Source organism: Petaurus breviceps, unplaced genomic scaffold, assembly GCF_028583685.1.
Source record: "Petaurus breviceps papuanus isolate PSGF00001 unplaced genomic scaffold, PetGlider_PUasm1.0 90769, whole genome shotgun sequence".
Taxonomy (NCBI): domain Eukaryota; kingdom Metazoa; phylum Chordata; class Mammalia; order Diprotodontia; family Petauridae; genus Petaurus; species Petaurus breviceps.
The window spans coordinates 18,757,610-18,829,374 of NW_027187341.1; the positions used below are offsets into that span (position 1 = coordinate 18,757,610).

The 71,765-nt window shown below is 38.6% G+C and overlaps 1 protein-coding gene and 4 non-coding genes across 5 annotated transcripts; all 5 read left to right on the top strand.

The window, feature by feature from the left end:
• Positions 1–20,878: 20,878 nt before the first annotated feature.
• On the top strand, positions 20,879–51,098 carry NOP58 (NOP58 ribonucleoprotein). The gene is made up of 15 exons (XM_069068818.1): positions 20,879–21,200; positions 23,737–23,813; positions 26,792–26,844; positions 28,848–28,972; positions 37,691–37,827; positions 38,817–38,881; positions 40,670–40,804; positions 41,578–41,723; positions 43,366–43,492; positions 44,229–44,392; positions 46,546–46,680; positions 47,733–47,794; positions 48,165–48,310; positions 50,253–50,371; positions 50,805–51,098. The coding sequence occupies exons 1-15, from the start codon at positions 21,156–21,158 to the stop codon at positions 50,856–50,858; spliced, it is 1,590 nt and encodes a 529-aa protein (XP_068924919.1). The 5' UTR covers positions 20,879–21,155; the 3' UTR covers positions 50,859–51,098.
• On the top strand, positions 26,932–27,021 carry LOC138146778 (small nucleolar RNA SNORD70). Its single transcript, XR_011164577.1, has one exon. It is a non-coding gene; the product is annotated as a small nucleolar RNA SNORD70 (small nucleolar RNA).
• On the top strand, positions 39,173–39,253 carry LOC138146779 (small nucleolar RNA SNORD70). Its single transcript, XR_011164578.1, has one exon. It is a non-coding gene; the product is annotated as a small nucleolar RNA SNORD70 (small nucleolar RNA).
• On the top strand, positions 41,774–41,857 carry LOC138146781 (small nucleolar RNA SNORD11B). Its single transcript, XR_011164580.1, has one exon. It is a non-coding gene; the product is annotated as a small nucleolar RNA SNORD11B (small nucleolar RNA).
• Positions 43,664–43,746, top strand: LOC138146780 (small nucleolar RNA SNORD11). Its single transcript, XR_011164579.1, has one exon. It is a non-coding gene; the product is annotated as a small nucleolar RNA SNORD11 (small nucleolar RNA).
• Positions 51,099–71,765: the final 20,667 nt, after the last annotated feature.

Sequence of the window (71,765 nt, forward strand, 5' to 3'; positions counted from 1 at the left end):
CCCCTCCTATTCAGAGTGAAATACTGACTAACCAGTTGATATCAATTAGCTTCTATGAGAGGATATATTGAAATATTTTGTTGTTATTCAGTCATTTTCAGCCATGTCAGACTCTTCTAAACGCAATTCGAGGGATTCTTGGAAAAGATACTGGGGTAGGAGATACACAATATCCAAAAAAGACCAAAAATTTCCCACACAGTTGTATTATTCCCTTTGGTCACCAGAGGGCACTTAAATGACATATCACAGACTTCCCCCTCAGCCTGAGCATAGCTTCAAGGGGCAATGCTGAGCAGTATAAACCTATTAGACAAGTTTGGAACTTAACTTGGAGATGGTATGAAATGCTGCTAAAAATATAAATTCCATGTAATGGGGATAAGCTAGAAGCCTTCCCAATAAGATCAGGGGTGATGCAAGGATGTTCATTATGAAACTGCTATTGAAATGTTCGCTATAGCAATAAGAGAAGAAAAAGAAACGGAAGGAATTAGAATAGGTAATGAAATAGAAGTATCACTCTCTGCAGATGATATGATGGCATACTTATAAAATTCCAGGCAATCAACTAAAAAACTAGAGGGAATAATTAACCACTTCAGCAAAGTTGCAGAATATAAAATAAAGCCACATAAATCATCAACATTATATAGTACCAACAGAGTCCAGCAGCAAGAGATAGAAAGAGAAATTCCATTTAAAATAACTGTAGACAATATAAAATACTTGGGAGTCTACTTGAGAAGACAAACCTAAGAACTGTATGAACACAATTATAAAATGCTTTTCACACAAAGTAAGATCTAAACAATTGGAGAAATATTAATTACTCATGGGTAGACAGAGCAAATATAATAAAAATAACAATTCTACTTAATTTATTCAGTGCCATGCAATCAAATAATCAAAAAATTATAGTTAGAAAAAATAATTTAAAAATTCATCTGGAGGAACAAAAGGACAAGAATATAAAGGGAATTAATGAAAAAATATGAAAGAAGGTAGCCTAGCAGTACCAGATCACAAACTGTATTACAAAGTAGTAATCATCAAAACAATCTGGTACTGGCTAAGAAATAGAGTGGATCAGTGAAATGATTAAGTATACAATATATACTAGTAAAGGACCATGGTAATCTAGTGCTTGACAAACCCAAAGATCCAAGCTTTTGGGATAAGAACTTACCACTTAACAAAAATTGCTGGGAAAACTGGAAATCAGTTTGGCAGAAAGTAGGTATACATCAACATCTTATACTACATACTGAGATAAGGTCAAAATGGTTCCATGACTTAGAAATAAAGGGTAATATCATAAGCAAATTAGGGGAGCATAGAATACCTTACCTGTCAGATCTGTGAATAAAGACTTTATGACCAAACAAGAGATAGAGAGCATTACATAATTAAAAATGGATAATTTTCATTACATTAAATTAAAAAAGGTTTGCACAAACAAAACTAATTCAGCCAAGATTAGAAGGAAAGAAACTAGGAGAAAAAATTTATAGAACATTTATCTGATAAAGTCTTTATTTGTCAGATATATAGAGAACTAAGTCAAATTTATAAGAACACAAGTCATTCCCCAATTGACAAATAGTCAAAGGATACAACAGGCAGTTTTTAGACAAAGAAAACAAACCTATCTATAGTCATATGAAAAAAAATGCTCTAAATCACTACTGATGGGAGAAATTCTAATTAAAACAACTCTAAGGTACCACATTATACCTATCACAGTGGCTAATATGACAGAAAAATAACAAATCTTGGAGAGGGTGTGGGAAAAGTGAGAAACTAATGCATTGTTGGTGGAGTTGTGAACTGATCCATCCATTCTGGGGAACAATCTGGAACTATGCCCAAAGGGCTATAAAATTGTGCATACCCTTTGACCCAACAATACCACTTTTAAGTCTGTATCCTAAAGAGGTCATGAAAAAGGGAAAAGGACCCATATGTTCAAAAATATTTATAGCAACTCTTTGTAGTGGCCAAGAATTAGAAATTGAGGGGATGCCCATCAATTGGGGAATAGCTGAACAAGTTGTGGTATATGAATGTAACAGAATACTATTGTTCCATGGAAATGATAAGCAGGCAAACTTCAGAAAAACCAGGGAAGACTTGCATGAACTGATAATTAGTGAAGTGAGCAGAACCAGGAGAACATTGTAAATAATAACAGCAACATTGTACAATGACTACCTTTAATAGACATATCTCTTCTCAGCAATGCAAGGATCTAAGACAACTCCAAAAGATTCATGATAGAAAATGCTATTCATATCAAGAAAAAGAACTATGGAGTCAAAATGCAGATAGAAGCATACTATTTGCTCTTTTTCTTTTTTTGTTTCTTATTTTTCGTGGTTTCTCCCATTGATTTTAATCCTTCTTTACAACATGACTAATGTGAAAATATGTTCAATATTAATGTATATGTATACCCTATATCAGACTGCATGCTATCTTGGGAAAGAGGGAGAGAAGGGAGGGGGAGAAAATTTAGAACTCAAAATCTTATGGAAGTGAATGTTGAAAACTGAAAGTAAGTAAATAAATTTTTTAAGGTCATCAAACTGTGCATAACCTTTGATCCAGCAATAGCACTACTAGGTCTGTATCCCAAAGAGATTAAAAAAGGAAAATATTTGTAGCCACTCTTTTTGTGGTGGCAAAGAACTGGAGATTGAGGGGATGCCTCAATCAACTAGAGGATGGCTGAATAAGTTGTAGTATATGATTGTGATGGAATACTATTGTACTATATGAAATGATGAGCAGTATGATTTTAGAAAAAACCTGGAAAGACATATAAACTGATGCAAAGTGAAGTGAACAGAACAAGAAGAACTTTGTACACAGTAACAGCAATATTATATAGTTACCAAATTTGAATGACTTAGCTATTCTCAGCAATAATGGGATCTGAGACAATTCTGAAGGATCTATGATGAAAAATGCTAGCCACCTCCAGTGACAGAACTGATGGAATCTGAATGCAGATTGAAGCATACTTTTTAACTTTTTTTCTTATTTTTTTGGTCTGCATTTTCTTTGACAACATGATTAATATGGAAATATGTTTTGCATGACTGCACATACATAATCTATAACAAATTGCTTGCCTTTTCAAGGAGGGGAAGGAGGAAGGAAGAGAATTTAGAACTCCAAGTTTTATTAAAAAACAAATGTTTAGAGGGGCGGCTAGGTGGCACAATGAATAGAGCACTGGCCCTGGAGTCAGGAGGACCTGAGTTCAAATCCAGCCTCAGACACACACACAGACCCCCCCTAAAAAAAACTAGCTGTGTGACCTTGGGCAAGTCACTTAACCCCAATTTCCCTACTAGGGATGGCCAGGTAGCACAGCGAGTAAGAGCACCGGCTCCAGTGTTGGCATGACATGTGGAACGAATCCAGGCTCAGACACTTATTACCCACCCAGAAACACCTGGCCGTGTAACCTTGAGCAAGTTACCTAACCCCAATTGCTTAGGGGAGGTGGCTCAGTGAGTAAGAGCACTAGCTCCAGTGTAGGGATGACCTGGGGATCAAATCCAGGCTCAGATACTTAGCACCACACCCAGAAATAACTGGCCGTGTAACCTTGAGCAAGTTACTTAACCCCGATTGCTTTAAAAAAATAAATAAGAAAAAAAAAAGTTTAAAAAAATTTTACATATAATTGGGAAAAATAAAATAAAAAATTAAATATAAAAAAGGAAGTCCATAGCTTTCCCTACCCTGCAGTTGGATTCTCCTTTATATAATTGCAATCCTCCAACATTCACAGGACTCAGAAAATCAATATAGTATGGTTATACTACAAATGGAAATAAAATGGTTAGTTATTCCTACATGGAGGCATGTATCTTCTAAAACTTCTTCTTACTTACCCTCCCAGATATTCAGGGTGGCAGAAAAGTATTTCTAAACTACTTGTTATTAGAGATAGTAGGAAAGGGGGAGGAGACTCCAGGACCATACTCCAGGACCATAGTTTCAGGTCGTCAACCATACCAAAGGAAATTAGGAGGAGAGTGATGAAAGAATATTGTCCCCTCTTTATTATCTAGTTTTAGGAAGTAGACTCTTCTTTCCTCTTTTAGCTCAGGTCCCTGGCTCTACTTCAATATCTGCATCATATCCACAGGGTAGTTTCCAGTAACCTCAGTCTGATAGCAAGTGGTTCCTCTTTCCCTATCTCTTGCATAACCAGTCAAAAGTGATGCTCAAAATCAGTTTCACTACATGGTGATCAGAAAGCTCAGATCCAACAGCAGCAACTGAATGCTCCAACTCTGTTAATGGTGAACAGAAAGTATGAAACTCAGAGGCAATGAAAGAAAATAGACAGTCAATCCTGAGAAACCAGGATCCAGGTCTCATTATACTGCTTCCTGCCTATTGCAAGTGTACCAATTCCAGTAGGAGAAAATGGTGATCATGAGAAACTAAACTGCACTGTCCTATTTCAGCTCCTAGCTGGATACACTGTTTGTTACTGTACCAGTCTGTCTAATGACATGGTCAATGAGGAGGAAGGGAAGGGTACAACATTCTCTTAGAGCTTACTCCCCAAACTCCACCCTTTACTGCCCTCTGATACAGGCAAGAGGGGTCTTCAATCCAATTCAACAAATGGTTATTTTCCTTCTAGTATGCTTACCTAATTTGTAAGGATAGTTAAAAACAATAAAATTTGGTTGGGAGGGGTGGAGAGGGAGGGGATGGGGGAGACAGCAATCTTCCAGGTTACATGACCAACAAGATAAAAGATTAGCTTTTCCTCCAATCCTCATAATCTCTGAAGCGTCTCCAAAACAGGGATTATGAACCAGAGATACAGCCATTTTGGCTGCCTCCACAGTCTAGAAGACTAAGGATGCAAATGAGGCAAAAACTCAATAAATGAACAAAGAAGGCTAATTCCTAACCTCTTATGGTTTACTTAGTACTCCCTCCACCACAGCTCACCACATTCATATAGCAGGGCTGCACAAGCCAATTCATACACTTGCAATGGATCTCAACTCTAAAGCCCAACCCTTCCCAACCACTCATGTGCGACAGAGATCCAAACAGAAGAAATGTGTTCCATCTGTGACAGCAGTGTTCTAGACTGCAACAGAGCTTGGTCAGAGAACTGAGGAACAGAGAGACAAGACAAGGCAAGACACTGTAATGCGAATGTAAATTTTAAAGATCTTCCCCTGCCCCTAGGCTAAAGTGCACCTGGAGCCTGGGGTGGGAGGCTTGTTTTTCAGTAGATACTTCTTGATTGGCCAGTGAGTCAATAAGGTTGTTACATTCTCTGAGCTAGGAGAAGGCTATATAAGCCCCGATGAGTAGCTTTGTTTTGGGACTCACTTTGAGAAGTGTTCTGTGATTTGATCTGTATTCTGGGAAGCCGTTGTCCAGAGCTCCCCCCCCCCCGGGCTTTGAAAAACCCAGATGTTGAAACCCAGATGTTGACTGGGTATGGATGTAATGGTTGGACAGTTTGAAATCTGTCTACTTGATCTGTTTCTGTCTTGATAATTCTGTCTGTATACTTTGAAGTTCGGGGTGCTGACCCTTTTCCCCTGAACAAGGTAAACGATATATGTCTGGCTGATTAAAGTAAGCTTGTTAACCCATTTTGAGTTGCTTTCCTTTATCAAAGCAGATCCAAGAACCTGTGGTGGCAGCAACCCTGAGGACTCTTGGGGTGCTTGCTGTTACAAAATGGCGTCACGAACAGGATCTGCAGAGTAAAAGGAAAGTATGGGGGCTGGGATAATTGTTTGTTTCCCAGTTGTGGTAGCTGTGACTCTGTGGAGCTGTGGAGCAGGAGAGAAGAATGGCCTGCGTGCGGACTTCACTGAGCTGAGAGCAGGAAAGGTGAGCTGCCTGCACCGGGACCTGGGCAGAAGCCAGGAGCGGCTGCCACCTGCAAGAGGAGAAGAAACCCAGGAGTTCGGAATTCAGCCACCAGAAAAGATAAGAACTGAGCAGCAAAGCAGGGGCACTGAATGTATTTCCTGGCTGCATCCCACAGTTTGGGACCCAGGGGGAGGATGGACTTGTGACTATGGTGGGTGGGATGAAGTGCCTTGGATCCCCAGGACCCCCACCTTGTTGGTTTTGTTGCCCAGCCCCCTCTCTGTACTTGGAAGCAGGGGCTGGAGCTGTGTGAAGGGAAGGACACCGCTCCTCCCCCCCCCTCCCCCAGAGAACTTTATTTGAACTCTTGTTTTGAACTGAAGTGATAATGCTATGTACTTTGTGTTTGTTTAAGGCCCAGTGGCTACTTTGGTAACTTTAGTTCTGTACCTTGAAAATGTGACCTAAGGGGGCAGCCAGGTGGCTCAGCAAGTAAGAGCACCGGCTCCAGTGTTGGGACGACCTGGAGATCAAATCCCAGGCTCAGACACTCAGCACCACACCCAGAAATAACTGGCCGTGTAACCTTGAGCAAGTTACTTAACCCCGATTGCTTATAAAAAAAATAAATAAAAAAAGAAAATGTGACCTAAGAGATGTTTAGTGCTAATTCAAAAGTAAATTGTCTATGCTATGGGCATGAAAGATCTTGGGGCTGAATGTAATGGGAATGCAAATTTGGAAGATCTTCCCGCCCCTAGGCTAAAGTGCACCTGAAGCCTGGGGTGGGAGGCTTGTTTTTCAGTAGATACTTTTTGATTGGCCAGTGGGTCAATAAGGTTGTTACATTCTCTGAGCCAGGAGAAGGCTATATAAGCCCTGATGTGAGGCTTTGTTTTGGGGGCTCACTTTGAGAAGTGTTCTGTGATTTGATCTGTATTCTGGGAAGCCGTTGTCCAGAGTCCCCCCGGCTTTGAAAAACCCAGATGTTGAAACCCAGATGTTGACTGGGTATGGATGTAATGGTTGGACAGTTTGAAATCTGTCTACTAGATCTGTTTCTGTCTTGATAATTCTGTCTGTATACTTTGAAGTTCGGGGTGCTGACCCTTTTCCCCTGAACAAGGTAAACGATATATGTCTGGCTGATTAAAGTAAGCTTGTTAACCCATTTTGAGTTGCTTTCCTTTAACAAAGCAGATCCAAGAACCTGTGGTGGCAGCAACCCTGAGGACGCTTGAGGTGCTTGCTGTTACAGACACATGGGTGAAAAGCTGTGTGACACTTCATAAAAACCTGAGGGAATGAGTCCTACATCCAACAGGGTACAGTACTATAACCCCCAAAAGACACTTGGAACAGAGACAGGGCTGGTGAACCATGAGTCTGCCAGCCTGGGAGGATGCTGAAACAGTTTTGAGCTTTAGTCCCCTGGGAAACTGTTATCAAAGCAGAGAGAGTCACAAAGTGAGCAGTGGTAGACAATGAAGGAAAAAGACATAAATTACCAAATATCTCAAGAGGAAGAAGCTCACTTAGAGACCTGGAACATAAACAGATAAATCAACCGGGAAGTTATAAATAACAGAAAGAGAAATAGCCTCTGAATCTAGCAAAATATCAACTACAAAAGTAATATGGCATTCTGCAAATGAATATTGCAAGACAAAGGAAAATGAATCAACACCTGAGGAGGCAGAGGACTAGTGGATCTTGAAGAATGCATGGAGCCACAGCACGATGTTCCTATATGATATAAAAGAGGAATAAGAATTTTGAAAGCAGAATCTACAGCTTGAACAGCAGAAAAAATTCATAGGAGAGGAAAATTTAAATCCATTCTAGCAAGTCTCATCCAAGAAATGAGAGAATAACTGATTAGAAATTCAAATATACAGGAGTGAAGGACAATCTGGGAGAAGAGAAACAAAAAAACAATAACCTTAAAAGAAGCATGTACCCAAACAAGCTAAAATAATCTTGAAAACAGGATTTGTAGAGGTAATTTAAGGATTACAGGGCCCCCAGAAGAACACATGTCAAAAAAACTGAGCAAAAGAATGCAAGAAATACTACAAAAAAACAGTCCAGAACTTCTGAACACAGAAAATAAAATTCAAATTTTTAAAAATTAATTAATTGCCTTGAGGGAAAAAAAAAAGCAAACTCCAAGACATACAGTGTTTAAATTTTACAGTTGCATTGGGGAAAAAACAAACTCTACAAAGAACCAGAAGAAAGAAATTCAAATACAAAGGAAAGGAAATTCAAATAACATGAGATTATTCTGTATTTATCAGAAAATGCAGAATGGAATGTAATAATGTGTTTCATAGAGCAAAGGAACTCAAGATGCAGCCAAAGATGGCCTACCCTGCAAATCTTAGCCTAACCATTTATGAAAATCGTGGATATTCAATAAACAAATAGGTGTTCAAAACATTCTGGGGGGTAGAGGGGGAAACATATCCTGAAGAAATTATGTACTTCTCAAAAAACCTTAGGTGGCAGAAATACTTGTAGGGTAAATAAATACAGCAAAGAAGAATAATAACAAGGAGATTTCTTTTTAAATGCACACAGTCAAATAAAAGTCATGGAGAAGAAACAGGCATGAAATATCATGGACTAAACCTTACAACGCTGCACCTACAGGTGAATCAATGGTTTTGGTTGGACTAAATTACAGAATAGGAGAGTTCATAAAAGGGGATGTGGGGAATAGAGGGCAATATATGGTATATCCTGATCAAGTCAGAAAATAACAATGAAGGGAAAACTAACTCTGATAGTCTCTCAGTAAAAAGAAAGTCTACAGGAAATTAGGTAAGGGACCAAAAAGTGAAGGATTGGAAAAGAAGAAAAGAAAGGGAAAAATCTTTCTTCTGTGGTGGGAGGGGATAATAGTGATGACTATTCCCATGGGGAAAATAAAAGATATTCTGTAAGGGAGATCTTAAAATGGGTATAATCTGTAGGGATTTAGGATTTAGAGAGACCACTCATTCTGCCTCAAAAGAAGAGGAAATCAAACATCTTAAGGGCAAATGACATTCAGAAGTGTGGGAAAGCACAGATTTTGGAAGAGATTTTGATGCAAATGGAGAAAAATTATGAAGGGGAAGGCAAAAGTCAATAATGAACTTACATAATCAATGACACTGAGAAATTCCTGCTATGGGCCAATATCCTCTGTAACACAGAATGAATTGGTATTTCTAAGTGTGAGGCATAACAGAAAACATAAAGTGGGTCAATAGGGCAAGAAAATAACATAGGAACTGTTAGAAGAGAAAAGTCAAAATAGGTACCTTAGAACTTTTAATTCCATAAGGAACACAGAAATTAAAGAAAAGCTAGTAAGTATAAGAGACATGAATCAAAGAATAAAAGTTCAGAACTGACAGAAAGGGAAGATAAATAATGACAAAAATGAGAATCCTTTTATTAAGGAGCAGAAAATAAATTTAAAAAAAACTAATGAATGAAACATACTAAAGAGGGTGTAATGGGAATGCAAATTTGGAAGATCTTCCCTGCCCCTAGGCTAAAGTGCACCTGAAGCCTGGGGTGGGAGGCTTGTTTTTCAGTAGATACTTCTTGATTGGCCAGTGAATCAATAAGGTTGTTACATTCTCTGAGCCAGGAGAAGGCTATATAAGCCCTGATGTGTAGCTTTGTTTTGGGGGCTCACTTTGAGAAGTGTTCTGTGATTTGATCTGTATTCTGAAAAGCCGTTGTCCAGAGCCCCCCGGCTTTGAAAAACCCAGATGTTGACTGGGTATGGATGTAATGGTTGGACAGTTTGAAATCTGTCTACTTGATCTGTTTCTGTCTTGATAATTCTGTCTGTATACTTTGAAGTTCGGGGTGCTGACCTTTTCCCCTGAACAAGGTAAACGATATATGTCTGACTGATTAAAGTAAGCTTGTTAACCCATTTTGAGTTGCTTTCCTTTAACAAAGCAGATCCAAGAACCTGTGGTAGAAGCAAACCCTGAGGACGTGCTTGGGGTGCTTGCCGCTACAGAGGGGTAGGAGGAAACAGATTTTATTTGACTACTCAAACTGACAGAGGAAAAAAGAAAGGAAGAATAAATGGCTATATAAAAGCAAGCAAGAAAAAAATAATGAATAAGCAAAACTCCAAAACTAAGGAAAGGGTTAACAAATGGGGGTCAAATAGGAAGATGCTTAAGGGTGAGGGGAACAGAGCCTGAGAGAATAAGGTTGCCTTTAAATAGATTAAACTAAAATAACTAGAGACATATTATTATTTTTATAGCAGGAGAGAAAATAATTGGGTTAAAATGTTAGAGACAAATGTAATAAAATATAAATCAAATTCATGTAATTTTAAATGTGAATAAAATAAATAATCCAATAAGATGAAAAAGAGTGACAAATTGGATGAGAAAACAAAACCCCGTAATCTGCTGCTTACAAGAAACACATTTTAAAAAACAGAGACATTACAAAATAAAAAAGAAGTGCTCGGGGAAAATGTTACTATGGATTAGTTGAATAAAATAAAAATAAGGTGTTACAAACATGCTATCAGACAAACAAAAACAATCATTCAAAACATAAAAAGGAATAAGAAGGGAAACTACATTAAGCTGAAAGGAACCATAGACCAAAAACCCAATATCAATATTAAATATGTAACGGCATAGCCAAGATGGGAAAGTATAGGGAGCAACCCTGTTGAACTCTGTTCCCTTCTAACAACTTTAAAATAATGCCTCAAATCAAGTTTTGGAGTGGTAGAAGCAACAAAAGGTTGGAGTGAAATTATTTTTCCAGCCTCAGGCCACTTGGGAATTCAGTAAAAGAGGTCTTTGATGCTGGAGTGGAAGGTTGTTCAGAGTGCAGGATACCACATGGTGCCAGCACCAATGACAAGCCTTGGAGATGGTGGCAACAGCAACAGCAGCAGCACCAGTTCAGGAGCCCTTGGCACAGAGTCAGTAAGAGGGTCAGACAACTAGTCAGAAAGAGATTACAGGAGACCCTTTGCTAGGACAGGATGCAGGTGGTGTTGACTATTGCCCATAACAATTCTGGGTCACAGTACAAGGGTGAAGAGGAATATTTATGGTTGGTCACAAGAGAGCAAGGTCCCTGGTCACAGTACCAACGCAGAAAGGTGCACTAGTGCCTATTGCTATAGGAAAGCAGTAAAACTAGTCCCAATCTCAGGGCCAAAAAAAGCAACAGAATTTGTGGTTATAAGAGATTATGGGACCTGGGCCAAAAAGAGTGGTAGTGCTTGTGGGTCCAGAGGAGCAGGGGAATTTACTGGGAAAAGACCAGAGCACAGACTTGGAGAGCAGTGACCTCACCTCTTCCAGGATAACAGCACTTTGGGAGCACTGAAAACTTGTAGAACCCCAGAATCAGCTTGGAAAACAGCAGCACAAAAAAGCCTGAACCTTGGGACAGTGTGCCTCCCCACCCTAAGGTGAGCAGAACCCAACTTTAACATACAGTTCAAAGTTAAGAAATAGGCTGGGAAATGAGCAAACAGAAAAATAAGAACTTGACCATGAAAAGCTAATATGGTGTCAGGGATAATCAAGACACAGACTTAGAAGAAGACAACAAGATGGAAATAGCTATAAGGAAATCCTCAAAGAAAAATGCTATTTGGATCCAAGCCCAACAAGAATTCCTAGAAGAATTAAAGAAAGAGCTAAAAGTGGAAGAAGGAAAAGTGAGAAAAGAAATGAGTGATACAAGAAAATTATGAAAAGAGAACAGCTTGGCAAAAGAGACACAAAAAATGCTGAAGAAAATAATATCTTAAAAAAAATCTGGCCTAATGGTAAAAGAGGAACAAAAATCTGGTGAAGACAAGGACTCCTTAAAAAACAGAATAGGATAAATGGGGAAAGTGGTACAAAAACTCACCGAAGAAAATAATTCCTTAAAAATTAAAATTGGATATAGAGAACTGAGTCAAATTTATAAGAATACAAGTCATTCCCCAACTGTCAAAGGATATGTATGAGAAGGCAGTTTTCAGACAAAGTAATCAAAGCTATTTATAATCATATGAAAAAATACTCTAAGTCATTGTTGATGAAAGAAATGTAAATTAAAACAACTCTGAGGTACCACATCACACCTATCAGATTTGCTAACATAACAAAACAGGAAAATAATAAATGTTGGAAAGGCTGAGGGAAAATTGGAACACTAATGCATTGTTGGTGGAGTCGTGCACTGATACAACCATTCTGGATAGCAATTTGGAACTATGCCCAAAGAGCAATCAAACTGTACATACCCTTTGATCCCTGCTAATATCACTATATAAAGATCACAAAAAAGGAAAAAGGATCCACATGTGCAAAAACACTTATAACAGCTCTTATTGTGGTGGCCAAAAACTGGAAACTGAGAGGGTGTCCATCAATTGGGGAATGGCTGAACAAGTTGCAGTATATGAATGTAACGTAATACTATTGTTCCATAAGAAATGGTGAGTAAGCAGATTTCAAAAAAACCTGGAAAGACTTGCATGAACTGATGATGAGTAAAGTGAGCAGAACCAGGAGAACACTGTACACAGAACCAGGAGAACATTGTAACATTGTGTGATGACCAACTTTGTTAGACTTAGCTCTTCTGAGCAATGCAATGATCTAAGACAATTCCAAAAGACTCATGATGGAAAATGCTATCCACATCCAGAGAAAGAACTATGGAGTCTGAATGCAGATTGAAGCATACTATTTTCTGTCTTCTTTTTAATTTTTCTTTCTCATGGTTTTCCCCTTTTGCTCTGATTCTTCTTTGTTTAATATGACTGTACATCTATAACCTATATCAGCTTGCATGCCACCTTGGAAAAGAGGGAGGGGAGAAAAAATTCAGAACTCAAAATCTTATAAAAGTGAATACTGAAAACTAAAAACTAATTAATTAATTTAAAAAAAATTAAAATTGGGGGGGGCAGCTAGGTGGCACATGGGGGCGACTAGGTGTCACAGTGAATAGAACACTGGCCCTGGATTCAGGAGTACCTGAATTCAAATCCAGCCTCAGACAATTAACACTTACTAGTAGTGTGACCTTGGGCAAGTCATTTAACCCCAATTACCCTGCCTTCCCCCTCCAAAAAAATTTTAAAATTGGGCAAGTGAAAGTTAATGACTCCATGAGACTTCAAGAAACAATAAAACAAACTAAAAAAGAAAAAGAAAAAGAAAATATGAAGTAACTCATTGGAAAAATAAGTGACCTGGAAAATAGAGTGAGGAGAGATAATTTAAGAATTATTGGACTATCTGAAAGTCATGATCAAAAAAAAAAGAATCTAGAGATATCATATTTCAAGAAATTATCAAGGAAAACTGCCCTAATTTCTTAAAACCAGAGAGTAAAATAGAAATTGAAAGAACCCACCAATCACCTCCTGAAAGAGATCCCAAAACAAAAATTCCCAGGAATATTATAGCCAAATTCCAGAGTTCCAAGGTCAAGGAGAAAACACTACAAGCAACCAGAAAGAAACAATTCAAATATCATGCAGTCACAATCAGGATCACACAAGATTTAGCAACTTCCACCTTAAAAGATCAGAGGGCTTAAAATATTATATTCTGGAAGGCAAGGGAGCACTGTATGACATCTCTTCCAAAACCTGAAGACAGCTATCATGTTGTCATTTCTCTTTTCCAACCTAAACATGTTCAGTTCCTTCCACCAATCCTCACATGACATACACTCAAGGCTTTTTTTTTTTTTGGCTTTTTGGAGGGGGGAAGGTAGGGCAATCAGGGTTAAGTGACTTGCCCAAGGTCACATGGCTAGTTTTTTGTGTTTAGTATCTGAGGCTGGATTTGAACTCAGGTCCTCCAGGACTGGTGCTCTATTCACTGTGCAACCTAGCTGCCCCCAACTCAAGGCCTTTTACCATCTTAGTTGTCTTTTTCTGGACACTTTCCAGTTTAGCAATGTCATTCTTAAATCAAGGTACGAAGAACTGAACACCAGATTCCAAGTGAGGACAGAGTGCAATGAGACTATCACTTCCCTTTTCTGAAAAAGCTATTATCTTCTTAATGCTGCTTCAGATCACATTCTCTTTTTTATTTGCTACCTTCCACTGATATCTCACATTTAGCTTCAAGTCCAATAAAACCCCCAGATCTTTTCTTTGGACAGCCACTGCTGTCAAATGATGTCTCCTCTACCTTATCCTTGTGAAGGTGATTCTTTTTGTACCCAAGTACAAAAGTTCACATTTATCCAAATTGAATTTCATCTTCAGATTCAGAACATCATCCTAGATGTTCTAGCCTGTCATGATTCTCTTGGATCTTGACTCTTTAGTCTAGCATCTTAGCTATCCTTCTCAGCTTTGTATCATCTGTCACTATGATGAACATACCATCTGTGCCTTTACTATGTACATCATTGAGGAACATTTTAAACAGCATAGATTTCTTTAGGGGTGATTCATACTTCCAATGCTACAAAACCACTGAAATCATGAGGTGATATAATCATGCTACTCTCTCCTGAATGTTCCATTTCTAACTCTTCTCTGGGAATAGCATAATCCCTTCTAGGCATTCCCACTGGTCTGTAGATGTGGTGTTGGCTGTTGTTCTCTACCATCTGTTGGGATAGAGTAGCTAACAGGCTTCTCCCTGGTAAGGGAGAGATATCATCTTCATAACATAAAACAAAGAGAGCCACATACAAGCCAGGCTATCAGAAGAACCCCTGAGGTTAAGATTGTCTGTCATTTTTACAGGTAATCAGTGTTCTTCTTCAAAGTCCCTGGTTCCAGACAATAATTTGACTTGGAGTTAGAAAGTTCCTTTTAAATTTCTGCAAAATCCCTGATTGTGTCTCTCTCATTCCATTATGGGTATCCCCCACCCCCCATCTTTGCTCCTGAAAGGCAAGCAAATTAACCTAAAGCAGGAACAAAAGAGCTAGGTAAAGCTGATAGCTGTCTGCCTCCCTCTTAGGTCCCTTGTTCAAAATTCCTGAACTTTATCATACCTGCCTTCCTGTAACAAAAGCACTGTTCTTTGTTTTGCATTCTCACCAGCTGATATACCTTGCTAATTTCCCTACACAGGCATACAATCACATTGTTAGAACCATGAATTGGTGCAATCTGAAAGATAAAATAACATAATATGTAATGTAATATATAATAAAATATAATAAAGGTTTCAAATTTTTTGACCCTATGCTAGAACTATATTATAAGGATTTTATGTCTGCCACAAAATCATGGTATTAAAATGAGAAAATAGATATAAAACACATTGTAAACTTTGAAGCACTATGTAAACATGAGTTATTAATCATTGCCATGATTTTTTTTTTTTGCTTTTTGGAGAGGGGAAGGCAGGGCAATTGGAGTTAAGTGACTTGCCCAAGGTCACATAGCTAAGTGTTAAGTGTCGGCGGCTACATTTGAACTCAGGTCCTTCTGACTCTAGGGCCAGTGCTCTATTCACTGCACCACATAGCCACCCCATTACCATGAATTTTTATTTTACATAGTAGTTATAACAGAACAAAGCTCTGTTTATGAATCTTCACAGCACCTTATTTGTAATAATAAAAAACAAACCACCCAAAAATTGGGATTGAATAAATTGTGCTATCTCAATGTAATAGAATATTATTGTGACATAAAACAACAAATGTGAAAAATTTACCAACTTGGGGCATCTCACCAAATGGGTCTTTCATGAAACTATTCAACTCAACTCAGCAAACATTTATTAAGCACCTGCTAAGTGCCGGGCTCAATGCCAAGCTGGGGATACAAATGAAAAAAAGAGAGTCTCTGCTCCCAAGGACCTTACAGTGTAAAGGGGAAAGACAACACACAAAAGGAACCTGAAAATGTGCCTGGGGGTGGCCCAGGAGTACAAAGTACTGGACCATATTATTCTATGTAGTTGAAGTCAAGCAAAGTACTGAGCAAAATGGAGCTACCAGGAAGGTTGTAAGCCCTGTAGTCATTCCCCTGAGACCCAATGGCCTATCTGCCCTATTCCAGTGGTAGCTGGTAGGATGGACTGATCATAATTACCATCAAATCTATAGTCTTGCCTTCCTAAACCTGAATTCATAGAGGGCCTAGACTGGCAAGTAATGTTAGTTACTACGTTACAAAGGCAAATCTGTACCTAGGAATGTATAGCAGAGGTACTAGACAAAAAAGAGTATTATCTCTAGGCTCATTCCTCTTCCGTTATTTGAACTAGTTGTTGGAATATAGTATACAGAGTTCTTCACTTGAAATCTATTTATGAGTCATTCTTTGGGTTAGGCAATCTTTGCAGGACTGGCGGGCGGTGCCTTTCACTTGGATTCCAATGTAACAAATATTTGTCAGCCTCAACTTGTTCTTCACAAAGTCCAACCAACTCATCTGTTAGCAATAAATGATTGTGCTAGACTATCTTTACAGGACCCCCAAGCTCTGGGACCATTTTGTAAACAGGTAAGTTGTCCAGTCTCTCCAAACTAGATATGGAGTGAGTTTCCATCGATCTAACTTGTGTGTCCCACGAACACCAAAATTTCACAGTAAAACTGTCACCATGTTCAAAGTCTCAACGATAAACTTGAGCATTATACCTTTGGTTATTTATTTCAGTATTTTTATGGCCTGAAATTTTAGCCAGGTGATAAGCTTCCTTTAGCTTCTCTCTCAGCTGAGAGATGTATTGGTTATGAGTTTCTGCAGTATCTTCTTCAGAGATTCAAAACCAAAAATTAATAATAGATAGGCAAGAGTCATGCCCAAACCTCTCACTCTTGGTGAAGTTGTACATATGTATTAAGAGAGCAACATGCTCACTCTGCTGAGATTTTGATTAGAGAGATAAATGTAAACTTTTGTACTAGAATACAAAACTTGGCCTTACAAGAGAGAAAAGGTATAACTAGGCAGTGGTTTGTCTGAAAAAAAAAAACCTAAGCATTTCAGAGGACTTTGTAAGGTTATTTATTAGGCAGTAGTATGATATGGCAGCCAAAATACTAACGTAATCAGGGGCTGCATTAAGACAGGCATAGCCTCCGGGAATAAGGAGGCCATAGTTCCTCTGTACTCTGTTCTCACCAGATCTCACTGGGAGTGCTGTGTTTAGTTTTGGGTATCAGCCACCACTGGGCCCCTTGCTCCTCAGAGAATAGATGCTTTGCTAGCTGCAAACCAAACTCCTGAAAGACAGGACGTTGAGAAGCTCTCTAGACCTTTGGAGCTCACAAGATCATAGGTTCTACTTCCTTTACATTGCAAATAACAAGCTACCCAAGAATGGGAGATACTTACTTCCCCCAGAAGCAGTATCCTCTCTCTGTATTAAGAGATGCCATGTTCTCCCTATTGTCCTCCATGTGGAAACACTATCTGGGATGCTATGGACATGCTCCAGACTACCACTGCAGGAGATTATTGGTAACTTTTGAGAAAGTAGTTTCAGATAAGTAATGACAGAAATAAGATTGCAAAAGATTAAAGAGTGACAGTAGTGAAAATGGAGGCAGAGACTGTAGATAACTTTTGCAAGGAATTTGGCTAAGAAAAGGAAAGAGATATAGGATAATAGCTTGAGGTTAAGATAGTGTCTAATGAAGATTTTCTAAGGATAGGAGAGACTTGACATGTTTGAAAGGGAGTAAGGAAGGAACCAGTTGATAGAAATCTGAAAGGGGAATGACAGACAATCTGATGGGGAAATAATGGGAATCAAGTGCACATGTTTGGGCCTTTGTCAAGGGGAAAGGAAGTAATAGAAGATGATGTCAAAGGGTTTTGAAATTAAGAAAATGGGAGAAGAAGGAGCTCATACTGAATGGCCTCAGTATTTTTAGTAAAATATCAGAGGCAAGGTCTTCAGCTTTAAGACAGAAAAGGAGATGTGAAGAGTTTTAGGAGAGAAGAAAAGATTGCAACCACTTGAATGAGGAATCAATTAGGTAGAAATAAAAGGACTACCTTAATGCAGTGAGGGCCCAGTGGAGATTGGATAACATGAATTTGTAATTGACCCAGGCAGGAAAGCTCTTGAGTAGAAGTGGAGGAAGCAAATGGTGAGACTAATCCAGTGCTGAGATTTGAGGAAAAATGAGTGATGATAGGACACAGGGACAAGGACTTCAAGATTAAAGAACACTGTAGAGTTTAAATGGCTAACTACTGGGTTGAGAATGGAGAGGGAAGAAAGTGCAGTCAAATCAAGGATCATGACCTGAGAAAGTACTGAAGGGTAGAGGGAATGGAAATCTTGATGAGAGCAAAGAATATATGTAAGAGGGAAAAAGCAGAGGGAGAGATGGAACGATAAAAAATTATGGTCAGATAGAGAAGGAGTTTCTAATTAGGGAAGTAGAACCCCTGTGAATAATGGCAAGATCTAGTGTCTATCATATGTGGCTGAATTGGTATGAAAGAATAGGTCATGGGACTTAGAGAAGTCCAGGAAATGGGAGGTTAGGAAGTTTAAATGAGCATCTACATGAATATTAAAGTCTCCTAGTATAGGGAAGGAATTGGGGAAGAAGGGAAGATGTCAGCCTGATCTCCTTGAAAAAGTACAATGAATAACCAGAGAGGTGGTATACTACAGCTATCAAAATTATGATAGGGTAGAAAATTTTAATTGTGTAGATTTCCAAAGAGAGCAGGTCACTGAGTGAAGGAGATATCGGGAAAGTATGGAAGTGATAATAGGAAGCAAGGAATATTCTGACCTTCCTCCAGACTGCTGAGTGTGTGTGTGTGTGTGTGTGTGTGTGTGAAAGAGAGAGAGAGAGAGAACAACCAGTACTGGAGAGGATACCTGGGCTGGGGTTGGGTCTCTCCCTTTTCCCAGGAGACTAGTGTAGGTACTGATGAATTATTAGTAGGGAGAGGTTGCAAAAGTTTTTTAACTGGTCTTCCTGCTGTCTCTCCCCATTCCAACCCATCTTCCACTTAACTGCCAAAGTGATTTTCCTAAAGTATACATTCACATAGTGATGTCATTTGGTCTTCCTTGAGAATTAAGGACAAAGATTTTTACTAAAGTAACACCTCCTACCATGTTACATACGCTACTCTTCTTTCTTTTTTTTTTTTTTTTTTAAAGCAATTGGGGTTAAGTAACTTCCTCAAGGTTACACAGCCAGTTATTTCTGGGTGTGGTGGTAAGTATCTGAGCCCAGATTCGATCCCAGGTCATCCTGAGTCTGGGGCCGGTGCTCTTACTCACTGCACCACCTGGCCGCCCCTATACGTCACTCTTCAATAAACTCTAGTGTCTTCCTATTACCTCCAGGATCAAATATAAAGTGCTCTGGCATTTAAAGGTCTACACAACCTGTTCCCTTCCTACTTTTTTACACCTCTTCATGAAAAGACTTGCTGTTTTTCCAATGTACCAGTCAAATCCCCTGTCTCAGTGTTTTTACACTAGATGCCTTCCATTTTAGCCTCCCCAACCACTTAAGTGTTACTGAATTCCTTCAAGTTTCAGCTAAAATCTAACCTTCTCCAAGAGACTTTTTCCTCCACCCTTCCTTCTCAGCTCTTAGTACCTTTCCATGAGATTACCTCCCATATACTCTATATATCACTTCCATGTGCCTGTTTACATGTTATCTCCCCCATTAGAATGTTTTTTTCTATCCTATCTCTATTCAATCAACCAATCAATAAACATTTATTAAGTACCTACTGTGTACCTATGTACCAGGCACTATCCAAAGCACTGGGGATACAAAAAGAGGCAAAAGATTGTCTCTGCCCTCTAGGAGTGCACTAGTAGTGGTATGCTTGGGGTCAAAAGGCATGCATAATTTGGTGAATTTGTGTCCCCCATAAGAAAGTGAGTGCTTTGAGGGCATGAATTATTTTTACCTTTCTTTGTATCCCAGGCTAGGTCGCATGACCAGCAAGCATATAAGCACTTAATAATACTTTTGGTTTGACTGATTGAATGAAAATGTCCAGGAATCTTGCTGTCATCTGTAATGCTACCTATCACCTAGTAAATATCTGAATTGATTAAAATACAAATAGTCAGAGTAGAGAGCACTACTGAGTACTTAATGAAATTTTTATGTACCAAGTTACAGTTTTCCTTCCAAAGAGGCTGGGGCCCTGCAGGATCACTGATCAAAGGCAGAATAGAAACCTTGGAATCTTCTCCACATTTTACAGACGAGCAAATTAAGGCTCTGAGTGACCCTTCCTAGCGTCGCACTTAAGTAGCAACTAGAAGCAGCTCTGGCTTTAAAATACAGCTTTTTCCACTATACCAGCTGTCTCTCTGAAAATGAAGTGCTTGCACTTCCAGTACACGGATATTTTATATTTATTAGGTATGCTGTATGGTATACCATAGATATGGCATATAGATGCCTGTATATTTCATATATAAATAGTACAACAGTATATGAGACTTGTTATATAACATATGTAAGTCTTATATAACATCACATATTATATCATACGTTACATGTATTATATAACATTATACAAATTACTATATAGTGGTATACAAACGTAGTGTCTATGTATGCATACGATATTTAATATAAACAATTTTTCGTGTAGAGATCTCTGGGCAATTTGTCAAAATCTCATATAAATAACAAGTCTCATGAATTACAAAGTCACCGCCAGGTCCTCCGAAATTGCCGGACTACACAAGCTGAAAGAGAGGCTAAATTCCAGCTCTGCTTCTACATTTTAAGACTTCTTTACTTTACCAGTAATGGGGCATATTTTGTGTCACGCGCCCCACTTTAATTCTTCAGTTTTTTATTCTGCTTATTCAAAATCTCCAGCCAATCTAGGAACGAGACTCTAAGCAGTCATTTCCTAAACCCGGGCTTGGGGGAGGGGCACGTTCGCCCCAACCCCAAGAGGAACCAGAAGTCGCTGGCTAACCATCAGCCTAGCGGCCTCCGTAGGTCATTCGTGTGCACTAGCACGCGCATGCGCCTCCCCTCTCGGAAGTAGAGGGACGCATCCCAGAAGGCCTTGTACTTTCTTCCGGTCTCTACTCTTTCCCCCTGCTTTACCTTCCCATGAGCCCACGTGTGCTGGGTTCGGAGGTGGTCTGAAGTTTGCGCGCGCTTCGCTCGCCGGGGGTTCGCCGATGCCCCCCAGCCGCCCTGGAGCCGTGCGACTGACTTAAGGGGTTCCCGAGGGGCCACAGAGCCGCTCCCCCGCCCCCCAGCTTCCCCGTGGGTACGGCGCGTGAGGGCCGCCCGTCCTCTCGTACTCCAGCCTCGCCATGTTGGTGCTGTTTGAGACAGCGGCCGGCTACGCCATCTTCAAGGTAGGCCGCTGAGAGGATGTGCTGTGAAGGCCCCTGCGGGGTCGGGGCCGGGCCTCGGGCGCGTGGAGCGGAGCTGCCCCTTGGGGGCGCGGGGGAGCCGCTCCCCGAGCACGTGGCTTCAGCGGCTGCGGAGCCCCGGGCCGGACTTGCGCACTGGTGGAGCAGGGGAAGGGAAGGGACCGGCCTACCTCTTGGAGGTGCGGGGGGCGGCCCCGCAGCCCTTGGGGGGCCCAGCGCAGGATCTCCTGCCTGGGCTGTGCCGCGTGCGGGAAACGGACCTTTTCCGAAGCCCGAGTCTCTCAGACGCAGATTATGCAATTGCTGTGTGCAGCCCCACGACCGAGCTTGTGACCCCCCCTACCCCCCAGTGTGATCAGTGACTGAGCCGGGGAGGCCCGGGCCCAGGGTGGAGAACCCCAAAGTTGGACAAGAAAAAGCTTGTGGCCTTAAGAAAGAGAAGGGAAGAAGAGGTGGCACCTGAGTTGGGAGGATTCTGCTAATAATGATGATCATGCTTAACGTTTGTGTATCACTTGCGAAGTGCCAAGCATTTACAGTTATCATCTTGACAACAACAGTGTGAAGTAGCTGTTATTATTATTGATGAGAAATTTGTGACCCTCGCCCTTCTTTCCAGAATTGGGGAAAATGGCTAGGGTCATGCATTCATTCCTCATCATTATGAGGAAACTGAGGCAGAGAGAGTCCCACAGTTAAATAAATGTCTGAGGGTGGATTTGAATTCAAGTCTTCCCTAACTCGGGGCTCAGCAGTGTGCCACATTATTTAAACCCTTCTCTGTGCCAGGAACTTTCCTAAGCCTTGGGATTAATTCCATTAGATTGTGAACTGGAGGGCAGAGACTGTCTTTGCCTTTTTTTGTATCCACAGCATTTAGCATACTAATCTGGCACTTAATTGACTAGATGGGGTGGAAGAGATACACTAGCAAGATGAACGTTTACATTGCCAAATCTTTGACTTCTTTATTAAAATTAGGTTGGTTGAGAGTAGGTGTTGCATAAAAAATTGAATTACTGGATAATTTTTAAAACTCAGTTGCACTGCCTATATAAGACTCGACAGTTTAAGGGGAAGAACCATTATTTGGTGCATTTAAAGATTAGCTAGGCCAAAATTAGTACAAGCAGCAGAGAAACGATCCACACTTTGTTGCATCTCGGCTTCAGAGGCTACATGGAGAGCACAATCGTCTTCGAACAAAAAATAATGCATCAGCATTCTCTCCACTTTCCTTTTGACTTGTATCTACTTTGAACTTAGTGATGGTATTTGGTCCCCTTTTAGAACAAAGGACAACCACCATTTAAAGAGTAGCTAGTCTTACCTAGTACCCATTAACTATATTGACCAAAACCCTCCTTTCCCCACCTCCAAAAAAAAAAAAAAAGCACTTAGGGCAAGAGGCCACGGGGTTGTCATTTACTGAGTAACTCTAGAAAGAAAATTTAGTTATGGCCTTTAGTTTTCATCTTAAGACTTTTGGACACTGTTGTTGGTGGCCTTCTGTTCTGAGATTGTGAAGGAGCGAGATGATTTGGGGGGATAATAGAGGATGGAAGTGAGGGGAGGAGAAAGGCAAAGTAGGCAAGAGTAGGATCTCTCCTTGGTGAATGTCTTTGTTGTTAACCAGACAGTTTAGGTGTGATCAATCTTCCTTTTCATTTAGCAGTTATGGCTCATCTCATCCTGGCTTCAGATTCTGTATCTGGCGCTTACTGCTTTGTAACCTTTTGGGGCCTCAGTTTCCTCACCTGTAAAATGAGAGGGTTAGACTCTATTTTAGCCTTTTAGATCCCTGTATTCTCCCTTTGACGATAGCTAGGCCTGAAAATGTATGCCCTCCACAGAAGATAGGGTAAAAGGATAGTTTCTTTGGTACAAACTCAAAGTATATTTTACTAGCAGTGGAGTTCATGTTAATCTTCCATTGTTCATTCAGCAGATATTTTCTAAATGCTTATTGCGTGTAATTATCTTTGCCTTATTAATTAAGAGAAAATTTATAAAATGATTTGAGTTCTTTGGATTGCACTTAAACACCTCCAAAGATCTGTGATTTCTTCAGAGTGGGTAATCTCTCCACAAATAGATACCTCTGCTTCAGTGATTTACTACATAGTCAAGACTTGTGGCCAACCTGATGTACCTCTCTGAATTTATTCTGATTGGACAGCAAAGTTACAGTCTATTATTGAGTTCATGTTGGAAGCCTTTCCAGCTTGGATAAGCCTGCTAGAGCTTCTGCTTGACCTTCAGTGACCTGGTGTCACCTCCACCTTGGGGCTTCAGAGTAGGGAATTCTGTGAAGCCTTTGGAATGTGGGTACACAAGAAATATAAATCTACTTGGAAAATAGGACTGGGTAGAGAAATGTGAATGGTCCCATATACATTTGTGGAAGAGGGAAATAGTTTCTATTATCCTCATATATTTAGTCAAGGGGACAGCATAAACACATAACAGAAACCATCGCTATAGCATTTAAAAAAACATTACCTGATCTTTATTCCAGGTTCTAAATGAGAAGAAATTACAAGAGGTGGACAGTTTATGGAAAGAATTTGAAACTCCAGAGAAAGCAAATAAAATGTAAGCATTCTTAATGGGGGCTTAAGGGGGGGGGGGGGCACGGGGATTTAACCAATAATTTGCTTTGCTTTTCCTTAATTTTTATTACTGCTTTGTTTATTGCAGAGTTCATTTGAATTCTGTTTGTGCTATTATCTGATGGTCCAGACAGGGTATGGTAATTTCAAAGAATAACATGCCTAGTGTGTGGAGAGAGGTCCAGACTTGGTGATCAGAAGCAGTGTTGGTTGGTAGGTCCCTTAGCTTCTCAGCGGCCCAGATAATTCCCTAAAACTATAAGTTGATGACTTGCATCACTGGAGGAAGTTTCAAAGCCAGGGAATCTGAAATAACATCAGGACAGAAAAAAAAAAATAATAGTAGGAAGTTTCCTTGAGAGACCCAGATCTAAGTAATTACATTTTATTGTTTTGTTTTTGCTTTTGCTTTTTGGAGGGCAGTTGGGGTTAAGTGACTTTCCCAAGGTCACACGACTAGTTTTTGTGTTAAGTGTCTGAGGCCGGATCCAAACCCAGGTCCTCCTGACTCAAGGGCCAGTGATCTATTCACTGTGCCACCTAGCGGCCCCCAATAATTACATTTTAAACATAGATATTATTGATATTTCCTGTATTGATATTACCTAGATTTTCCCAGTATCCCTTCTTCCAGAGAGCCATCCAAAGAATTTTTTAAGGGGAAAAAAACAAAACTAATCAATATTGATATTGTATTTCACTTTATTGTATGAAACCCTTAGGGGGGGCTCACCCACCATTCCTATGAGGGGAGAGGGAAGTAAAGTGTCTTTATAACTCTTCTTTGTGTCCAAGTTTTTATAATTACATTTTTTATCAGATATTCTAAGGCTATACATGAGAGTTTCAAGCTTAAATGTGTCATGAGAGCAGCCATATTCTTATCTTAAGTTATTTTTTCAAAACTTTTTTTCCCAGACTCATGCCACCTAGAGAAATAGCTGGTTGAATAGGTTTTCTGTCTGATCTATAAAATGCTTAAGTTATTCTCTTATCCATGATAAGCCCTCCTTCTGCCATCTGCATGTTGATTTTGGTATATTAAAGTTTTGTTAATGAAGGCTTGCTTGAAGCTTCTTTTAGAGTCCAAGTCAAGGTGGGGAAATTCAAGTCAAAGATAGAAAAAAAAATCTATTTAAACTTACTTCACCAGACCCCTTTTTAGGGATGGTGGAATGGCTTATTTAGCTAATACTAAAATGAATGGGGAACATAAAACTACTTCATAAACATGATGTTCATATTCATGTCATTAATTATGGCCAGTTGAGTTAGAAGAATGGAGACTTACTGGCTACTGAAGTGAGTTTAAATGGAATCAAGATTGAAGCATGCTCTAAGGCTTGTCAAATTATCTGATGCTTCTTCCATTTTAAACTGCTTTTGACATTTCAGGCTTGGGCTATTGAGTCTAGTGATGACAATAGTAGCTTGTGCTTTTTATAGCTTACGTTTTGCAAAACAGTTTATGTGAATTTAATCTTCAGTACAATTGTTGTGATTTGGCCACCTCTGGTATTACCCGATTTTATAGCTGGGGAAACTAAGATTCAGAGATGAAGGGACTTGACAGAGGTTCCTCTCTTAGTAATGTGGGGTGATATTTGAGCCTAGATTTTTCCTCAGGCCACATCCAGCACTTTAAACTATCAGTTTCAGTTTTTGTTTACCCACATTTAGCATAGGAGCATAGTATCTCATTCTGGTTGGTGGTGCTGAATAAATGGTAACTGAATTGAATTGTCCTTTTTGAAAAGCTCGTTATTATGTGTATAGTACTTTTTAAAGCCACCGTTGTTATACCCTGAGAATACTGATAACCCTGGGGAACTGGTGGGGTAATAGTAGCTAAATTTCTGACTTCATATCATCTTGGCCTCAGATGATCCTTATTGAAAATCTCTTAATCCCTGGAGGATGAAGGAAAAAAGCTTGAGGTTCTTAAGAGCCAGCAGAGCACCATTAGGCAGCTAGGTGTTTCAGTGATTAGAGCACTGGATTTGTAGTCAGGTAAGACCTGAGAGCAAATCTGGCCTCAAACACTGTACTAGCTGTGTTACTCTGGACAAGTCATTTAACCTCTGCTATTTCACTTTCATCATCTGTAAAATAGAGATAATAATAGCACCTATCTCCTATGGTTGTTGAGGATAAAATAAGATACTTTTATCTTATGCTTTGCAAACCTTAAAATGTTACATAAATGCTATTAGTTTTATTGTGGATAATAAGAGACTCTTTGACATTTGTGACAGGTGCCTCCCATTCACCAACACAAGTTTCTGAGAAGTATGTAATTTTGTATTTATAGTTACAACAGAGAGGCAGCTCTTTCTGAATTGTCTCTCTTAAGATTTCTGATTTGGAGCCATAGAGCATTCCCTTTCATACAATTTTTTTTTCTTCACTTTTGCTGTTGTTCAGGGAGTTTGGGTCCAATGGGGTAATGTGGACAAGACTCTTTTTGTTGCTAAAGTTCTAGTTCAGTATCCGCTGGAGTGGAGGTGACTGTAACTCCAGGTTCTCAAATGCTTTGTCAGCAGAGCACAAATTATAGCAGCTACTAGTTAATGGAAAGGTTTCCAGTATGGCCTGGCTCAATGGATGGTTGCCTCTTCTCCAGGAAAAATTTTTGGGCACAAGGGCCAAAGGTGGTCAGCTAAGGCGGGAAGAAGTTATTATTTTGCATAAAGAAGAAAAGTAGTGTGTACTAGAGCGTTAAGACTTGGGGATCAGATTCAAACAAACCTGAAATAAGGTAACTAACCACCAGCAGGTCACTTAGCACCTTTGGGTCTCCTTGTGCTCTCCCATGGAAGAGCAATGCCTGCAGTGTGAGAGATGATGTGTGTGAATCACTTGTAAACTTCAGAGCTGTCCACATAAATGCCAGTTACTGGAGGGCAAGACCCACCTAAAGCTAAATTATACTTGTGATAACACATATCTTTTTCCTTTCAGAGTAAAACTAAAACATTTTGAGAAGTTCCAGGATACAACCGAAGCATTAGCAGGTAAAAGGAAAAAGAAAAAACAACTATGTGACTTTTTATTTTTGTGATCTGGTTTTTGTACTAGTGCCTCAGTTAGGAGCCGGCCAGAGTTGTGTTGTCAGTGATGTGTCTATGTTGGAACTGACTCATAAGTGATTTCTTTCACCAATTCGTCACTACCACTGAGACAACACTGAAGTTAAAGTAAATGAAATTTAATTGATGTGAGAAATAATTCACAGAACTGTCTGAATCCTGAAATAAGTAAAGTATTTTTAAATGGGAAGTATGTATTTTAGATATATGTATATTTCAATATGATATATTTAGATCGTATGGATAATTTTCTAAATCAAACCATGCTTTTCTATTGAGACATTGAAATTTCATGAGTGATTTCCTTTAAATTTTTATCAGTTCCCTCAATCCCTCTAGTTCATGGCAAATTGCTTAATACTTTCTAACCAAACTCTTAAATGGGCGCTCTGCTGCATTGATGGTTAAATCCTTTTCTGGTACAAATTACCACCTAAATGACTTCATTGTAAATCCAATTTAGAAATAAGATGTTAAGCAATGGCTTCCCTTTTTTGAGGGGAAAATTCCAGAATTGAAATTACTCCCTTTAATCCAATTCAGAAAAACAGCTACTAAGACATTAAGTGATGAGAGGTCATAAACCACCAGTTTATAACTCATTTTAAAATAGTGATTATGAATGAAGTATGCTAAAAATAATAATAGAGGCTTAAAATGCCCAGGGGTTAAAGATAAGACCAAAAAAAACTAAAGTTGTTTGCTATCACAGAAACTTTTAAGTTCGTTCTACATTGTTTCTTAAGTCTCTTGTGAAAAGGAGAAATCCATAAACACACATATACATACATAAAATTACATGTATGCACACGATTAAAATTACAAGAAAACAATGTGTAAGGTACAGAGGTAGGTTCTAAGCTGGGGGCAGACAAGTTATGTGTTAATAGAATGCAGGTCATGAACACCTATGTTTGAATCCTGCTTCTGACAGTGGGTGACCTTGGGTAAGTCACTTAGCCTGTAAAGTCTGGAAAAATGGAAGTGATCCTGATACCTTTTCCAATATCTTCGATATCATGGTGATCTCACAGAGTTGTTACAAGGCTCAAATGAGAAATCTTACAAGTGCTTTGCAAACTTGAAAATGTGATATAAATGTCTGTTACTATCATTGTTCAGGCTTGATTTGGCACTTGTTTTCTTTTAGTCCATCTAACTAGATTCCAACATCAAAAGAGCGGTGCTTTACCAAACCCCTTTATTCATCACCTTGTGGCTGCCATCAGCCCCAGTTTTCACTAGCAGTTCAGCTTTCTAACCCAGGGGTTCCCCAAAACCTCTTCCCCATACATATTTTCTCACACACACATTTTTCATTTTTCAGTGGCAGAATGTGTAATTTAGGATGTAGAGGCATGGATAAGTTTGTTGTGTGTGACATTTTCAGTCATGCCTTCCTGAGTTCAGATCTGGCCTCCACCTATGTGACTCGGGGCAAACACTTAACCCTGTTTGCTTCAGTTTCCTCATCTGTAAAATGAACTAGAGAAGGAAATGGCAAACGACTCCAGTATCTTTACCAAGAAAACCTCAGTTGTGATCATGAAGAATCTGAAATGACTGAACAACAAAGACATCCTAAAATAGCAATCCCTATTAATAGAGTTCATGTCTATGATCACATTATGAAGAAAGCTAGAATGTTTAAAAAAAAATCAGTGTTAGGGCAAGACACAAAAGCTGTAAGCTCTGAATAAGTATTTTCCTAATTCTGAGAGCCTAACATACAGGGTTTTGAGTGAAAGGGTTTACTTTACTGTTTAATTTAATTGGGCCTTTTTTTCCCCATGGACATAGATTTTCCCTGACATTGAAGCTTCCCATATAGAAGATTGCTTTGTTACTAGTAGTATAAAGTATTTTGCTTGATTTTAGGTTTTTTTAAACTCCTGAATTTTTAAACTTTTTTTTTCCTTCCTAAAAAGCCTCCACAGCTTTGGTAGAAGGTAAACTCAGTAAAAATTTGAAGAAAGTCCTGAAGAAGATAGCTGCAAAAGAAGCCCATGAGCAGCTGGCTGTCGCTGATGCCAAACTGGGGGGTGTCATAAAGGTAAGGATGGATTTTGTTCCCCTGTGGGGGGAAGAATCACTGTCACCCCATCCCATCCTCAAATTAAAAATCCTTCCCTGTATCGAGTGAGTATAGTTAAACCAAACAAATCCCCATACACTGGCTGTGTCTCATTCTGCTTTTGTTGTCTCTCTCCTTTACCAAAAAGATGAGAAGCACCATTCTCCATTTGTCCCACTAGAGTCAAGATTGGTCATTGCTTTGATGCAAGTTATTCATTCTTTTGAAGTTGTTTCCTTTACCTTATTGTAGTACAGCATATAATACCAAACACTGTTTTTTGTGTTGTTTTCCTGGTTCTTCTTGAGTCTTTCCAAGTTTCTCTGAATCTGTCTCTTTTGTTTCTTATGGTAAAATAATCCATTAAGTTTATATTCACATTGTTCAGTTATTCTTCATTTGCAGTTTAGCTAGTTTTGTTTTCTGTTTTTAGTTCCATCCCCTACCACGTGATGGGACTCGTTACACTGAGTACTTTATATAGCTTCTCTAGCATTGGTTCCCAAAATGGCTGATAACCACCCTCTAGGGGGTTTTGGAGCAATCCAGGGGGTTGTAGTAGCCTCAGTTGCAATTGGGGGGCATTGAATAAAAATAAAGAGGGTGGTAGAAAAGAAGAAAATTTTGAAAAACCGTTTGTACATGTTTAATCCATTGTGTAATAGAGTTAAAGTCATAGTGATCACATTATTTTCCAACCAAACATACAAAATGCAAGTCATAACTGATCAGTGGTCAAGTCCACTGCCAGATCTTAATAAACAAGTGTTGACAAGGCAAACATGTTGTGCATTATCCGGGAAGCTTGCATTGGCAGGAGTATGTGCATGTGCTGTAACGACTTGTTTACAGTATCATACTATATGGTTACATGATGCAATATTGCATCATCAAAATTTCAGTGCAGGAAAAAATCACACGTTTACAATAAATTATTGAATTTATGATGCAACATTAAAAAAATTTTTAATGATGCAATTTTAAAAAGCATCAGAGGGTTAAAGAAAGGGGATTGCCAGGGGATGCTTGAGTAAATTTTTTTTTAAAGGGGGTGGAGGTCAAATAAGTTTGGGAACTTCTCTAGAGATTCAGGATAGTTTTTTGTTTTGGTTTGGTTTTTTTCTTTTTACTTTTGAGGGGGAAAGAGTTAACCACAAAATTTAAACACTGTGATACTAAATCTTTAAAATCAGAACTCTTCATTAGTTTTCCACAGAAGGAAAAAATGAATGAAGCATTTATTAAAATGCTGGCTACATGCAAGGCCCTTGCTAAGTGCTAGGGACGTAGAGAGAAGGCAGTCCTTGTTTTTGAGGAGCTCATATTTTAATGAGGGAGACAACACAAGGTTTCAGATTGTTTTTTTTTTTAATTCGGGATAGTTATTTATATGATTTGTTTTGACATTCCAGGTTTATAAATGTTGGTTTGTCTTGTCCTTCATATTCATCGTAAAATACATTTTTACCTTTTTCTTAATTGTGATGTAAATTAATGTGAAAATGGGGAAAGTTGCATATACTTACATACAGAAAATACAGATACTTTCATCACTCCTCCCAAAAAGCTTAAATATTAGTGAGTTTTAGATTTAATATACAATATTTTATATTTATATTATATACATAAACATAATATGGTATGTTCATATATGTACCTAGGTATTCCCCCCACCCAGAAAAAATAAGTGTCAAATCAAATCCTTTTCATTTTGCTTACCATATAAAAACCAGCCATTGTTGGTCTATAAAATGGCTTTAGAGAATTCTTCAATCCCCCACTTTCTCTGAAGGGAATGAAGCTCAAAAATGCCAAGTATTCCCCAGATTTTAATGGTAAGTTTCAAATATTAAAGTATCAACTTAGTAAGACAAAGAATAAAGTAATATAGAATATGTTAGTGATAGTGGGGAAAGCACCACACCTGGGTTCAGAAGTCATGGGTTGGGATCTTGCTTTCTGTTACTTACTGCCTGTAACCTTAGCTGAATTATTTAAGTTTCATGGGCGTCAATTTCCTCATCTGAAAAGTGAGAGGCTTAAGTCCAGGTGACCTCTAAGATTCTTAAAATTAATAATTTTATTAGACCCATTAGCATACTATACATTTTAACAAGGTTAAACCAAATGAAAGATATTTATACTCTGATATTTTCTGAACAATCTAAAAACGTCCACTGATTTTAGTGACAATTTAAAGCAACCCTATAGCTAGGTTCAAAAATTTGTCACTTGGAACAGCTAGGTGGCGCAATGAATAGAGCACTGGCCCTGGAGTCAGGAAGACCTGAGGTTAAATCCAGCCTCAGACACTTAACACTTACAAGCCATGTGACCTTGGGCAAGTCACTTAACCCCAATTGCCCTGCCTTCCCCCTTCAAAAAGCAAAAAAAAAAATTGTCACTCATCTTCATTAATAATTTTATTCAGCATAGTCTGAAGAATATTGTTGATAATCATTCAAGTTATGTCTACAACCAGAATTATTCTTTATGTGGATTACTTGAAGATGAGTTTAGAGAACACACAGAGCTCTATAATTTTGCTTTCTCAATTAGCTACTTTTATTTATGTTCATGTCTTAAAGATAATATTCTCTCCCAGTGAGCACATGGATTATCTTTACATAGTTTGAGATACTGTTTTTATTCCCATTCTCAAGCATTCTCTGTCTGTGTCTTTGTGTTTGTGTTTCTGTACCCATAGGCTTAAGTCCCAAGGTAAGAATTGTAGGCAGCATACTTGCCCCAGACAGTCACGTAACAGACAAGGTGTTTTGAGGCAGTTATGCCACCTAGTGGTTGATTCGTAGAATTAATCATGACAAACAGAACATTTAATAGGAAAGAAATCGGTGGAGGATGGATGCCCCTTGATTGTAGAGTGGATAAACCATTTGTGGTACATGAATGAAATATAATATAATTGCACAGAAGAAATGATAGGATCAAAGAGTTCAGAAAAAACTTGGGAGGACGTTTTAAAAAGTGTGGCATGAAAAGATATTAAGTGCCAACTATGCTCTAGGTATTACACTAAGGAAACAAATGCAGAAAGCAAGACACTCCCTGCATTCTAATTGGGACAGACAAACCTAGGGAGTGGTGGTCAGGGGAGTTAGAAGGATGATGAGCTGATTCCTAGGTCAGCCAATTGACATTCCTGAGAAGAGAATTGGAAAGTTCCTGTTTGGAAACAATAGATATAAGTGCAAAATCTCAACGGAAGTTGCTTATTAGCAATTGTCTGTTCCTTTCTTTGATCATTTTTAATTAGTGGTCTCTTGGGAAGATTTGATCTGTATACAGTGGTTTTTAAAGAGGTATAAGTGGTTTGCAGGTGTACTCCAGGAGTGTTGGAAAACTTATTGTACTTCTGTTTGTAGGTTTAAGAACCAGTTAGCACTACTAGCCCCTAACTTGATGTTATTCAAAAGGATTAGGAGCCAGGCAGGCATCACTTAAGAGTTATGGTAGGTGACCACACCAAATAGAAGTGCTTGATTCTGTGACTCTCACAGAGTGTACAATCTTCTATTTGCTTTGCTTCAGCACTGTCTATAGATGGCTGTGGAGGGAGTGGTTACTGTGGATTCCCCGCATCTTCCCTGAACTTGGTGTATTTCATTGAGCTCTAGTTACATGACCTGCAAAAATGGAGTCTTTTCCTTCTCCCTCCTCACCCACCCCCACTGGGAAGATAAGCAATTCAATATAGGTTATATATGTGTAGTTACACAAAACATTTCCATAGTAATATTGTGAAAGACTAACTATATTTCCCTCCATACTATCCTGCCCCCTATCTATTTTCTGCTTTGACCCTGTCCCTTTTCAAAAGTATTTGCCGCCAACTACCCTCTCCCCCAATCTGCCCTCCCTTCTATCATCCCCCCTCCTATCCCTTTCCCCCCTGCTTTCCTGTAGGGTAAGATACCCAACTGAATGTGTATGTTACTCCCTCCTTAAGCCAGATTCAATGAGAGTAAGGTTGACCCATTCCCTTTCACCTTCCTGTTCTTCCTCTCCATTGTAACAGTGTTCTCTTGCCTCATTTATATGAGATAATTTACCCTAATCTATCTATCCCTTTCTCCTTCCAATATATTCCTCTTTTACCTCTTAATTTTTTTAGATATCATCCCTTCATATACAACTCATCCTGTGCCTTCTGTCTTCGTATATGTGAACATACATGTGCCCACTCATGTATATATTTATATGCACATATACCCTCTATATATACATAAATAAATATGTATACATATATGTATTCCCTTCAACTATCCTCATATTGAGAAAAGTCTTATGAGTTACAATTATCATTTTTCCATGTAGGAATGTAAATAGTTCAACTTTAATAAGTTCCTTATGATTTCTTTTTCCTTTTTACCTTCTCATGCTTCTCTTGCTTCTTGTATTTGAAAGTCAGATTTTCTGTTCAACTCTGGTTTTTTCATCCAGAATGCTTGAAAATCTTCTATTTCATTGAATGACCATATTTTCCCCTGAAGCATTATACTCAGTTTTGCTGGGTAGGTGATTCTTAGTTTTAATCCTAGCTCCTTTGACCTCTGGAATATCACATTCCAAGGCCCTTCAGTCTTAATGTCGAAGCTGCTAGATCTTGTGTTATCCTAATTGTGTTTCCACGGTACTCCAATTGTTTCTTCCTGACTGCTTGCAGTATTTTCTCCTTGACCTGGGAACTCTGGAATTTGGCTATAATATTCCTAGTCATTCTCTTTTGGGGATCTTTTCCAAGAGGTGATCAATGAATTCTTTCAATTTCTATTTTGTCCTCTGGTTCTAGAATATCAGGGCAATTTTGCTTGATAATTTCTTGAAAGGTGGTGTCTAGGGTCTTTTTTTTTTTTTTTTTTTTTTTAGCAATCGGGGTTAAGTAACTTGCTCAAGGTTACAACGGCCAGTTATTTCTGGGTGTGGTGCTGAGTATCTGAGTCCGGATTTGATCCAGGTTATCCTGACACTGGAGCCGGTGCTCTTACTCGCTGAGCCACCTGGCTGCCCCTAGGGTCTTTTTTTGATCATAGCTTTCAGGTAGTCCAATAATTTTTAAGCTATCTTTCCTGGATCTATTTTCCAGGTCAGTGGTTTTGCCAGTGAGATATTTCACATTGCCTTTTTTTGGGGGGGGGGGGGTCTGTTTTATAGTATCTTGATTTCTTATAAAGTCATTAGCTTCCATTTGCTCCAGTCTAATTTTGAAGGAATTATTTTCTTCAGTGAGTTTTTGAAATTCCTTTTCCATCTGGCAAATTTGGCTTTTTAAGGCATTCTTCTCATCATTGGCTTTTTGGGCCTCTTTTGCCATTTGAGCTAGTCTACTTTTCAAGGTGTTATTTTCTTCAATATTTTGGGGAGTTTCATTTAACAGGTTGTTGACTCGCTTTTCATGATTTTCTTGCATCATTCTCATTTCTCTTCCCAGTTTTCTTCCACTTCTCTTTCTTTATTTTCAAACTCCTTCTTGAGCTCCTCCATGGCCTGTGACCAGTTCGTATTTTTCTTGGAAACTTTTGATGCAGGAGTTCTGAGTTTCTTGTCCTGCTCCATGAAGTCAGAAGTTCTAAAGAAAACGTAGTTGTGGCCACCACTTACACAAGCAGGCAAAAGATTGTAGGAAACCAGACACCGATTGTAGATGATATATTACTCATGCTTCCACTGGGACCAGTCTTGAGCTGAAGATTTGGGAACTGAGTCCAGGGAGTCAACTCCTTGTGGCCCAGAGCATGACCTGAAGATCTGATGTGAACTGAAGCTGCTAACAGCTGGTGCTCTTCCATTTGATGTTATTGTTAGGGATCAGGGACCATTGACTACATCTCAACTCAAAAGGGCCAGATTATCTTTCTACACCTCTCAACATCTTGCCTCCTTATTCCCCAAATCTCAGGAATTAGACCCTTCAGTTCACATTTCTGGTGGCTGATAGGTAGGACACATCCCCTTTAAACCTTCCAATCAGAACCTTAACAGGCTGCCCCACTTCCCAGGTGTCACACAAAGAAAGTATTAGCCTCTTGTGAAATATTACAAATGAAGTAAGAATATAGATACGTCTTTGATCCTGAGACTCTCATTGACACCATTCTGAATTGGCTAAACAAGAATTCATATGAAAAAGATTCTGAGGATTTTAATGGCCTCTAGTATAACAGATTGTTCTTGGCCCCAGAGGGCAGAACTAGGGGCAGTCTATGACAATGGCCCCAATAATGTAAAAGAAAACAGTGGTGAAAGATAAAACTCCAACCAATGCAGAGACCAATCTTCAGAGGAATTAATGGTGAAGGACGTTATCAGATGGTGTGTACCTACTAATGTGGAGGAAGGCACCTGGCACTGCTAAGCAATTTTAGAAATACCGCCTTATTTAATCCTCACAACAGCCCTGCAGGGTCAGTGCTATTGTCCTCATTTCATAGTTGGGGAAACTAAGGCAAATAGGTTAAGGGACTTGCTCAGTGTCACAAAGCTAGTAATATCTGATACCTGATTTGATCTCATGTCCTCTTGATTCCCAGCCCTCCGCCTACCAGCTCCCTTCCTAAATGCAGAAGAATTTATTTTCATATAAAAATCGGTAGGGTTAATGAGTACATGTATAAAGGAAAAGTAAAAATTTGTTAATGAAATTTAAGTATATAGTGAAAACATATATTTGGAAACCTCAACTATTTAGAACACAGATTATAAAAGTTTAAAAGCCCTGAGTGTTCATCCATGGCCTGTGCACTGTTACTTTTCATACTAGTCCTACAAGCTTGATTTGTTGCTTTCTTGGCCCATAGCAGATTAGAAGAGTCACTAGAGAGACACACAGATAGTCAGCAAGAAGTGACAGCCGACAGGAAGGAGACAGAAAAACCAAAATGCATACACAAGACCTAAAAAAGAGGAGGAGTGGATTTAGTGACAGGGGCAACCAGGCCTACATTTTAAAATACAATAGAACTGGATTTTAAAATATAAAAATGATTCTAAGCTTCCTGGCTTTAAGAAAATATGCTGTACACACTAAATAGGGCATCTCACCCTACAGGACAGTAGGGGGGAAGGGGATGAAAGGGGGGATGATGGAAGAAAGGGCAGCCTGGGGGGGAAGGAAGTTGGAAGCACCCACTTTTGAAAAGGGACAGGATCAAAGTAGAGAATAGAACAGTTGGGGTGTGGGATAGGATGGAGGGAAATATAGTCAGTCTTTCACGGTATATGGAAATGTTTTGCATAGCTATGCATGTACAATCTATATTGAATTGCTTATCTTCCCAGTAAGGGTGGGTGAAAAGGGAGGAAGGGAAAGAATCTGGAATTCAAAGTTTTAAAATCAAATGTTTAAATATATATTTATTATTGTTGTTGTTATTGTTATTATTATTTTACATGTAACTGGGAAATAAGATATACAGGCACTGGGGCATAGAGATCCACCGTGCCCTACTGGAAGGTTGGAGGAGGGGTAGGGGAAGATATGGGAAAGAGCAGATTGGGGGAGGGGATATTCAGTGGGATCACTGTTTTGGGGTGGTGGGTAGGGGAAAATGGGGAGAAATTTTGTAGCTCAAAGTCTTGTGGAAATGAATGATGTAAACTAAAAAAATAAAAAAGAGAGAATATGCTGGAGGCCAGCACATTGACTGTAGTTTGCCTGCCCCACCTCTACTCAGATACAAAGGCCCATCTTTTGAGGGAGTTTGGGTGTTGTCCTGTGGCCACAAATTATGATAGAATATTCAAGGCTCTAAAAATTTTTAAGTTAAAGACCACCCACAGGGCAGTGAAGAAGTGCATAGTGGATACCAGCAATTTACTATGTATTCCAAATAGAATTAAGAGCATGGCAAAGGATATCATCAAGGAAATGTATAAGTGAAAAAGAAAATGGTTCATTTGTACCTAGAGTGAGAGTATCAGTGGGTAACCTGTGTGCTCCGTTGATATCCCTGAGAATTTAGAAGAAATCAAGGCTTCCCAGCAAGTTGGGCAGACTCAGACCCCTTTTGACAATTTAGGGTAAAGACATCATAGGTTGTAAATGGGTTTAATATGTATCAGTGGAAGGAAATGATCATGCCAGTTAGATCACAGATCTAATACAGGATGCCCCAAAAGTCTTTCTGCAGTGTAAGCTTTAACACTGCATAAAGATTTGTGGCACCTCATGTACTTGAATGTTTTCTCATTTCCAAAGCCCTGAAAAATACATTTTAAAAATTAATCCAAAACCAAATAAATTGTAGTCAAAAAGACACTCATGTTTGTGAGTTGAAATTTGGCCTCAGACACTTAAAAGTTATATGACCTTGGGCAAGTCACTTAACTTTGCCTCAGTTTCCTTATCTGTAAAATGTTCTGGAGAAGGAAATGACGAAATAAACTAATCAGTATCTTTGCCAAGAAAACTCCAAAGGGGTCACGGAGAGTCAGACACAACTGAAGTAACTGAACAACAAGCTAATCCATCTATATATAGCAATTGAGCATATGTATGAAAACATCACTCGGTGTTAGACCCTGTGCTAAATATATACAGATCTTGTATATTTCCGTGCGTGTTGGTGTGCTCTGGTGATGAGGATTAGTTATCAGTCATCTGTTTGTGTTGTGTGAAATATTGTTGGAAAATTTGCTCTATTGCATGATTAATTTTTCATGATTTTCTTCCTATAGGACAAACTGAACCTCAGTTGTATCCATAGTCCTACTATAACTGAGCTAATGAGAGGAATCCGCTCCCAGATAGAAGGGTTAATCACTGGCCTTCCATCTCGGGAAATGGCTGCTATGTGTCTAGGATTAGCACACAGGTGAGTTTTGTTTGTTCTTAGGAATCCTCTAATGCCTGTAACTGTTTTGTAGCATAATTCCTTATCTAAAGACTAAAATTTAGAAAGGGAAATAACCACAAGGAGAGAAGACTAGAACTTAGAAAAATCTCTTTTTCCTACTCACCTATTCCTAAAGAAAGAACATGTTAAGAGAGAAATTTATCAATACGGGGAGGGGACCCCTCAATTTGTAGTGCTTTTTTTTTTTTTTAACATGGATTGTTTCTATATTAGATAACTGGGCATTTGATTTTCTTCTATTCCTATCTCTGAATCTCACTCAAAAGTCTTTCTTTGCCTATACACATTTATTGACTCCTTCCTCTACTAAAGGATAACAAATATAATATTAGGAATTTTTAAGGTCACCTAATCCAACCTTTTACCCTCAGGAGAAATCTCTCCTCAGTGTCTTTAACAGGTAGTTATCCAACCTGCTCTTTTGTCCTTCCTCAGTTTACTTTTTATCATATATAACTGTGAAGATGTTAAATGTCCCCAATAGAGTGTAGATTCCTTAAATGTAGGGGATATTTTGTTCTTTTTCTTTGCATTTACTACTTACACATAGTAAGTAATTAATGAATCTTTGTTGAATTGAGTTTAGATTTGCACATTTGATTACTGATTAAAAACCTAAATTACCTAGTGAATAAATACTTAACATTAAGGTGCTATCATTATTGAATTGATTTTTTTATGTGTATTTCATAAAAGTATGCTGTGTGTATATATCAGTGTCATTTTTATCTGCCTTGCTAATAGAAATAGCACGTTTTTAAAACTGCTCTTTTTACTAACACTATGAGTGGGTCTCAGTATAAATGCAAAAGGTGGCAGAATATAGCATGAACTATGGGCATGCTTTCTCTTATCTTATAGGTATTGATTTATATCAATAAGTCCTGGAAATAAGATTACAAGGAAATGCTTTTTCTGGAGAATAATTACTTCATTGGTTTTCACAGCCTTTCTCGGTACAAGCTGAAATTCAGTGCAGATAAAGTGGATACCATGATTGTTCAGGCAATCTGTAAGTAAAGTATTTATGCAGAATTTTTTTCTTGATTATTCTATTCCAGTGCAATGTGATATAATGGAAAGAGCTCGGGTGTAGAAGCCACAATCTGGTTTCTATTCCTGGCTTTACCACAGATTAGATTTGTGATCTTGGCAAGTTAATAGGCCTCTGTTCCCTTTTATGTGAAATGAGAGATTAAACTCTAGTGTCCCTGATATAAATGTTTAATTCTCATATTTTACTAAGAATATTCTGCAGTAGGTCATTTTCATTATATGTTTTGATAAACCCTTTAATTCCCCATATTTTGTTGTCAGTGATGGAATTTTGTTGAATGAAAACAAATGATTTGACATTCGTCACTACCACTGAGACAACAGAGAAAATAACAATATATTGGCCCTCTACTTGTCAGAGAGAAGACATGCTTTTAGGAGGTTTTAATTGTATTTTGAAGCCCTAGAGAATAGTATATTGTTCAATCCTCTTTCTGAGTATACGGGGAGAAATGTATTCTTAGTTGGGAGGTTTTGATCTGTTTGAAAGTTCTAAGACTTCCATTTTTGCTTTTCCCAGCAATTTGTTTGCAGTTTGTTTTTGCTTAAGTTAAAATAAAGTGTGCTCGTACAGTGATGCTAATGTGAACACAATGTTTGCTTTAGAAATAAAAAGGAAGAAAGGGTGAAAGTAACATTCAGATAATGTAAGAAGGGGAAATAAAGATATGGTGGTTTAGGTAATAAAAATAAACTTATTTGATCTTATATTTCATACATCATCCTGATTTATAAGAGCTTCTGTGGTTCAGCAAATATGATATTGGACTTTTTGGGTAGCAACAAAAAGAGGAGGAAATAGTATATTAGATAAAGGAAAGTTGATCTGTATATCTAAGAAGACACATGAGAAGTTTCTCAAGCCCACAATAGTAATACTGATGAATAAGCCAAAGAATAGGTCGTGTCCTAGAGGAATTTAACAGTTCTTAATGTTACATAGCTGTAAATACTGACTTTGAATAATAAATAACCATTAAAACAATTATTGTTTATACTTAAGGTAACATTTGACATGCCGAAAGTATATTTTTATGGCTTGTTCTTTTGCAAATTTAGTAATACTCTAGAAACTACTGCTGTTAATAATCTAGAAAATATCTGTTCAAAGCCTGACTTAAATTTTTTTCCAGCAGTCACCTACCTTCTTACCCATCTTTTGTGCCTTATAGATTAGGGTGAGGTTACCACAGGTAATAAGGAATAAAATTCAAAACAAAATATGAATCTGCAGACCCACTTAGTGTGGAGCGCAGACAGGAATGCTTTCTTTCAGGGAGAGAGAATTCTTAGCTAGAGTAGATGAAGGAACTTGGGTACGATCTAAAGTTAGAACCTTTGCTTGATAAACAGATCTACTTAGTGTGTCTCAGTTGGGTTCTTTTTAATGAAGTAGATTCTAGTGTTCTGTCAAGGCTATTTTCTCTGAGAAGAGATTTCTGTGGTTGGGAAAGACAAGGCTTTTTTGATTGAGAAAGCAAAATGAACAGCCTAAAGATTTCAAGAGTAATTTATAATATTTTAGTGGTTCTATTTATTTATAACTTTTAAAAATTGATAGCTTTTGTTTTTATATGATCTTCACTTCCCAATATATCCCTCTTCTCCCCAAAAGAACAAAGGGAGGAATGGTTTAGAAAAAGTAAATGCCATGTTCGTTACCAATTGTCTCCTAGCTCTGCAAAACAATACTATTTAATGGTGTTGATATATTGCTTTCTTTTCTTTTTTTAACCTATTGCAGCTTTATTAGATGACCTGGATAAAGAACTAAATAACTACATTATGCGATGTAGAGAATGGTATGGTTGGCATTTCCCTGAATTGGGAAAAATCATTACAGATAACTTAACTTACTGCAAATGTTTGCGGAAAGTTGGTGAGTGAATTATTTATTTCTTATCCTTTTGGGCAAGAACAGTCATTAAAGTTTAACTATTGATTCCAATAGTATGCACTGCCATTTAAAAATCTGTGGTGTATCTCTGAATGCCATGTTCGGGCGGGGGGGGAGGCTGGGAATTACTCTGGCTTGGCCTTAGATTTGGGGATCATTTTGATGAACTGTGATTTTTTTTTTTTTCATCACTCCTACACAACAAAGAATGTCTATTGATTCTTGTGGTCAGTTTGCAATTTATAGAGGCCACATGAAGGCTTTAAAAGAAGCTTCAAATTGTTTAATAAGGAAGCAAGGGGAAGGTTGTTTATGATACGTGGAAGTTACTTGGTTAAGTTTGATTCTTTGTGTCGGTTCATGATGCATTAGCGTGTTACAATAGAATATCCCGGCACCACTTGGCTCACTACAGCACATTCTGAGCTTTTATCTCTTGGAAGTTTATAGGTCTGCTTTTGCCAAAACAAACAGTTCTTTGCTTGCTGTATACCATCTTACACTCTCAGAGAATTTGTTTTGCCCTTTTTACCTAGCATATGTGTTTTTTTTTTAAGTAAATACAAAACTAGAATATCTCAAGTGTATCTAAAACTACATCATAAGAAGGAAAACCACAAAACCAAATTTGTTCAATGACTTCTTGTTTTGTACTGTCATCTGGATCATTATCCATTTTTATCTTTAACCTTTTGATGTGGTATTGTTTGCTCATCTATTCGCCAACCATTGATTTTTTTCTTCCCTCCCCGCAGGAGACAGGCAGAACTTTGCTTCTTCGGATCTTTCTGAAATTTTATCAGAGGAGGTTGAAGCTGAAGTGAAAGCAGCTGCAGAGATTTCTATGGGAACTGAAGTTTCAGAAGAAGACATAAACAATATTTTACACCTCTGCAACCAGGTAAAGCAATTCTAGTGATTGCTCAGCCAGGAAGTTATCAGTCACAACAATGATGGCAATGATGATTTTATATTGATTCTCACCTGATATATAAATATGAGGGTTTACAGTCACTACCTCATCTGATGCCATCTTAAATTGCATGTTTGGAAAAAAATTATGGAAAGGCCTGTATACTTCCAATGAATTGTTGGGAGTATAACAAGATGAATTTCAAACTCCTCTTCTAATAAATTTTCTTATATAAGCTGTTACTGTTTTTCCTCTTTATAGTCTCCAAAGGATGTCCAGAGAATGGTCAAAAGGCAAGTTAGAGGGAGAAAAAAGTAAAAGTAAGGGAGCCATGTAATGTACGATCTAGATGATTGGCTTTAGAACAGTAGAGTGATTGGTATTGGGAGGTGGGGGGCAAGGAGAGCAATATAGAACTCTGGGAAAAGTTCTGGATTTGGAGCCAGAAGTTTAAATCCCAGGTCTTATGCTATATGACTTTGAGAAAAGTCACTTAACCTCTCTTGGTTGCCAGTTCTTCTGTAGAAAGAGGAATTTGAATGAAAAAAGTCCCTTCTGCTTCTCAAAGCTATGATCATGGTCTTACCACACTCCTCCAGTAACAATTCTTTGGTTATACATTATGCGATAATCATTTCCCTTGAATATCTATACAGTGGTCTTAATTTAGAAGAAAATACTGTCGCTGCAGTAGAAAGTTTAGTTTGAAAGAGTTAATACCAACACACTTGGTAATGATACAATTTAATAGGAAGCTGACTACATAGAGTACTTTAAAGATCTGCATTTAGCTGCTTGTTAACAGATTCAAGTCCCAGATGCTTACATTAGGTCCAGATCACAAAGATATTTCACAATTAAACCTAAATAGTTTCTGTTTTTCTTCTCTGCCACTCACTTGGACTTTTCTTATCCTGCCAATTTGGGCCTCCCTGCCACTTGATATATGACCACCCTGAATCATATGAGTTCTATATTATTATTAAATATTGTTTTTCTTTGTATGCCTCAGACCAATTTTTTTGTGTGCATGCCGACCCTGTGATTTTTACTGGTTTGAAGAGTTTCTTAGGTGAAATAATCATATCGGTATTGATCAGCAACTCTTCCATTTTACAGAACACTGATATAAGTGATTTGCACAAGATCATGCAGCTGGTACAGGCAGAGGCAGGGCCTGAAAGCAGGCCTTTCAGAATCCAGGGCCAGCTGTGTGGTGTACTGCTTGTCTCTTCTTCAAGGAGTAGTTGTTGAGTATGTGTAATACTTTACAAAGCAGGAGAAATAGGGCAAAGTTCTCTATAAAATAACTGACCTTTGAGAGTAAGGAACCACTGGTTTTTTTTTAATGCACATGATTTCACTTTTGTTTCATGTACATATACTTTTACATGTGCAGAAATATATATGCATATATAATATGCATTATTACATGTGTGTAAATATTACTTCATTATAGATATAATACATACCATTGCTAATTGGATTCTAAATTTAAGGCTAGGGACTGTGTATTTCCAGACACCATTCCTTTTGCAATCTCTGTTTTTAATCTTTAGCTCTACTGGAACAGTTTGTTAAAACATATTTAAGCTTTTTTTATGTACACTTTTTTTTTTTTTTTTACCAGGTGATTGAGATCTCAGAATATCGAAACCAACTGTACGAGTATCTCCAAAACAGGATGATGGCCATAGCCCCCAATGTGACAGTCATGGTCGGTGAGCTAGTTGGAGCTAGGCTTATTTCTCATGCAGGCAAGTCATTGTCATTTGAATTTTTTGGTGTCCCCTTGCTTTTTAGCAGTCAGCATCCAGGAGCTTTCTTAAGAGCTCTAACTTACAGTGAGATGCAAGAAAAGCTATTGAATGGTTGTTGTTTTTTGTTTTTTAATGAAGTCCTATAGGTATTCAAGACTGAGGGTTGAAGTGATCAATGATGATTTTAATTGGTTTGCCTGACTTCTTTTCAATAATGAGGGCAACTCTAGTCACTACCTCTTCTGAGACACTTCTGACCCATTGTTAAATTGGATTAGAAGCTTGTGACAACACTAGGAGGTAGACTAGAACCTTGCATTAACACACTGGTAAAATTAAAAATTACTTTACTGTTACCCAATGATTGACTATGCCAATCCACAACATTGAACTGAGAATCATGGGATAGTGAGGTTCCAGTGTGGTAACTAGAAGGGGATAATTAGTATTTTTCTAGACTTGTGCAGATGTTACCCTTATTTAAAATTGTTCATTCAAACACATCCTTTTTCTCTTCCTCTGGTCTTTGTATATGATCAGTTTAAATGCTGCCAGTAAAAGATTTGGTGTTATACCTCTTTATTTTTAAACAGTTTTAGAAAAGGGCATATATACACTGTGCTACAAAATAATTTATACAGGCCTCAGTAACTTGACCATTTGCACTTTTGCTCAAGATTTCACACATTTTGCATGTTTGACTCTATATAGTTGATAATCTTCTTCTACCTAGGTTCCCTTTTGAATTTGGCAAAGCATGCAGCTTCCACCGTGCAGATACTGGGAGCTGAGAAGGCTCTCTTTAGGGCCCTGAAGACGAGACGGGACACCCCTAAATATGGCCTGATTTATCATGCTTCCCTTGTGGGCCAAAGCACCCCCAAAAACAAAGGAAAAGTGAGTTAGTTTGTTGCTCAGATATCTGTTTCTCAAGAAGAGTTCACAAAAATTTCCTTCCTTCTAGGAAATTTCTCGCTTAATGTGTTATATATGTAATCATATATGAAGCATCTTTATCTCAACTTTTGCCTCCTTTTCTGTGCAAGTAGAGAGAAGATAACTTTTTACAGAATGAGAGAACTTTTAGTTAGGAGAACTTCTGAGGGGATAAAAACTCAGACACATAATTAGCTAAATTTTTCTGGACTGATGTAGGTAGAGACAGCTTGTGAGGCAACATTTTGTTATGTTGAATCCAATGCTTTTTTCAAAATCAACAGTTAATAAAGGGGAGTAAAGATATGGTCCATTGCTGACTGTGTCTTATAAAAGTCTATTCCCTAATGCCCTAATTGAAGATGCCTTTGATCCATGTATCTATCTAGATGACCCGTATAGATTTTGTATAGATGGAAAAGAAGGCATGTGTCCATAGTTTCCATGTTTTAGTATTACCAAGGTTCACAATACCTACACAGTTGTTTCATACCTTCAGCATGGGTCAGTCCCTTTTCCCCATCTTTGACTCGTTAGTGCCATTTCTACAGTATCTTTTTCTGGGTGCAAATAGGACAAGATCAGGATAGTAGGTAAAAAATGTGACCTATCTGTATAGAGCTAATCATTTAAATTAGAATAATGAAGGAAATTGCTGGAGGAGGAGTGAATGGAGTACCAACCTGGTGCATAAGAAAGAGTGCTAGACAAGGAGTTTGGGACACGAGTTTAAATCCTGGCTCCATCACTGAGTGTAACCTTAGGTATAAGCTGGTCAGTCTTTTTAAACACGTGGTCCAGGTTGGGGAATGGAGGATGCTTTGTAAACCTTAAAGTGCCATAGAAATCTGGGTACGTTGTAGAGAGTGAGTTGTAGAAAGTGTAGTGCAGACAGACCTTTAAGGCAGAAACAAAATGGGTCAGGTAAAGAGAGCATTCAGAGAGGTAGAAAAGTCAGGAGAGTCTAATAGCACAGACTCAATGATGAGAGCTTTAGAGAAGGAAAGAAGATGAGAAAAAAAAGGCCAGTGGTTTCCATGACCTTTAAGAACGTTTCAGGGCAGTTAGGTGGCGCAGTAAATAGCACCAGCCCTGGAGTCAGGAGAACCTGAGTTCAAATTCAGCCTCAGACACTTGACACACTTACTAGCCATGTGACTTTAGGCAAGTCACTTAACCCCATTTGCCCTCCAAAAAGCAAAAAAAAAAAAAAAAAAAGGAGTTTCAGTAGAGTGGAGTCCAAAATCAGTTGGAGTAGTTGGTGCCAAAGGAGGGGCTGTGGGTGTAGCCTCTTCTTTCCCAATTGATTGCAGTAAATGAAGGGGAGTATAAATACGGAATGTTAGCTAGGTGGTCCAAGAGGGTCAAGGGAAGGTTTTTAGAATTAAAGAAACCTTAGGAAATTTGTAGGTAGAATAGGAATAAGCCAACTGAAGAGTAGGACATTGACAGAGGAGGAGAGGAGCTATAGGCAAAGGAGGAGGGAGGTGTAGGAAGTTGGAAGATTGTTCCAGTAGTATGGGAACACCCATTGGTGTTTATAGTCAGTGGAATCCACAGGGTTATGACGACTTTTCTCCTGGTGATACTTAATCCCAGAAGCAACAGAAGTAAAGAAAATGGATATGGAGGTGCTAACTCTTAGGGAGGTTTAACTAAAGTTTCACACTCAATGGGGATAGGGTAGGCCATAGGATTGTATTGAGGAAAGGGAACTAGAGGTCATATTAGGATGGAGAATGTGATCGGCAATCTGTGATGACCACTTTTACACATATGATTATTGCAAATGCACTAATGTCAATTAAGTAGAGTTTTAGAAGTTCTGAATCTTTATAATTCTGAGAGAAAATAGAGGCATACATTGGGAGCATGGAGTAAAGTTGAAAGAGAGCTGGAAAAGGAGACTTAATAATTATGTCCTCAGGCTACTGCTATAATCAGGTTCAAAAATATGAATATTCAAGCTTCCCCATTGAGTAATATAAGAACATGGGTTAGACTAGGTCTTAGTCACAGAGGTTTGAGAAATGACAAGAAGAATGTGGAGAGGACAGAGTAACTATTATCTTGGTGTGTCAAATGATAGCACTTATCCTCTGTTTCTCTTCCAGATTTCTCGAATGTTGGCTGCCAAAACTGCTTTGGCTATCCGTTATGATGCTTTTGGAGAGGATTCCAGTGCTGAGATGGGAATTGAGAACAGAGCCAAATTAGAAGCTCGGCTGAGGCATTTGGAAGAGAGAGGGGTAAGAGCTATGTCCTTGCTAACATTCAAGCAACAAAAGAGGAAGATTTCCAGGGGAAAAGGGTAATTTGCAGTTTTAGTACATTTTAATTAAAGACAGAATTAAGGCCCCTAAATGGGGCAAAGAGCAAAACAGCATTTTAAAATGCTTGTACCCTATAGATCACTGTAGTTCTTTCTTGACCAAACCTTGCTACTAGTTCACAATTTTGAGAAATGAGTGATATTTTTACACTTACCATGCTCAATCATGTTATTCTTTGTGTAATGTGTTTAAATATTAAGAAACCAGGAGCAGTTTATCAATTACAATCTTCCTGGCATTCTACTTCAACTCAAAGAGTTTCTTCTTTACTGTGTTATATCTCATAAAAACCAAGTACTTGGTATAGTGAAGAGTACCTGACATAATCAGCAAGACCTAGCTTCGAGTTCTGTTCCTGACACTTACCAGGGGTTGGGGGGAAAGAGTTTTTATTAAATGGCTGCTTTGTGTTGTGCTCAGCACATGGCTAAGAACTTTACAGACTTTATATCATTTGATCATCACAGTAACCCTGGGAGTGCTTTTATTATCTCCATTTTACATATGAGGAAACTGAGGCAGACAGGTTATCTGAGTTGCCCAGTCGCATAGCTAGTTAGTAAGTGTTTAGAGCCAGATTTGACCTCTGGTCTTCATGACACCAGACCCCCAGCATCCTATTCATTGAACTACTTAGTTGCCATAGAGACTTAACCTTTCCAAGTTTTACTTTCATAATGTGTAATACGTTTGGTACCTACTGTCATACATGATTATTGCAAGTGCAATGATGTCCATTAATTGCTTTGTAAGCCATAATGCAGTATATAAATGACAGTCATTCGATGTTTTGAAAAAGTTAAACCAATCCTTCTGTGTCCCTTGTGGAAGTTTTTTGTATGACTTTAAGAAGTGATTTAATCGGACACTGGACTATAAAGTATGCAAGGACAGATAATATGGATGAGTGAGATTGTAAGAAACTGAACGAATAGTTTGATTGTGGTGACTGTTCTTTTGCTTTTCAGATAAGAAAAATCAGTGGCACGGGAAAGGCGTTAGCAAAAACAGAAAAGTATCTTCATAAAAGGTAGGTAGGCAGGTGCTCATTGTGTGGGGAGGGCTCAGCTATACCTCACTGAAAGCTTACCTGTCATGAGGCACATCTGCATCCTGTCAGTCTAGAAGTAGATCTTGAGGTAATGTTGTGCTATTGCGTCTCCTAAATGGAGAAGCATTGATTCAGCTAGCTCACAGCTATTCAAGCGTTAGATTTCTTGAAAGGTTCGTTTTAATATTTAACCCATATACCTCCCAAAACATTTAAAATGCAGGTCATATCACACTCTAATGTTAAAAACCTTTATTATGCCACTTTGTACAGAATTCTAAAAGTCTTCCAGTTAAAAAGATTCCTAAGTATCTGTAGAGCTTGATGAAATTACTTGTCTCTCTTTCAGTGAAATAAAAACTTATGATCCGTCTGGTGACTCAACTCTTCCAACGTTGTCTAAGAAACGCAAGTTTCAAGAAGTGTCAGAAGAACAAGATGATGAACCGAAGGTTGAAGTGAAAGCAAAAAAAGCCAAGATTGTAGAAGTTAAAGGTTGCTTTGAATTTCTTCTTTTGTCTAATTTATACTTGAGTTTCTTTGTTAATTACTGATTTGTGATGTTGGAGAGGCATTTGACTTTGAAAGACAAATAGGCAGTTCCTTTGGACTTCTGAAAGAGGGCTGTATATTTTGATGGTGTTAAACTAGCAAACAAAATATTTAATACTTAGGTCATCTTTTAAAATATCTAACAATGATATTAAGAAGCGGGGTAAGAAAAAATAAAAATTTAAAATATAAAAATAAATAAAAAGAAGCAGGGTAAATCTTATGGGTCATCTCTTAATTTTATGTTCAAATTTAAAGAGGAACAACTGATCCTCAGCCATAATGAGAAGGTATCATTAAATACTTATATGATGGTGTTTATATTCAGTTCACTTCTCATTGTTGGTAAAATTACATTGTATCTGTGTTGAGATGGTTTCCATTTGTTACTGATTGTTAATACTCCTAGTCCATGTTCCTTTTGAAGTATGAAGTTAATTTTAGTCACTATCTTAGGTTCTGTCTAAGCATGTCAGTTAAAAAAAGAAACACCTCAGTGAAGTCTCCAGTATACCAACATATGCACTAGTCATTTACAGACAGATGAAAGAATAAAGAGGTAATAAGCAAGTATATGGGTGAGACTAATATGAAGGTTAAAGTCTGGCTCCAGATTGTAAATACAGAACTTGGGCAGTTGGTAATCTCTTGCACTTTAGAGCCATTTTCACAGCCTGTGCACCAGGAAAGAAATAAGGCTAAGCAGAAGGGCTAAATTATTGGAAAGTTAAGTTTTGTTAGATAATAACAATGTAGACATGATCAGCATTGGAATTGGACCTTGCACCATAGTAAGCTCCCACTAGCAGATTTTTAAGATGTAGGTAGATATCCATTCATTAATTCTGTTGTAAAGCACATTTCAATGAGACGAACAGATTGGACTAGAATCACGTGACTCATCTGTGCTTCACTGCATGTTTTATATAGGAAAATGTAGTATGCTGGTGATGAATTACTACTTTTTGTTTGTTTGTTTTAATATTCAAACCATTTGTCTAAATTAGGCCCCATGGAAATAAAAGCATTTAAGCAAGTCTCTTCTGAAATCTAGAAATGTGTGTAAGTACAGAAGCAAAGCCATAAAACCCCATTTTCTCTGGGGAAGGAAATAACTGAGCATCATTCTTTGTGGTAGTTAACTCTGCCTGTGAAATACTAATTAGCATCCATATCTCAGTTCTCGAAATACAGGATTTTGATCTATTACTGCCAGTATCTTAGAGCATAACAAGACAAAGCATGCTGAAGTTCCTGATATCCTCCAGGGAATCAGCTAAGTGAAAAAAATACAAGGCTTTGTCATAATGCAGGGATTTTAAATATAATTGTAGTGTTCTGGGCTTAGTTCAGTTGATTAGAACTGGGTGCTTGTGATGTCATAGTTTGAAGTTAGGACTCTGTAAAGCCTAGCCAATTTTTGTCGGAGAAACTCTTTGAAAGTCATAAACTATCCTTTATCTTAGACCACTGTCTTTAAGTGTGTGCCCCAGAGGGGGCGAGAGTAGTTCTTTAATCTATCACCACTAAAAACAGTGCTATGAACACAAAAAGCTCATCTGCATTACTATCTTTCACAAGGCCTCAGGAGCTGCTTCATGTTGCTTTCTGTAAAATGAAGAAAGTTGGTGGTTTTTCAGGCATCCTACTTTTGATGTCCTAGGGTTCACATGAAAAAGTAAAGCAGTGTCTTTTGGAGATTGATGCTCCCTTTTTTTGACTGCAAGGAGCCTGAAGGCATTGAGGTCCATTGTGACAGGAAAAATTCTGACAAACTTCAAACGATCACTTCTTCTCTCTTGGCCTCACTGAAAAGAGAAAGTTGAACTACATGGTCTCTTAAGTGTCCTAAATCCAATATTACATTTTTTTTCATTATTTACAGAGGAAGAAGAAGAAGTAGAAATTGATTCTGCAAAGAAGAAAAAGAAAAAGGAAAAAAAGAAGAAAATAAAAGAAGAAATTCCTTCAGTGGAGGAGCCATCCACTAGTATAGTCATTGAAGTATGATTCAAGTTTAATTACCACTTTTTTTTCTGGTTGTGGAAAAAGTCTATATTTAAAACATTATACAGTGGTACTATAAGCAGCCATTTAATAAGTATTAATCTTTGTGATGAGTTGATTTCCTTGTGGTACTTATATTTGCAAAATTCCATCACTTTGTGACTGATTATTTTACTGAAGGTTTGGAATAGAATAGGGGTTAGTTTGTACAGTCTGAACTAAGAGTGGCTTTTACATTTTTTAATGCAGTAAATTATTTTAAAATGTTAAAACCATTCTTAGCTCAGGAGCTATACAAAAGGAGGTGGTCAGCTAAATTTTGAGCTGTAGTTTGCCGTACAGATTTTTTTTAATCTTTGTTAGCATAAATTATTGATAACTGTTTCCAGAGCTCATTTAAAAATTCTCTATCCTTTTTAATTATTTTCAGAGTCCAGAAAAAAAGAAGAAAAAGAAAAAAAAGAAAGAGACTGTGGATCAATGAGATGGAACAGCTTAAAGGTTTTGACAACCTGAATAGATTTTCCTTCCAATTTAGCTTGGCACACACCAGAAATGGTCTCTGAAATATCAGGACAAGTGGACAAAACAATGAGTTGTCTTCTATGGCTCTCAATCATGAAACGGACACTTAATTTTTGACATCTTCTTTCATTTAAAAAAAAACCCTTCCAATTCCTAGAGTCTTTGATATACAAGTAAAGATATTTTCTTTGTATCATGAGTCAGTTGTATGTTTTCATGTTTCCAACACTGGAATCCTTGGTCCCTGGCCTTAATTTCATAGTAGCATAACAAGCTAAAGTAAAGTCAAAAAGAACTTTACTGGTTATTAGCCCAGTCCCCCTTGTTTTGCAGATGAAAATATTAAGGCCTACAGTATCAGGTCTTAGGCTAGAGCCAAGCCCTCAACTCCGGTACAGTGTTTCCTGATAGTCCATGATTCTCTTTGATCTCGACACTTTCTTTTTTGTTGCTGAAGCCACAGCTCTTTGTCAGGCCGCGCTTGTGATGCCATTCAGGAGGGTATGGTTATTCAGGATAAAGGTGAGCACTGTCACATCAAAGGAAGGTAAGAAAAAGCTGGGGGGGAATTTGCTCTGAAGTGTTTGCAACACCCTCTGCAGCTTCTCCAACATAACTGATCCCTCCAGTATCCTTTGCTGGATTCCCATCTGTAGCGTGCCTGCTAATTGCCTATCCCCCAAGGCACTGTCTAGGGTCCTCTTCTCTTTTGACTCTGTGCTCTTTGGGTGATGTCATCCTCTCCACTGCAGGCACGTGCCTGAGCTCAGCCAACAGCGGCTTCCCATCGGATGTCCTGCAGACGCCCAGATTCGCCTTGACTGAGATGACTGCTCTGTCTTCCAAACCCCATACTCCTCTGGACTTCCTGATTGCTGCATAGAGGATTGCTTTTCTTTTGGTTATGTGTGTGTGTTTGGAAGCTCTGAATCATCATCTTTAATTCCTCACTTTCACTCCACAAAACGGTTGCTAAGTCTCAATAAGTGTCACAACATCTCTTAGCAACTATCTTATCAAGCCCTTCTCACACTTCACCTATGCTGTTGGAATAGCCTCCTGGTTGTTCTTTCTCAAATCTCTCTCCAATGCGCATTCTACAGAGATGCCAAAGTGATTTTATTGATGCACAGTTCTGACCAAGTCGCACTGCTTGAGTGGCTGTTAGCTCTCAACAAATATATTCACCTTTTGGACATTTAAAACTCTTCCTTCATAATCTGTCTCCAGCTTCCTTACCTGCCTTACACGTTACTCTCCTTCATACAATGATAAGCCAGATTGATCTTGCTTTTCCTTTTGAAGTACTTAACTGTCTCTGTGCTTTTGAAATATACTCCCTCTTTACCTCTGCCTCTTAGAATTTCTAGGCTCAGCTCAAGTACTACTTTATAAATGAAACCTTTACTATTTTTCTAGTGGGTTACCTCCATAGTTTTTTAAAAGCTAGTTTTTTCTAATTTACCAAGCATTTTTTGTCCTGCTTGCCTCTCAAATCTTCCTCCTGGGGAGGAGGGGAAAGACACAGATAAGTCCAAATTAGTGCCAATAATTAATCCTGTGAAGTGGTCACATATTGAGATTCCCAGTCTTTGAAGTTATAATTATGTAAAAATAAGATCTTTGGTTCTAGCCCAATGGAAATATGCAGTGCAAATTCAAATAATGCAACCGCTTCATGAGAGTTCATTATTCACAGCGTGGACCTGGCTGTACAAAACCCTCCTAACAAGCATAGTCAAACAAAAACAAATTCGTTCACCATGTTGAAAAATGCTTCTCACTCTGAAAAACAGTTTATAACCTCTGTCATGAGGTAGGCATCATTTTTGTTGGTCCTCTAGAATCACAGTTAATTATTGAATCAAATCTTAGATTTTTTTTGTTCAGTTTTGTAATACTGATTTGTATATAAACTGTTGTGAGAATTTTCAAAAAGCCCATCTTCCAAGCTTGTTCCCAAGCCTTCACTTCAAGCATGGTAGTATTCCATTACATTCATTCAACATGATGTGTTCGGCCATCCCCCAACTGAACAGCACCACCTAACCTACCAGTTCTTTACCACTGTAAAAAAGAACTTAAATGAATATTTTTGTACATAGGACCTTTTCTTTTTCAAATTTTTTATAGATGTAGTCATGGTAACACTGGGTCAAAGGGCAATGCACAGTTTTAGTCCTAGCTGTAAATTGCTTTCCTAAATAGTTGAACCAGTTCTTAGCTCAATAATCACATACTTTGCCTATTAGATGACTGATAGAATCCCAGTTGTTGCTTTAATTTGCATTTCTGTAGTCATGAATTTTGGAGCACTTTTTCAGGGCTCAGATTTCTTCCTTGAACGTAATCATATCCTTTGACCGTTTGTCAGTTGGGGAATGGCTTATAAATTTAAACTAGGTCCTAATTCTATCTTGGAAATGAGAAGTTTTATCAGCATTTTTTCTTAGTTAACTTCCCAGTCTTATTTTAATTACGTGGCATTTGTGCAAATTCGGATTTTTCCATTTTTGTCTTCTGTGATTCTTGTTTCACTTTGTAATTATACTCTACTATATATATATATAGAGAGAGAGAGAGAGTATATATTCCAAATATATATGTTATATATTTATATAGTACATATTAAATAATATATAGTACGTATACTATATATATTATATAATGTATAATAATATATTCAGTATATATACTATAGCACCCTCTTTCCAAGGTCACCAACAATCACAGTACTAAAAGGCAAGAGCTTAAGTGCTCCTGTCTTTAAGTTTGTGGATAAACTTCCACAGAGAAGCCAGAAGGACCCACTGGACCAAACTTCTCATTTTTCTTAAAGCATGGAAAAGAAAAGGGAATATGAAAGGAATAGAAAAAAAGACCCATTTATTCCTCTCTAGAACTATTACAGCATGCAGTTTGGAGTCTTCCATTCAATACTTAGTCCTATCTTTTTGTTTTGTACTAAATAACAGTTTCTTTTTCTGCAATTTGTGTCCAAGCTTTGAACATGGGACTTGAGAATGAGAAAAGGAAATTCATCCCTAGAAGGGTCAGAAGACTTTGTTTTTATCTTTGTATTCTTAAAATTTAGTACAGTGACTGGCATGATAGGGGATAAATAACTTACTGGATAAGGTGAATGAACATTCTGAAGCCCACTCCCTAAGTGAATGGTAGGATGTAACTTGTTAATTGACCCTATTGTACAAAAGAATATCTGTATTCATCCTAAAGCCTTCCTTGTGCCTCTTCATGAGACTCTGCCAACAAGCAGATTATACTCTGGAAGATCCTCCTCAGTGACAGACTTTTTTTTTCTCTTGTAATACGACCAATTTAGCCAAGTTTAGAGAGAAATTTGCTACCAGTATAGCCACAGGATGGTTAATTTTCTTTGATCACTTCCACCTATGAAGAATTTTCCCAAAAGGTTTTGCAGAATTGCCACCTAAATCAGAAGATGCCAAACATTGAAATGTTGAAGTTGCATTTATTTGGATCAAGTTCTATGAACGGTCCTTAATTTTAAAATAGGTGAGTTTTTAATTTTTATGTGACTTTCTGAATTGTTTTCCATTTCCACATTGTCCGTCATACATTCTGTTCTTACTACTACCACTCCACCACTTCCATTCACACCTGTGGTACTGTTGGAAAAAAGAGTAGGTGTCAGGTGACTCCTTGGAAATATTAATAGAGCCAAGCCCTTTGCAGTGACGGTGACAATTTTTTTTTTAAGCAATTAGGTTAAGTAACTTGCTCAAGGTTACACGGCCAGTTATTTCTGGGTGTGGTGCTAAGTATCTGAGCCCAGATTCGATCCCCAAGTCATCCCAACACCGGGGCCAGTGCTCATACTCGCTGAACCACCTGGCCTCCCCTGACAATTTTTTTAATGCAGATTAAAATCATTTTAATGGAAAATTCTTAGAGAAAAGAATAAGATAAAAATTAAATAGTAAATATCTTTATTTATGGAAGGTCACTTTCTGGCAGTGAAGCATCAGGTCAGTATGGGTCAAATCAAAAGCCTCAGTGGCCAGTAGAAGTAGTTCACATCAGTAGACAGACAGACCCACTCAGAAATTTGTGCAAAGTAAGAACTATGTTGGCATCTGATTTTCAAGGATGAAAACTAAACTAAGTTAATTTTTGCTTGAGTGTGATGAGCTTTTCTGTGGATACCTCATCCATAAAAGATTACCTGTTCCAGCTTGTATGATTAATGTCAGGGACATTGCATTTGGAGTCAAGGACCTTCTCAGGCTTATTAATCTGCCTATAGCTAGAAAGAACAGAATCTTGGGAAAAGGAGGGGTGGGGGGCATAGTTGACTGCAATGAAGATTAGTTGGCAGTGGCCAGAAAAGTGAATATTCTCCAATTTAATAAAGAGGGGCATAGATTCCAAGAATGGGGAGTGGTAATTCCCACTGTACTCTGCCCTTATGATACCTAATCTAGAGTATAACATTTAATACTTTAAAGAGTATTGGCCATCTGGACAAGATCCAAGAGAGGGTGATGAGAGTGGTTAAAGGGCCTTGAGGTCATGATGTATGCAAATTAGCTGAAGAGTATGTTTTACCTGAGGAAGAAAAGACTCAGAAGGGATGTGAGAGCTGCTTTGGGAGGATAGTGTGAAGTGAGAAGGGACTTCTTCATTTAGCTCCAGAAGACAACCAGAAGTTAACAAAGAATTTTAGTTTGACATCTGTGTTAAGGGGAGACCAAATTGTTCAGTGAAATGGTTAAAATGCTAGTAGTTTTTTAATATTAATTTTGACTAGTCATTTTAAAGACCTTTTAAATCTGAATGTGGTAAACTACACAAAACAAATTCTGAAGGAAACCCATGAATTGTTTATCCTAAGGGCTTGTGGAGGAAGAGCTAGTGTTTTATTCTCCATGCTAGTCTTTGAGAATTTCATTTGATCAGTCTCTTCCAATGTCCTCTGTGACCTTATTCTACCTACCCATTACTTCTTTGTCATGCATCTTCAGTCTCACTCTATAATATTGCTCTTCAGTATACAAATATACTTAGGTCTCTGATCTTTAAAAATGCTTACCTTTGGGGCAGCTAGGTGGCACAGTGAATAGAGCACCGACCCTGAAGTCAGGAGGACCTGGGTTCGGATCTGGCGTCAGACACATCACACCAAACTAAAATAGCCATGTGACCTTGGGCAAGTCTCTTAACCCAATTGTCCTCCCAAAAAAAAAAACCGCTTACCTTGATTCTGCAGTGATTTTTGTCATTCACTTCCCTCCCACTACTGCCATGCTGCCAGAATAAATGCCACCTTTTACCACATTGCCTTCACACATTCATTCAATGCAGTATTTCAGCAAATGTCTCTGCTGCATAATCCCAGGGTATAAAAGCACAGATGACACAGTACTGCCTATTCACTTAAAATCTAGGAGAGGGTAATTTTGCAAAGTACTATGTGAGTTGAAGAGCAGGGGAAAATAATTGCAGGACTAGATAGGTGAGGGAAAGCTTCAAGAATATGCCATTTGGGTTGGGTGTTAAATGGCGGATAGGAATTGAATAGCCTAAGAAAAGGGATTGAAGTGATGGAGCAGGCATCCAAGCAAAGGTAAAAAAGTGTAAGACACATAGAAGAGCCTGGGAGTCGTGTAATTTGGCTAGAACATGGAGAACTTGGAGATTGGCAATGAGATGAAGCATGCAAAGCACTGATGGGCCAGAGTGTCCCTACCTTATGAGTCCAGGAGGAAAATGCTTTGGAAACTTTAATGCGCTGTATAAGTGGGAGTTATTCTGGTTCAGTCCTGTTTTCCAGGCAAAGAGGTTTGAACTTTCTTAGAAGGCTATAACACAAACAAGATTTTGAAGTGCAAGAATGACATGGTCAGTTCTGTAGATGAGGAGGGTAAGTCTGAAAGCTGTGGAAAGGATGAGAGAGGTGGGCCAACCCATCCAGAAGCTGTTGATTGCATCAGTCCAAGTATAAGGCAAGAGGGGTCTGTACCAGCATAGGATTTGAGGGAAAACAGATGTCTAGGATTTGGTATGGGATGAGAAGAAGGGAAAAGTTAATGACAACTTATTTATATGCAACAGTTGGGCCAATTGGGCTGGTATGTAGTGTGAAAGGGGCAGCTAGGTGACAAAATGGATGGAATACTGGATTCAGAAAGATCCGAGTTCAAATTCTATTTCTAACATTGACTATCTTGGCAAGTCCTTTAACATCTCTGAGCCTTAGTTTCCTCATCTGTAAAATGGGGATGGTACTAGGAAGATAACATAGTAATAATGGGGGCAATAATAATAAAAAGTACTTTTATCCAAACCTTAAGACACTATAAATTCTAGCTATTGTGAACGTGAATTGAAGAAGTTTCCTTATCTGTAAAGTGGGGAAAGTAATAGCACTTATCTTTTTTTTTTTTTTAAGCAATCGGGGTTAAGTAACTTGCTCACGGTTACACGGCCAGGTGTTTCTGGGTGGGTGCTAAGTGTCTGAGCCTGGATTCCATCCCTAGGTCATCCCGACACTGGACCAGTGCTCTTACTCGCTGTGCTACTTGGCCACCCCAATAGCACCTATCTTGCAGGGTGGTTGTGAGGATCAGATGAGACAATAATTGTAAATGCTTAGCACAATGCCTGGCACACAGTAGGCATAAATGTTAATAATAATTATTGTCATTGTTATTTAGGAAGGTCAGCAAGTAGCCTTTAACTTAGATCCCATTACTAGGTATGTACCTCAAGGTGATCAAAAACAGAAAAATGAAACCCATCTATACTAAAATATATAAATACTCAGAATAAATATATAAATACTCATAACACCTTTCATGGTGCTAGAAACAGAGTAGGTGTCCATTAGTTGGGGACATAGTAAATGCTTGCTAACTGCTTATTGATTGATTGATTGTATGACTAAGCAAATTGTACATGAATGTCATAGAATTATTACACTATAAGGAATTACAAAAATGAATTCAGAAGAGCATCAAAGGACATATGATCAGATGAAAAGTGAGGTAAACCAAAAAAACTATGTACATAATGACTTAACAATGTAAAGAGAACAATAAAAAGTATACTTAAATGCTTTTAAAAAGCAAGGCTTAGAGAGGACTTGAGAAAATGTACCTCCTTCTTTTAATTGCAGAGGTGAGGACCATGGTTGTGCAATATTGCTATGCCTTGTCAAACATGGTTGATGTGTTGGTTGGTTTTGTTTAAACTACTTTCTCTCTTTTTAAAACTTTGTCACAAAGGAAAGAAAGCTTAATGAACAAAGGAGGAATATGTGATATTTTTAAAAGGCACCCATTTTTAACTTTTTCTCAAGTGATTTGGACCTTTTTTTGGTGTTTTTTGACTGATGCATTTCTTCTTTTGACAACTTTTCATATCCTTTGACCATTTATCTGTTGGAGAATAGTTATTATTCACTGTTTGGTGTACAGTTCTCTCCTGTTCCCCGGTGTACTGTATATAAAAAGGTTCATTTTATTTGGCAAAGTTAAGAATTTTTAAAAATGAAATTAAAGAAATTATTCTTAGTCTTCTAAATGTGTCAATTATATTTTCTTAAATGTCAAACTTTTATCAGAGATACTTGATGAGATTCCCAATTAATAGATTCTCTTATTCTGGCTACATTGATTTTGTTTGTGCCATGCATCTCACAGATTCCACCAAAGCACAGCTTTGTTCAACATCTTCTTCCTTAGAAGTCCTTGAAATGCCCTGTTGCGGGGCAAATAACATGAACTGGAACAGATTGCCTTGCCATTCTGCCATACTTATTTGTGTATGAATTATATCCTTTCCCTTTCCCACCTCACCCTGTAAAATATAAGCTTCTTGAGGACAAAGATATTTAATTTTCATCATTATATCCTCAGAGGTCAGTGTAATAGCAAGCAAAGTAGTACTTTGCTCCTTGTTTCAGCAATTCAAGTGCATTTGAACCTCATCTTTGATTGTGTCAAACCTTTGTTGGAAATAGTATACGTTGTGTTGCCCTTAATAGGCCTAAGGGAGTTTGGAGACCTTCCCTGCCCTTAATAGGCATCATCACATGGAGCCCACAGTGGGAGGAGCTTGCCAAAAGAGAGGAACAGGAAGGAGCAGAGCAGATAAAAGCTTGAGCAACCCAAGCAGAACTAAGAGACTGTGAGGTCGGCAGTTTGTTGTTCTGTGTTGGTGTTACTTTGTCAGACAAGCATTCTGTCTGTTGATTTGTGTTGATTTATCAGACAGAAAGTGAATTGAGATGATAGTGCTAGCAGTGTGTGTGAATATTGTTGTACCCTGTTGTACTTTGTTTTCCTAGAAACAAACTGAAGAGGTTGGGGTGAAGCAGTCCCTGTGAGCTGCAATATGGAACAGAAGCTGAGATCTGCCTACCTGTGAATCCAGGCAGCAGTAGGGTGAATCCAGGCGAGAGCTGGGAGGTAGAAAATTGGAAGTCAGCCTTTGGAAATCAAAGTTATGATGAAAGGAGACTTTACTTGGGTACATGTGGCCACCTTAGTAATAAGTTGTTATGTTGTGTTCTTGTGAATATTGTGCTTTAGTTTCTTGAATGTTTTGCTTTAGTTTATTGCTGAATAAATAGAGTTCACTATGCTATGTGACTAGATCCTTTCAAGTTATTCACAGCAGCAGTCCTCGGGAGAGCTGCTCATGATTGGCTTTACAGTCATCTTGTAGTAAATATTTAATGTTTGTTGAATTAAATTGAATCTCATTCACTTATCACCTCTATGGAGACAACTTTCCAATTCATTACCTCTAACCCTGGCCTCTTAAACAGAGCTGTATATACTTCATCTTGAATGCTCAGTCAGCAATACAAATTCAACATGTCCAGAACCAAAATAATCACCTTTACCCTGAAACAACCTTCCCTCTCTCTCAACTTGACTTCATCTAGTCAGTTGCCAATCACAACTGACATTTTTGGTTTACAAAGTCAAGTCCTATCTAGTCTTTACTCTGTAAGATGCCTTCTCTGAGTCTTTCCTCTCTACTTATACTGTAACCTATAACCTTTCTAGTTTGGGCTCCCATCGCATCTCACCTGAATTATTATATCCTAACAGCCTTAACTGTGGTCTCTCTCCTCTTTTCCCTTTTTACCACTACTAGAGCTGTCTTCCTATCTAGCTATTTAGACCTTATGTCTTCTCCATGCAGTGTACTTTGCACTCTGCCAGGGTGGAATTTTTTTTTAGACTACCACATTATAATTTTATTGGTTAAAGGAAAATTCTAGATCAGGATCCAACTCACGGTAGTTGTCTGTATCACTAGATAATAAGATTTAAAAAGTCGTGGGGAGTCACCCAAACCAGTGTCAGAGGCAACACTTGAACACAAGTCCTGACTTAGGCCAGTTCTCCACAAAATTTAAAAAAAAAAAAGATTCCCCACTCTCAAATAACTTGCATTCTACCAAGGTTGATATGACATGAACAGAAAAAAAAAGAAAGCAGGATAGGGAGTAGGGAGAGTAATAGAGTACTCAAGAAATTGAGGAGGGAGAAAAAAGCCACTTAATTGGGAACATCAGAAAGGCTTCACAGAGGAGGAGCTAAACCTTGAATGAACAGAGGGACTCCAAAAGGGCAGAGATAGGAAAGGGTGGCTATCCTATCTTACAAAAGATAGGTGGAAGATGTCATATTGAGGTGGGGGAGCCCTTAGTCTAGATTGACCAAGAAACACAACAGGGAGGACGCTAAGACAAATCTGGAAAGAAATATTGGGGGAAAAGTGCCAAATGGAATATACAGTTATCCCTTCTACATCACGATTTTCCCCACTGCAGTTTGGCTGTATCATGGGTCAACATAAGAAATTAAATGAGAACTTGGAGTTTTGCAGAAGCCACAGATGACAATAGGAAGGTCAGTAAATGACATAAAAGTTTAGAAACTCAGAAATGCATAAAATATATGTATAGTATAATATCAAGGTGTTGTGGGAACAGAAATTTAAAATCTTCCCTGCCCCTAGGTCCTTTGATAGGCTTAGGTGCACCTGGAACCTGTGGTGGGAGGCGTGTTTTTCAGGAAATACTTTGTGATTGGGCAGTGGGTCAAGACAGTTGTTACATTCTCTGAGCCAGGGGAAGGCTATATAAACCCTGATGTGAGGCTTTGTTTTGGGGCTCACTTTGAGAAGTGTTGTATGATTTGACCAGATGAGACTCTGGGCAGCCGTCAAGCCCCCCAGTTTTGAAAACCCAGATGTTGATGCTTCCCGCTCTGGTAACTGTGACTAAGTATGGATGTGATGGTCAGACAGTTGGAGGCCTGCCTGCTTGAAATGTCTCTCTGTCTTCTTGTAACTTCTATTTGTAGATTCTGAAGTTCGGGGTGCTGACTTTTTCCCCTGACCTAGGTAAATGATATGTTTGATTGATTAAAGCAAGATTGTTAACCCATTTTGAGTTGCTTTCCTTTAGAAAAGCAGATCTAAGAAGCTGTGTTGGCAGCCACCCTGGGGATGCTGGGGTGCTTGCTGCTACACAGGAAAAAAGAGAAGGAAATCTGCAAAGCCTAAAGACTAATTCTCTAGTATAAAAGGGAGGCCAAGAAGTTATACATGAATTTTCCAGATCAGGGGAGTCCTGTACCCCTAACCCCTGCAGTGTGGAAGGAATAACTTTATTCTTAAAATACCATATAACATTGTTTCATATACAATTTTTTTTTCTGTTCTTAGTATTTGGAAATGCTAACTTTATTAAGCTTTTAATAAAAAAAAAATTTGAAGTTGGAACCAGATTGTGGAGGACCTTAAATGCCAGATTTAGGAGCTTATATTTTATTGTAGAGGCAGTAGTGATTGAAGATTTTAAGCAGAACTTATAGTAGGTAAAATTGTTTATATGTTCGTATTAGATTTTCAGTACCCTGCAGGACAAAAATGCCAGTTCTTTTTGACTCGTTTAATAGAATTTCTTTTCAAAAAGTTGAAATAAATAACTTACTTTGAGTGTGCCCATCAAAGTAAGTGTACAACCTGCAAGCTCTCCACTTTTCCAAAGTTAGGTTATCTTCTCTTCATTCAGAGCTTAATTTGAATGCCAAGAATGTTTTTCTGTCATGTGTTGCTGGCCAAACCAAAGGAAAAACTAGAAAACAACTAAAACAGAAACTGTAGATAGCTATCAGTTAGCACTGACATTAATAATTGGGGAAAATCATAGCCATTTGGAATAGGGGAGTTTATGTTATGTCCCTCAGATATTACATTCACTTAAGGTGTCAGTCCCTAAATTTAAATAAACTGCCCCTGCTTAGATTAAAATTTTAGATAAAATTCATAAAACTGGGAACCAAGTTCATGTTATTGTTTTCTAAACTAGGCAAATAAAATTCTGCCTATTGATCCGAGCAGTAATTAACTATGTTCCTGTTCCTGAATGACTAGCATTAAAACTTCAATGGTCTTGGCAAGGAAAAGGAGTTTTCTGATATGAGTATTCTACTTAGTTTCAAGTCATAAAAGTATCCATTGCTGTTCTCACTGAAAAATAAAAGTGGAATATTAAAACAATTACTTTTGCAGAACAACTTGCAGGCGAATTCCCAAATGAGTGGCATATGTTTTTGGTTTAAAAACAAAAGTTATAATTTAATCAGAGTTTCTATTTATTCAAAGACAAGAAAATCCTAGTTGGTGTAGTAAAAGTCAGGCTTCAAACATGGGCAATAATAGTACATAGAAATAAAGCCAGATACTTTAGGAGAACTGTCAGTAAGAGAGTAACTTTGTGGACTCAAGAGCCTGAAAGTTCCCATGTGATTTTACTAACTTCAAACCCCATCCCCTTCACTTACCCACTTTCTTTGTACTAGCTGGATAGGGAATGAGCCTGTGATTTCCATTGGTTTTGTGAACTTTAAGGTGAGAGAACTCCTATTAACACAGGTCAACTTTGTTCTGTCATTTTAATTGTGTCCGACCTCATTTGGGGTTTTCTTGGCAAATAGTTTGCCATTTCCTTAGCTTATTGTACAGATGAGGAAACTGAGGCAGTTAAGTAACTTGCCCAGGGTTACATAGCTAGTGTCTTGAGGCTGGATTTGAACTCAGGTTTTCCTGACTCCAAGCCCAGTGCTCTTATAAACTGTGCCACCTACCGTGTTTCCCCGATAATAAGAACTATCCCTCCCCTTACTTTGTAAGATTCCTCAAAAATAAGCTCTCCCCCGAAAATAAGCCCTATTGAGATTGCTACTGTAGTGAAGGTGATCCCCTGTGCTACACGCTACATTACGGTACCCTCTGTATGCACCGTCCTCCCCCCCCCCATGAAACGCACACCGCGCTCCGAGCTGCATCCAATCAGAGCTGCAGCAGTGAGCGCGTCATCCTGTTCTTCCCCAGTGATTTGCTTATTGAATAAAGGTACATTTTTTTGTTCACATTTACCTGTTTATTAAAATTGCTGTCAATGTTCATTAAAATAAGCCCTCCCCTGAAAATAAGCCCTCTGTTGTTTTTCTGTCCAAAAAAAATAATCAGACAGTGTCTTATTATCGGGGAAACACGGTAGCAGTTTCAAACTGGTCAGCAACAACTCTGAAACTTAAGTCTTAAATAGTTGCCTAGAGCACTCAAAGATTGCGATTGCAATGAATAGAGCACCGATGCTGGAATCAGGAGGACCTGAGTTCAAATCTGGCTTCAGACACTTAACACTTAGCTGTGTGATCTTGGACAAGTCATTTAACCCCAATTGCCCTGCCCTCCCCACTCTAAAAAGCAGAGGGAAAAAAAAAAGATTGTGACTTGCCAGGGTCACCTAACCAATGTGTGTCAGAAGCAAGACTTGAACTCAGTTGTTCCAGACTAGTTTTCTATCCACACCACAATTCCTCTAGACTGGTTTAATATAAAGAGATTTCCACCTCCACCTCATTGTTAAAGTGTTGGCAGTTAGGTACAAGATTTTATCTATATGGCATGGTGGACAGAGCACTGGGCATGGAGTCAGGAAGATTCATCTTCCTCTGTTCAAATCCAGCCGCAGACACTTACTGGCTGTGTGACCCTGGGCAAGTCACTTAAACCTGTTTGATTCCATTTCCTCATCTGTAAAATGAGCTGGAGAAGGAAGTGGCAGACCACTCCAATCTCAACAACAGCAATACCATGATACAGTGTAAAGTAATTCTCTGAACCTCAATTTCCTTATCAGTAAAATAAATTGCATATGCTCTGACTATTGGGCAAATATGTTGCTGGGATCAGATGAGCTAATATAGTTATTAGTACATGACATAAACATATTATATGGACCGCCACTGCCCTTTGTAGTAATAGCTTCTGTGGTTCCTAGTGAAAGAGTTTAATTGAGGCCTGATACATTTGTTGAACTAACATGATACGTTGGAATTTGCAATCAAAGCACCTGGATTCTAATATATCTTTCGTTTAGTAGGTGCCTGACCTTATACAAGTCAGTTAACCTCTTTGGGCCTCATCTGTAAAATTCAGCTGGGTAGCCTGTAATGCCCCTACCAGTTTTAAATCTGTGATCCTATGAAACAGATAATTAAGCAAATTTGGGAGGTGCTACTAGTCACAGATTAATTGTGAGCGGAAGGAATCTTTTTTAGAATAAAAATTGAGTTCTTGAGCTGCGGCTTTGTGATCCCTGAAGAGATACAGGATCTCCCTGCCATCTGCAGTGGTGGAGATTCTTTGGGCTCACCACTGATGACTGACTAACATGCCGCCGTGTGTCTGGTGTTCTGGAGAAAAGGACTCTCCAGTCCATGCTGATTTCAGAACAGCTTTGGAAGTGCTTCTGCAGGTCTTGATGCTGATGCCAGGTGGGAATCTTAGTTTGGTAAAACTGAGAAGGGAATGTTGTCAAAGGCAGGAGCCAGGGCCCTTTCAGGATTTAACTGTTGCACTCTACATCCTAATCAGATTAGTTTCCTTGCTGTTTGAGGTCCATGACATTCATCTTTTACTTCCTATACCTTCACATTTTATCCCCTGAGCCTAGAATTCTCTTCCTCCTTACCAATACATCTTCAAATGCTTGAGACTTAGAAGGCCTCCTTCAAGAGGCCTTTCCTGACTGCTGTTCTTGAGGCGTCCCCAAATGTATATATTTTGCATTTATTGATCTGTACATTTCATATCTCCCACAGCAGAATATAAGCTTTTTGAAGGTGGGAGCCTTCGTATTTTTGGTATGTATCCCCAGCATGCCACCTGCCTGAATGAATGAATGAATGAGAGAAACATCTATGAGCAGCTTACTATGTGCCAAGCACTAGTCATACAAAATAGAAAAACCTAGGCACTCTGTACTCTTCATTGAGAGAGAGAACATCTAAAAGAAAGTCTAGCTGAAGGGGAGATGGAAAGGCCCCAAAGTCCAAAGGGTCCTGCTGCAGGGTAGACAGCAAGGGCTACAGGCACCTTAAGTTACATCAGTAGGTCAGATATCTGAAAGGTATAGAGGTGGGGAGGGTGAATGGTAAAGCCTGGTGATACTCAGTCTCACCAAAAGGAATAGAATTCGTGACTCTCATCTCATTCAAGCCATATGAACAGCGAAGCAACCAAGAGGGGTTATAGGTACCCAACACTGAGAGAAGAAAAAAAAGAGAAGGGAAGGGGGGACATGCCCTCAGAAATGGTGGGATGGGTTTCCTAGTAGGTGCTTAAATACTTGAATGCTTAAGTGAATGAAGTAATGAAGGCACTATAAAGACTAAACTTAGGATTTTTTTCCTTTTTTCTGATTAAGCAACCTCTCAGCTTATGTCAGAAAATGTGGCCTTCAAAGCTGGGAGACAGACAATTCCTATTTGTTCAGCTGTGAGTGCATCCCTATAAAACCAGACAAAGAGAACAAGCCATATAAAAACTAAAGCTGCTGATTATTCAACCCAGGTGTTGCAACATTTGAGGGATATGACTGAAAATGAAGCGAGGAGCTTAAGGGTGGGATCACCTCCTTCCAAAATCTGGTCTGCTTGTCAGTACTAGTGGAAGGGAAGAAGAAGGGAATGCAGACATATTCCAAAGACTTCAGTAGGTCAGGATTCTGCGGTCCCTCCTTCGGTTGCAACAGAAGACCTCAAGTCTCTTGACTCATGGCTCAGAGTTCTTCTAACTTACACTGTGCTGCTACAGAGGGAAAAAAATAATTTATTTCCTTGTTGTTTGGTCCAATAACCTCTTATTAAGCACCTGCTGTGTAGTAGACACTTTGGGATGGAAAAACCAAACAGTGCTACCCTTGGTTTACATTCTACTAGAAAGCAACAGCATGTGCGTAGAGAAGTAAATAGTCACACGATATGCAGAAAGTAAAAATAAAGTAGTGGGGGGAGGGGTGAAGAGAACTAACAACCGGGAGGGTCCAGAAACTGGGAGAGGAAGTACTGATTATTTAGCTTTGATACCATAGACCTAGGAGAGACTGGGGCTGGATGGTTGAGAGTGATACATAAATACAGTTGAGCAGTGTGAAATGTATGGAGATCTTATTTTTTTATACAGGTCATTTTAATTAAATTTCCTAATTTAGAAAGATACAAGTCCTGCCTGCTTTCATGGTGCTAACAATCTAGCATTGAATTTTGAGCTCTAATGTCTAATAAGGTTCTACATCCTCATAGTTAGGGTCACATCAGCATTTGTGGAAGAGGCATGGAATGAAGACCCCAAATGACTGAGGAAGATGAAAGCCCATAAAATTCATGATGATAAACAGAAAAAGAAAAACAACAGCCCATTAGTCTTCACAGGAAGACATAACAACTTGTCTCATCAGAAAACGTATTCCTATGTGCCATGAAGAATAAAATGCCCTGGTATTGGAAATAGGTGAATTTATTAAAATGTAATGCTAAAAAGTGCCCTCCATCATACCTTTCTCGCATGGTGTGCAGCGCCCTAGGCAATTGCCCACTTTGATTATGCCTAGTCTTGGCCCTGACCCAGGTAAAAGACCTCAGATTAACCTGGATGACTGAAGAGCATTGAAGCCCTGTTGGGTGGGCAAATACATTCCCTGAGACTGATGATGAAGTTCATGTTTTTGTCATTTGATCCTTGGCCAGCGTGAATGTCACTGACCCCAGGGCGATTGGGTCAAAGCACACACACATAGGTCTGTGTCCTGGAGTCTGTTGGGGCACGAATGATAAAAGAAGTTACAGATAAAGCAGACAAGAGGGCACCAGGTAGGTCTGGGTAATCTGTGGGGGGAGAAAGCAGTGAGTGGAGTTAAGGAAAACCTGAGTGAAAGACTAGCTGTTTTCTGTTTCTGAGACAACCAAGGGAATTAGGAACTTAGTTCCTCTCATTTGCTGGCTTTGGCATTTCCTTTACTACCTCCCTTCCATGCCTTTTCTCCAGTAAATTAGTAGGTTTTTGTTGGAAGGGAAAGTGGTCAAGAGGAAAAAAAATACTGACTTTGGAATCGAGACTTGTGTGAGTTCAAGTTCCAGTTCTGACACATATTTGTGTTACCCTGGGCAAGTCACTTTAATTCACAATGACTCTGTTTTCTCACCTGAAAAATGGGGTAAATGATAGTTGTATACCTCATGTAGTTTTTATGAGGAAAACTCTACTGAAAACCTTCAATATAGCAAGAATAATACATCTTAAGTGTGAGTACCTCTCCTACCTAAATAGATTGTAGACTCCTTTCCTCCCTTTGGCTTGGTAGACAGTGTCTGAGAGTTGTTATGACTAAAAAAAAATTCCTCCCTGGCAGCCAGTGTCGTGATAAGCCTCTTAAGCTTGGCTGAGCAGGCTACTCCTTTTGCTCAGGGTCACCTCCATAACAAGACAGGAAATCCGAGAAGGGACGATGTAAATGTGACTTTAGAGTCAGGAAGACCCATCTCTAACCATGGCTCCCCATTCCCTACAAGATCAAATATAAAGCCCTCCATTTGGCTTTTAAAGTCCTCCACCACTTGATCTTTTCCTAGTTTTTCTTTTCTAATCTTCTTACAAAGGGTTTCTTGCTGTTCCTTGAACTGGATGCTCCATCATCATCATCATTATACTAAGAATAAGAATAGTAATTTTTATGTAGTCTTATATGCTACACACTGTGTTCATCTCACTTGATCCTCTCAACGACCCTGGGTAGGTCGGTGCTATTACTATCCCCCTTTTACAGATGAGGAAAAGTGAGCTTCAAGGTTCAATGACTTGCTCAGGGTTATCCAGGCTAGTGTCTAAGGTTGGATTTTAACTCAGGTCTTCCTGATTCTATGTCCAGCCCCTGGACCCACCTTGCTGCCCCTTTTCACTGACTGTTCCTCTGCCCCTTCACCTCTGACTTCCCTGGCTTCCTTCAAAACCTAGCTTAAATCCTACCTTTTAAAAGAGGCCTTTCCTTGTCCCTGAGATTGCCTTCCTTCTGAGATTACCTCCCATTTACCCTGTATACATCTTGTATGTACATACTTGTTAGCATGTTTTGCTTATTAGAAGATGAGTTCCTTACACCATGTCTGATACATAGTCAGTACTTTGTGCTTGTTGACTGACCAACGGTGGATCTTCACTATTATTATACTGAATACCTATTGTGTATGTATCGCTATGCAAGTCAAGAAAGAGTATAAGACACAAGAGGAGACAATGTTATGTAGCACAATGAGAGGACCTCAGTTCTAAAACCAGCTCCATCACCTGTGTGAGTATGGCCAAGTAATTCACCTTTCTGGGATTCAATTTCCTCATCTATAAAGTGAGGTTGTACTACTTGATTTTTCAAGGTCCCTTCTAACTCTAAACCTATGGTCTCTAATCAACTCTAACACAAATGATAGAAGACATACATAGTAGAAGAGTGTAGATAATTAGATGCTAAATTGTATGTTATGTTATATAAGTGCTTTAAGAATTCAGAAAAGATGAATGAGGCTAGAGTGGTTAAGGAATCTTTCATGAGAGAGGTAAAGCTTGAGCTGGACCATGAAGAATGGGCTAGGATTTACATAGGCAGGTAGGAGAGGAGAGAGCATTCCCTGCAAGGGAACACTCTATACATGATGTTTGTGACTAGAGAAAAAGGCCCATATTGGGGACTAATGAGAAAATAAGGTTAAATAGGTAGGTTCTAGTCAGTTTGTGGAAGACTTTGAAAGCTAGGAAAAGAAATTCAGATCTGATGTAGGCAACAGGAAAATAGGTTCTAGAAAAGAGTGATAGAATGAAAGTATTTAAGGAAAATTAGTCTGGTGATTATTATGTTTGAAGGAGAAAGAATGAATTCATAGAGTCCAGCTGATGGGCTGTTGAAATGGTGATGAAGAGGTTGATCCAGGCAATGGCTATAGGAAGAGAAGGGATGGATATAATCAATCAACAAATATTTATTAAACACCTATTAGTACTGGGCACTATGCTAGGTTACCAGGTTCTGTGGATGTAACCAGAGATGAAACAGTCACTGCCCTCAAGGAAAAGAGACTTCCTGTTTTCTGCATTTATGCATCTTCATCCTGTTGTCATCACAACCTGACATAGGACAGTCCAGGACTCCTGTTTCTTTTCCCATATCAATGATGCTCCTACCATTGGCCACATCCTTCCCTCCACATAAAATAACTCTTTAGTTCTGTCTTCTCTGAGCTCAACATCTACTTTCCTTCAGACTTTCTTTGGTTTTCCTTTGGTTTTATTTATGTGGAACATTTACTCATGTTCCCATTTCCCTAAACCTTGAGCTATCCCCCAACTCTGACTCCTAACCATACTGCCCTCAGCAACTGCAGTTTCAGAATCTGAAAATTCAGAAATTTCCTTATCTTAAGGAAAGACCTTGCCTTTCAAAGCCACCCTCCCTTTAACCTAAGAGTAGTTCAGTTTGCTTCTACCTCCTGCCATCATATTAACTCCAATGCTAACTGTTACTCTTTGGTTTATTTAATTTTTCCATACTTGGAGCTGTCAATTAATATTCATATCCATATTTTCATCCTCAGCTTCTCATTCTTTCCTCACTTGCCTCCTTTCCTTCTCCACCTTTTCTGTTTTTCCATTGCTTCTGCAGCTTCTGACTCCTTTTACCTACCTTCTTCTCTTACCCTCATCCAAAATTCTGTCAGAATTAATTTTTCAAAGAAAACAATGGACCAAACTAATGAATAAAACCACTTTTTTTTTTTTTAAGCAATTGGGGTTAAGTAACTTGCTCAAGGTTACACGGCCAATTATTTCTGGGTGGATGCTAAGTGTCTGAGCCCGGATTTGATCCCCCAGGTCATCCCGACACTGGGGCCGGTGCTCTTACTTGCTGTGCTAACTGGCCGCCCCATAAAACTACTTTTTAAAGTTAGTGGTGGAGAAGTAGCATTGGTATACTGGCTAGTATACTCCCTGCCTTCACGAGGTGCTGCTTCCAAAAAGTTCTTCTGCCTCTCTCTTGTCTCTCCAAATCTATGTCACCAGCTCCTCCCAGTTCAGGACTTTCTTTTCACATCAACAAGTCCATCCCACAGGTGGGATTAACAAGCTCTGGGTTTTAACACAATCAATTTGAAAACCAAGCCAATACAGGGGAATCTTTAAATGCCATTACTATCACAAAAGCCAACCCAGCAGTAAGAAAATGTTAGGTTTAAGTATGGCCTTTGCCATGTGCTAGCTGTGTGACCATTAGCAAATCACTTAACCTCTGGGTTCCTCTAAGCAACTCTTTAGAATGGTAGGTAACAGATGAATTATTGATCTGTATTAGTGGAAGGAGTTTTCACACCAGAAGTTCTCTCTACTGATATCACATGTCTGTGATGAAAAAAATTATCTTAATATGTGTCAAGTTCTGATGCTAGGGTCGGCTTCCTCCCATCCTGTTTTGTAAAATTCTCAAGGGCTAGAGTATAATTTTTCTAGTTAGCTTTTTGGGATAATGCATGTAATTACTAAGTATTCTTCAGCAGGGGAGCATAAAGGGAAACTGAGAATGTAAGGGAAAAGAGATTGTCTGCTCTTCATCACATGGATTCTTTTTTCATTTTTTATCATATGGATTCTTAGTTGACCCACAATCACTATTCCTTCCATCCTCAAAATGAATCAAGGCCATTTTGATCTCTTCCCTGTTTTGTAACTAGAGCAATAGAAGCCCAAAGAGATTGTGAGTGCGGTGACATGTGGAATTACTCCCCTCTAACAGATTTAGAAGACATTACCTTTGCAAAGTGCTACATTGAGAATAATGGAAATATAATGAATATGTAAATGCAAAAGACCTGATTTCATCTCTGATTTGTCTGACATAACGTGAAAGGAAGAAGGAATAGAAATCAAGGCTTTACTGTTCATTCTCCATTTGTCTTAGACATGTTATTCTCATTCCATTGTCTCCCCTTCCTTTAAGTTCTGTCTCTCATCAATCCTAGGAATTAAGTTTCCTGTTCCCAAATCTCAGATGTTTTCCCACCCTGTGAAACCTAGGGACTGGCTGGCTAGAGCATTGCTGGGAATGTATTCTGGAGGAAATCCTTTCTTTAACTGCCAGGAATTTAAGGCTTCAACCTGGAGAAAAAGATTTGGCCCACTCCCAAGTAGCAGCCTTCTTCCTCTCCTTTTCAGCTGTCTGCAAGAGTCTGGCTGGGGCCCAGCTAGAGAACCATAGATTCATAGAGCTGGAAGGAACCCTAAGGGCTCTTCCAGTGTCTAGTCTATTTCTTCTCCCTCTCTTTGGGCAGGACCGCCTTTAAACTGCACTAGAGAGATAAGAGTCTATTCTTTATTAATCAACCTCCACTATCTTTGTCAGTAATTCATTCCAGTATTTAAAAAAAAAATCTAACAGTTACACACACACACACACACACACACACACACA

Excerpts from the sequence above, each read along its gene's own strand:
- NOP58 (XM_069068818.1), top strand. The coding sequence starts at position 21,156 with ATGTTGGTGCTGTTTGAGACAGCGGCCGGCTACGCCATCTTCAAG. Across the intron at positions 21,201-23,736 it reads CCGGCTACGCCATCTTCAAG|GTTCTAAATGAGAAGAAATT; the intron begins GTAGGCCGCTGA and ends TCTTTATTCCAG. Across the intron at positions 44,393-46,545 it reads CCCCCAAAAACAAAGGAAAA|ATTTCTCGAATGTTGGCTGC; the intron begins GTGAGTTAGTTT and ends TTTCTCTTCCAG.